This window comes from Ptychodera flava, chromosome 13 (assembly GCF_041260155.1).
Source record: "Ptychodera flava strain L36383 chromosome 13, AS_Pfla_20210202, whole genome shotgun sequence".
Taxonomy (NCBI): domain Eukaryota; kingdom Metazoa; phylum Hemichordata; class Enteropneusta; family Ptychoderidae; genus Ptychodera; species Ptychodera flava.
Genome location: NC_091940.1, coordinates 17,060,434 through 17,124,706, shown reverse-complemented (window position 1 = coordinate 17,124,706; position 64,273 = coordinate 17,060,434). Strand labels below are relative to the sequence as shown.

At 38.8% G+C, this 64,273-nt stretch overlaps 4 protein-coding genes and 3 long non-coding RNA genes across 7 annotated transcripts in view; 2 read left to right on the top strand and 5 right to left on the bottom strand.

The window, feature by feature from the left end:
- Nucleotides 1-7,887: 7,887 nt before the first annotated feature.
- LOC139147613 (15-hydroxyprostaglandin dehydrogenase [NAD(+)]-like) lies at nucleotides 7,888-15,338 on the bottom strand. Its single transcript, XM_070718763.1, has 7 exons — nucleotides 14,970-15,338; nucleotides 13,755-13,881; nucleotides 12,840-12,946; nucleotides 11,042-11,138; nucleotides 10,665-10,741; nucleotides 8,745-8,902; nucleotides 7,888-8,427 (listed from the first exon to the last, which is right to left on the bottom strand). The coding sequence occupies exons 1-7, from the start codon at nucleotides 15,060-15,062 to the stop codon at nucleotides 8,247-8,249; spliced, it is 840 nt and encodes a 279-aa protein (XP_070574864.1). The 5' UTR covers nucleotides 15,063-15,338; the 3' UTR covers nucleotides 7,888-8,246.
- A 3,077-nt stretch (nucleotides 15,339-18,415) lies between these two features.
- Nucleotides 18,416-21,886, bottom strand: LOC139147621 (uncharacterized). Its single transcript, XR_011555765.1, has 3 exons — nucleotides 21,654-21,886; nucleotides 20,473-20,790; nucleotides 18,416-19,556 (listed from the first exon to the last, which is right to left on the bottom strand). It is a non-coding gene; the product is annotated as an uncharacterized lncRNA (long non-coding RNA).
- Nucleotides 21,887-21,940: 54 nt separating this feature from the next.
- Nucleotides 21,941-26,218, top strand: LOC139147622 (uncharacterized). Its single transcript, XR_011555766.1, has 3 exons — nucleotides 21,941-22,013; nucleotides 24,234-24,382; nucleotides 25,587-26,218. It is a non-coding gene; the product is annotated as an uncharacterized lncRNA (long non-coding RNA).
- Nucleotides 26,219-27,623: 1,405 nt separating this feature from the next.
- Nucleotides 27,624-32,839, bottom strand: LOC139147619 (histamine N-methyltransferase-like). The gene is made up of 3 exons (XM_070718770.1): nucleotides 31,093-32,839; nucleotides 29,685-30,005; nucleotides 27,624-28,733 (listed from the first exon to the last, which is right to left on the bottom strand). Exons 1-3 carry the CDS (start codon nucleotides 31,280-31,282, stop codon nucleotides 28,387-28,389), a joined length of 858 nt encoding a protein of 285 aa, XP_070574871.1. The 5' UTR covers nucleotides 31,283-32,839; the 3' UTR covers nucleotides 27,624-28,386.
- Nucleotides 32,840-33,965: 1,126 nt separating this feature from the next.
- LOC139147618 (histamine N-methyltransferase-like) lies at nucleotides 33,966-37,955 on the bottom strand. Its single transcript, XM_070718769.1, has 3 exons — nucleotides 37,676-37,955; nucleotides 36,517-36,837; nucleotides 33,966-35,357 (listed from the first exon to the last, which is right to left on the bottom strand). The coding sequence occupies exons 1-3, from the start codon at nucleotides 37,878-37,880 to the stop codon at nucleotides 35,014-35,016; spliced, it is 870 nt and encodes a 289-aa protein (XP_070574870.1). The 5' UTR covers nucleotides 37,881-37,955; the 3' UTR covers nucleotides 33,966-35,013.
- Nucleotides 37,956-47,020: 9,065 nt separating this feature from the next.
- Nucleotides 47,021-50,470, top strand: LOC139147620 (uncharacterized). The gene is made up of 3 exons (XR_011555764.1): nucleotides 47,021-47,314; nucleotides 49,312-49,385; nucleotides 49,793-50,470. It is a non-coding gene; the product is annotated as an uncharacterized lncRNA (long non-coding RNA).
- Nucleotides 50,471-61,570: 11,100 nt separating this feature from the next.
- Nucleotides 61,571-64,273, bottom strand: part of LOC139147616 (histamine N-methyltransferase-like) — a 4,252-nt gene continuing 1,549 nt past the window's right edge. Inside the window, exon 3 of the mRNA XM_070718767.1 lies at nucleotides 61,571-63,490. Within this exon, the coding sequence (XP_070574868.1) occupies nucleotides 63,138-63,490 (353 nt within the window). The 3' untranslated portion in view covers nucleotides 61,571-63,137. The remainder of the gene's footprint in view (nucleotides 63,491-64,273) is intronic.

Genomic DNA, 64,273 nt, shown 5'->3' with positions numbered 1-64,273 from the left:
TGTCTCCTGGTATTGGAGTCTTCCTCAGTTGGCAGGTTTTTATATCTTTGTAACTTTAAACAACCGTTTAAATGTTCCTTCGGATCAATATTGGTTATTTAAGTGGATTTCTCACACAGCCTGGCCCGCCATTTGTCCGACACCATTGTTTCCATCCGGCAGAATGTGACAATCAGCCACGATGAAAGTAAGCTATCCGCCGCTAATGAGCAAAAAAAAGGCGAAGTGATTCTCAAAATTAAAAAGCCAAAGCGTGAATCGGCCCATTTATTTGATCTCCCGGACCCCTGGGAGCATTCAGCGTATACTTGGAGAATCGAAAAGTGTAACGTAGAGACGTATACGTTGGCGACACCAATTTGTTAACAAAATTTGTCTACTTTGGGGTGATAACTTAACGGCAGGTGCCGCCTGTGGACTGCAGAGAGAGACTTGGGCCTTCCGTATATTCGGATCTCCGTTTTGTCGATCCAAATCTTGCGGCACGGGTAACTAAACCTATGAACCTTATAGTCGCTGTAAAGTCGATCACGAAACGACGATAGCGTCATTGCAAGGTTAGTGTTACGTGATGGACAATGATGGCTGCAACCTTTGATAATAATTTCATTTTTGTTGTAACAGTTGTTTGATAAAACATGTACATTTCCTTGTCCCTCTCCCTTCAAACAATGTTAAAATACAAAGTATTCGCCTCGCCAACAGGGCGCATTGTTTACAATATGAATTATCATCGCTCACAAATGAATTCTAATCTATACAAAAACTAAGTTTTCAACAACAACAACATGGGACGTCACACGCGTAAAGGTTGATTTGACACGCTGCTGGAAACCAGGGATATCACGTGATTTTGGGGGGAACGACAAGAAACTATTAAAGAAGTAGATAAAACACGTCAACAGTCAGGGTTAAAGGTATACAGTCACCCGTAATCTAAATATGCCCATATATGGTCAAAGGGGCGTTTCTTGGTATTCAAAATGCCCATGTGAGGGCGCTGCTTTTAAAAAGCGGCTGCCCGCTTAAAATCTGTGATTGGTTAGATTTTCTCTTTCCATGGTAACTGTGGCAAAATTGGAACAGCTGACAGCTTACCTTTAATAGATATTTAAATGTTCTTTTGAAACATGGATAGGGGCATTTTGCAATCGGATATTTCATAATATAAATTCAATCTTATATAGTGTTAGAAAGGCTAATAATTTGTATTGTAAGATTGCTTTTAGAAAGAGGAACAAGGAATTCAAACACACATTTTATGAAGCAACAACAATAATGAAATTATTATCAAAAGTTACAGCTATTGTCCAAAACATGTAACGCTAACATTACAAGAAACTATTAACTATAAGAGAAACAGAGAAAACCTGATTGAAAATACATCAGTAGTCATGACTAACAGAGATTATAATGTTATTTTGAAATTCAATAGCGGAATTTGCGCTTAGATATTGCAAAATATAAATCTTATGTAATTCGTCTAACCGTATCCTTTACTCATGAAAGCAGGTTCATTTTTCTTTTTATTCATATCTGTAAAATAGCCTACATAGTTCTGAACTCCTCTAAACCTAAGCCTGGATTTCATTAAACATCAAACTTTCGTTATTTGAACATTAAACCAGAACTATCTCAGAATGAATTAGTGGCCTGCGTATGACGAGTTCATGCTACGGTGTTTTCGAACATATTCAAGAGCGGGTGACGACTTTGTATTCCGGAAGCATATGCACAGAGAAGTTCCGCATTTCTTAAAGATCCATTAGCTGTAACTTTGGTCATTTTTTTATTTTGTTTGTTCTGTGTATCATCTGCAGTTTCTGGTTTGAATCCCTGAACCATGGAGAAATTCCTAATATTTAGCTCATAAATATACCCTATATGAGTATAATCTGCATTGTTATTGTTTATATTTTGTATTCAGGTCCGGACTAGAATACATTTATCAACAATAACAATGGTCATTTCACATATACAGGTTGTGCTGGCAATAAGGACACCGGGCATTGGTCATGATGATAGGATTATAGTAAAATTGTTTAGTTGATACATTGAAACAGAGTAGTGAAAAATTAGTCAAAAGTTACAGCTAATGTCCCTTTAAGCAAGCTTTTGAAATTGTATGTAGCCTAAACAAAGATGGATGATGGATGGATGTAATGCATAGGATTGTAGGTGATATAGGTTTATGAAACGCGCGATGAAAGGCGATCGCTTGGGATGATTTTCGATCACTGGTTTTACAAGCGACGCTAATATCCCGTTGTCATCGTCGACTCAGTACACTGTATTATCATCATCAACGATATTACCGTCACCAACAGTATTACCATCATCAACAATATAACAATCATCACAGTGTTACCATCATCACAGTGTTACCATCATCACAGTGTTACCATCATCACAGTGTTACCATCATCAACAGTGTTACCATCATCAACACAGTATTACCATCTTCAACAGTTTTACCATCATCAGGAGTAATTACCATCATCAACAGTAATACCATCATCAAAAATATTACCATCATCAACACAGTATTACCATCATCAACAATATTACCATCATAAACATTATTATCATCATCAGTATTACCATCATTGACAATCATCGACAACATTGCCATCATCGACAGTAACGCCATCATCGACAGTATTACCAGCATCGACAGTATCACCATCATCAACACAACGATGACTATAGTATGCGGCTCGCGACGTCATCGACGAGTTACTGTTGAATACTGGAGCGCGCGACGTTCGATAAACGAGGCATGTAATAATACCATCATTAGCACGCATTACCATCATCAACAGAATCATCATTGTACAGTGAGATTTATGAAGTCACAAAGCCATTGCCATGGTTATATGTAGGTTGCTCTAAATATAAAAGGGCACATATACAAAGGGCATTGCACCATTAAGTCACACACATACACACACACACACACACACACACATATATATATATATATATATATATATATATATATATATATATATATATATATATATATATACACATATACACACCACACATATATATATATATATATATATATATATATATATATATATATATATATATATATATATATATATATATAAACATACATATTGCTCATAAACTTTTTTTTCGTGTTTAACTGTTGGATGGTAGGTTGATTTGTGTAACATTCTAACAATCCACGTTCAATATCTTCGACTGCTGATCGTCACAGTTTTGTAGGTTGTGAGTCGTTCTGTAAGGTGAGGTACATGTGCATGCCGGGTACAAATCTTCGAGTTATTCGGAAGGATAAACAAATCATCTATCGCTGCACAGAACGTTGCTACTTTCAATAGCAAGATGGTAGGTACTGGTTGACTGAATGATTTTAAACCTGCGTGCACGCCTTCTGGTAAAAGCAGACACACTAATGTCAATATCAATCGCTAGAGGGCGCTTGACCACAAATCACAAACAATAGTCGGTGCACTTAATTTTGTTCATTCGCTCAACACATTCACAGTTATGTAGATTTGTTTTATTTGCCACTTTGTTGGAGTAAATCTATCTTTGTCAAGAAAAGGTCAGTTCAATCCCGAACTGTGTCACACAAATTATTGCGTTCCAAGGTTGACTGTTATGTTTACAATTTGAAATTTCATATTTATTCGTTATTTAATTCTTTCAAGTGTGCGTCTATACGATTGTTATCGTGCAGTTGACTCTTTTACGGCAGATCCACAACCTTTCCTCAAATTCAATGTACTTAGTTTCTGCTGTCAATCGCCGACTGCAAGATGGCATTGACATCTGGGAAGACCATCTCTATCGAATCACCGCCTGGCAGTGTCAAGTAAACTTTTCCATTGGATGACTCATCTTCAATACATCGGACAACCACATTGGCTACATCAGCGACACTGAAAGTAAATTGATCAGCTCATTCGATAACCGTGACCAAAGCAGAACAATGAACATTAATTTTTATATGTGTTTATTTCAGTGTTTACGTTTGTGTTTATGTTCCAATGAAGATCGCAACTTTCAAAATGAGGAACAATGCAACTATTGGTGTTCTTCTTTATATGAATTGTACTTGAACGGTATTCTGAAACACCGCATTATGCCATTGTACGATGTGATGATCTCTCTCTCTCTCTCTCTCTCTCTCTCTCTCTCTCTCTCTCTCTCTCTCTCTCTCTCTCTCTCTCTCTCTCTCTCTCTCTCTCTCACCTTGCTTCCGGTCGATTTTTCCTCCTAGCTTTTGTTTCCACCATCAATGCTCCGTAGCGAGTGCCTTCAGCGGCGACGTTGCGTTCCAGTGACGTCATCACCATTATTGGACAAACGGTGACAACCCGGATGTGGTTTTCGAGAACAGTGGTTCCTCCTGTGAATAATACGTATTTTTTTCTCGGATACGTAGTCGCTGGCTTATGAAGGTATCCTAATTATTTTGTTTCCTAGTGGTCGCTTTATTCGATCGCAATTCGATCGCAATATTAACTTAATTATAATTATTACAAGTTCTGTAACAAGTTAATCTGTTCGTTCATCAATTACCTGTATTTTTATTATCTGATTAACTACACTTCAGTACGTGGGTTACTTAATGAAATTATTTTTAATTCGTGAAAAACCGTCACTCCATTCATCTAACAAGAAGGCAAAAATACATGTAACTTTTCATAAGACTTTCATTACTTTTTCCAAAGAAAATTAGCGCATTTCCTTCTTGTAAGTATACTAAAGTCAAAGGTCAACTTCCATGTCGAATTACCCATCTCTCGATTCAAAATTCCACCACTTTCGGGGTAGCAGTGGGAACTAGGTGCATTGACACCGTTATTAACTCACCGCGACACTTCTTGAAAACCCGGTGACCCCGTGCTTGCTTGCTGCATACGTCGGCTGGAATTTGTTGGGCTTCAGTCCTTGAAGAGACGGCAAAACTTACGGGAGAATGCGCCTCGGAGACAGATATTCGGACTCTCAAACTACCATTCTTTTCTGATCTACCACTTATGGGGCTTCATTTTAAAGCTCTCCGTGTAAGAAAAATTTTCACCGGCTTACCTTTTCGACAATCCCCCCCCCCCCCTCAATCCGGGTAATTTGTTTCTCTAGTACAAAATTTTGCACAGTGACCCCCGATTTTTAATCTGGATTTTGAAAGACTACGGTTGAAAGATTCCTTGAGGAAAGTTTGTAACAAAAGATTGGGTCTTTCACTTTCGAGGCGCACACTACCTTAACAGAAAACTACATGTACTAAGAAGATGAAAAGTAAATTTTTGAACTGAATAACACTATCATGTGATATTCAACTCATTATTATTAGTCGTATCTTCCTTTGGAAAAACGGTTACTGTAAATTTACAATTGTGAACGTTTGATGAAAGATAATGAGTAGTTTGGCCCAAAATATCGGAGTTGTACTGTTTGCGGCTGCTGTACATCGTAATAGTTGGTTCAGAAGGTTGTTCCTTATCAAATATGTGTCCCCACATCGGAGTTGCTGTACATAGTAACAAACCGGTTCGGAACTGAAGGTTCAATTTGTTAGTTGTCAAAAATGTGTGTCCAGTTTTTGAAGAAATTAAGCGGTGTGTACTGTCTGTCGATGATATATTCACTACTACACCTCCATGTCCACCATTTTGTGTTCCCATATGTTCAACGCCGAGGTATGTACCTTGAATGACTGCATTCTGCGAAGAACAGACACGTGAGGGCGTTTGCTCTATGCACTCGTTCATCTCAGGAAGGTCTGAAAGACACAAACTCAGGTGTTCCCGCGTTTCCTGAGATCGTTAGTGCAAGGTCGACAGTTAAATCTTGGGAGGGGGGGGGGAGGCAAAGTGAACAAGAAAAAAAACTGAAGAGCAAGATTTGTCTGAGACTTGCAGAAATCATAATTTTGCCGTCTAAAATGGAAACTACAAAACCACGCGCCTCTTTACGGCAACAGCTCAGCGCTACCCGTTAAGAGATTTTTGCGTAGGTCAGTGGAGCGGAAATTATTGCTCTGGCTCGCGAGAATGCAAAGCCAGTGTGGACTTCAATCTGAGAAACGTACGAGTGCTCAGCTTACTCCGGAAATATGTCGAATTTCAGAACGCAAAAACAATTACTTTGAGTCATCATTCTCGCCACTGCCATCCCAATCTCAAATTGTCCATCTTTTAACGATCTATCTGTGTACGGCACCTCGCATGTCTGGTCAACATCATCATAAATGGATTAATTTGGATGAGTAATTACTGCTTGTGTCTGCATGTGAGCTCTATGAGTCTAATCGACCAGTCAGTCTCATGCCACTACACAAAAACAATGTAATTCACGGACTAAATGGAATTTCCCTTTGTCTGTGATATGCCCGACTACTCTCTGGACATTTCTTAATATAATTATCCTTTACAAATCAGTCGGACCGATATTATTCTATTAAATGAAAGAATAGGTTCTCACAATAATGGGTATGGAACGATCAACAGACTTTAAATAAGCATTTCAACCCAGCTTTAGCGTTGTTTGTTTGCTGCTTTTCTTTTCTTGAATATCAATTTTTTTGCTCTGTCAGGCTGCGTTCTTAAATAATGATATGAGGGGATCAGGAGAGTTCTAGAGATCTTGAAATTTTGACCATGTTGCGTACGGTGATTATTTGAAAAAAATATGATGACATGCAACACGTGACCAGATCGTCTCGCCATCCACTTTTAATGTCACTGTTTAATCTTTAAAATAATTGACGCTTCTTCCTGATAGCTGAGGAGACTGGATGTAAATCAAGGTACTCCAAATTTCTCAGCATGCTATGATGTTAACGATCATTGCCTAAAAGAAGTTTATTCTGATTGAGATTAGTGGGCCTAATGGAACCACAATAAGATGAAAGGTGGGCCATTTAGACCCTAAAACAGGTAAAATATGATCCTCTGAAACAGTCTTTTCTATTAAAATTTGACCCCTTCATAGCCGCTGTTCTGTAAAACTCACCCGCAGATTTCCATCGAACCTCCTATATGGAAAGCCATGACTGACTTAAGTGGTCCAGTATCATGTTGTCCTAGGCATTAACCATATTTTACTGGGCCTATAAGGAAAACATGATATTAGACAATGGCTTTCCATACTCCTGCGTAAAAAATGAAGGCGCCAGGACATGTCGACACATAAATTATCATATGCGTCGTTGTAGTGTACAACGATTGGCACTTGCTGAACACTGAAAGATTCAGTCGCGTTTGGGTTTCCGCAACTCCGACCCCAGGCTCCCACCAGACTGGTTTGAGTTGGAATTTGCGGAGACCCGTACACAACCGAATTTTTCGGACTACACCTGCTGGTCCATAATACGGATAACTGCCCATTTAAAACTCCCAATTTAGCAGAAATGCTTTTGTATTAAATCAGCTACGGAATTCCAGGGACGACTGTTTGTGTGAGCAAGGGACTGTGACATGACACAGAAATCGGACCAATCCCGTTTCCAATCCCGGTACACAATAAGTTTACCTTAATTCCCTTGTTTAAGAGCACCTCGGCGATGCCCTGGCCGATCCCTTCCGCAGCTCCCGTGACGAGCGTCACCTTGTCGCGGTAATTCATGGTTTACAGAGTAAACCAATGATTCGGAGTTCATTTGCTTTTTTAAAAACATAGTATTCAGATCATTATTCCAGAAGGAGCGTGAACTAACACGAAGCAGTGATAGCAATATGTAGTTTAGCGTTCGATGCTAAATATGGAACAGGATTATGACGTCATGTTCAAGTACAAAACGAGAACGTCAAATCATCTGATGTCAAATGTTTTACACATGCAGCCTCATCATCATAGGTCAAATAATAATCATAATAATACCCATCCATAAAGGTGAGGTACATGTGCACGCTGGGTATAAATCTTAAAGTTATTCGCATGGATAACCAAATCGTCTACCGCTGAACAGACCATTGCTACCTTCAATAGGAACAAGGTAAGTACTGGATGACAAAATGGTTTTAAACCTCCGGTGCTCCTTCCGGAAATGCAGATACACTAATGTCAATACCAATCGCTAGAGGGCGCTTGACCACAAATTACCAAATTTAATACAAGTAAATGTACTCCCTAATCTGTGCCGAACAAATGGTGTCCAACGGTTGAATTATATGTTTAAGCTCGTACGAAATACAAAAAGTACTGAAATTTCATATTTATACATTAGTTTCATTTTATCTTTCGAGTGTGTGTCTTTACGATCATAGTTGTGCAGTTGAGTCGTTGACGGCAGATCTGCTGTCAATCGCAGACTGCAAGATGGCATTGACATCTGGGAAGACCATCTCTATCGAATCACCGCCTGGCAGTGTCAAGTAAACTTTTCCATTGGATGACTCATCTTCAATACATCGGACAACCACATTGGCTACATCAGCGACACTGAAAGTAAATTGATCAGCTCATTCGATAACCGTGACCAAAGCAGAACAATGGACATTAATTTTTTTATAAAATGATTTTGCCCTGGTGTTTATTTCAGTGTTTACGTTTGTTACGTTTGTGTTTATGTTCAAATGAAGATCGCAACTTTCAAAATGAGGAACAATACAACCATTGGTGTTTTTATAAGAATTGTAGTTGAACGATTTCCTGAAACACCGCATTATGCCATTGTACGATGAGATGATGATGATCTCTCTCTCTCTCTCTCTCTCTCTCTCTCTCTCTCTCTCTCTCTCTCTCTCTCTCTCTCTCACCTTGCTTCCGGTCGATTTTTCCTTCTAGCTTTTGCTTCCACCATCAATGCTCCGTAGCGAGTGCCTTCGGCGGCGACGTTGCGTTCCAGTGACGTCATCACCATTATTGGACAAACGGTGACAACCCGGATGTGGTTTTCGAGAACATTTGGTTCCTCCTGCGAATATGTAACGTACATTTTTCTTGGGGTAAGTAAGGTGATAAGTATGTCCTAGCTGTTGAAGAAATCCTAATTATCATGTTTCCCTGTAGGTCATTTTATTCGATCACATTTTTTGTTCACAATGATAATTTTTTACAAGTTATTATGTTAAAGCCCCATTAGCTGTGAATGTGTAATAAACCGACCTCAAAATATCCTCAGTTTTCCAAGATTTTTCTTTGAACAAGATCCATTAAAGACTGAAAAGTATATAACACTCAGTCATCAGTGTCAAGAGTGGCATGTAAATTCAAATGTTCTAACATCATTTTAGATTTCCTCCCATTTTAAAAAACTAATCAGGTGACAGAGATAATAAAGATTTCAACAACAAAATGTTGGCCATCGTGTGTTGTGCATTCAAGTAAATGGCATAATGCTTATTTCTTGGATGATTACAATGTGTAGGCATTTTTCTACTTTTCCGTGGGGTTCCATTTTCTGAGTGCTTCACCCGTTTCGTATTTAACCTAGTAAAACACGTAGGCAAGTTGCAAATCAGCGAGCAGTGATACTTATATACATGTCCTTTAGTTAGCACATTTACACAAACCAACTTTGGTTTGAATATAAAATCATGAAAATAATGCTTAAAATTCACAGCTATTGGGGCTTTAATTACCTCTGTTATCTGTCTGCCACTTCTGACAAGATTGTTCACTGACTAACCACACTTCAGTTTGTGGATTACTTAATTATATTTGCCCTCAATTCGTGAAAAGCCGCCATTCCACCAATCTGACTTGAAGTCAAACTACATGTAACTTTTGGTAATGTTTTCATTACTTTTTTCAAAGAAAATTAGTGCATTTTCTTCTTGTGAACACTAAAGTAGGCTGTTAGACACAGCGTACCCTTTCAACATAACGCCTTATTTGCAATACGAAATATAGCTTTTCACAAATGAATCAAGTTCAAGCCGTGATCAAACTTCAGTCGTCAACAACAGCATACAGGGCATTTGACATACATAGACTGTGATGAGGGACGGTGGTTAATCACTGCCGGGGGGAACATTTCATCGTCATTCGGAGAGTAGAATTAAAAAACAAAAACTGTACTCCATAAATAGAGCAAAAGTGATGGAATGGAAAACACATTAAGGGAAAACGGTCGTCTTAACTACGCCTGTGCGAGTTTCTCGTTTACAAACCATGTATTTCGTGCAAGACATCTTGATGCACCTCTTCATCATATCTGCAACATTTAAATTATACGATGTAGATTATGACAGACATGTTTTCACTTCATTAATCACCATCGTACCTTGTATACAGTGTTGACATTGGTCGTATGGGACCCATACGACCTTTGAGCGCAGTTCCGACGACTGTATCCCTTTAAAATTAAAAGTTGGGGTAGTTTTCGAAGGTAACTATCTGCCTGATCTACTAAATGACAAAGTCATTTGCCATTCTAATAATCTATTTATATCAACCTGTCCGTGCAATTATACCACGTGCCGGCACGCTGCCACCACGCTGCCATCACGCTGCCGGCACGCTGCCACCACGCTGCCACCACGCTGCCGGCACGCTCGCCTACCAAACGATCAGCTGGTACGTATTGCAGTGTATGGGTGACTGACTAACACTCATCCTCAAAATTCAAGTTCCATGTCGAATTACCCATCTCTCGATCCTAAATTCCATCACTTTCGGGTACCTGAGGGAACTAGGATTACGTTATCTGTGCATTGACACCGTCATCAACTCACCGCGACACTCCTTGAAAACCCGATGACCCCATGCTTGCTTGCCGCATACGTCGGCAGGAATTTGCTGGGCTTCAGTCCTTGACAATTGAAAGATAAAGACGACAAAACTTAACAGAAAACTTGCAAGAAGATTCGCGTAATGTAAAGCAATTTTTGTTAACAAATATGAGGAACGCTATGAGATGTTCAGTTTATTATTAATTCTATCTTACTTACTTTGGAAAAAATAAATTTACAATTATTTACGTTTTGACCTTATTTGAGGTCAAACTATCGGAGTTACCGTTACGGCTACTGTACATCGTATCAACCGGTTCGGAAACTTTTAACTTTATAGTTGTCAAAAATGTGTCTCAAGTCTTTGAAGGATTGCATACCATTTGTCGATGACATATTCACGACGACTCCTCCGTGTCCACCATTTTGTGTTCCCATATGTTCAACGCCGAGGTATGTACCTTGAATGACTGCATTCTGCGAAGACAAGACACATGAGGGCGTTTTGCCTTACACAATATATACTCGTTCTTCTCTAGAAAGATGGAATGACACGAACTAAGGTGGTCACTGTTTCCTGGGACCGTTACTACAAGATCGACATTTAAATCTTGGAAGAGAGAAGGCAAAATGAACAAGATAATATAGAGGAGCAAGATTTGTTTAAAAGCTGCAGCAATGATATTGCCGATTAAAATGGAAACCACGAAAAGTATAGAATTCTGGAGAAAATGTGCACGCTCAGTGTAATCCGAAAATATGTCAAATTTCAGATCGCCAAAACAATTAAATTCTCGCTACTGTCATCCAAATCTTAAATTGTCCATCTTTTAACGACCTATCTCTGTACGTCACCTCGCATGTCTGGTCGTTGTCATCGTCATAAACGGATTAATTTGGATGAGTAATTCCGGGGAGTAATTACTGCTTGTTTCGACATTTGAGTGTTCTATTAGTCTAATCGACCAGTCAGTGTCGTGCCACTACACAAATACAACGTGTGACTGAACAAAATGGAGTTACCCTTTGTCTGTGATATGCCTCAGTACACCATGAACATTTCTTAATATAATCATCCATTACGAATGAGTCGGACAGATATTATTCTGACAAATAAAAGGATATTTTCTCACAGTAATGGGTAGGGAATGATCAACAGACTTTAAACAAGCATTTTAACCCAGTTTTATTTTTGTTTGTTTGTTTGTTTGTTTGTTTGTTTGTTTTTTCTCTAATATCCATTTTGCTCTTTCAGGCTGCGTTCTTAAATAATAAGGGGATCAAGAGAGTTCTAGACACATAGAAATTTTTGACTATATTGCGTGGTTATTTGAAAATATATCATGACATGGCAACACGTGACCAGAGTGTCTCCCAATCCTATTTTAATGTCACTGTGTACTACTGATACCGCTGAAAAATCGACGCATCTTCCCAATGAATCTGATCAAGACGAGGGCTGAGAGGCTGGTTGTAAAACCAAGCTACCGAAATTAATTTCTAAATTTCTCAGCATTCTATGTTACGATCGATGGCTTACAGTGAGTTTATTCTGACTGAGATTATTGGGCCTGATAAAACCGCCATAGGATGAGCAGTGGACGAATCGCGAGCATTAAAGATATTGCCAAAATCAGACACAAATGTGTTTGCAGTCTGATTCGAATGATACACATTAGGTGCCTACTTGAAGGTATCCATATTTGGAGTGATTGAGAAGAAATTCACGGGAGGGAGTTCAGGCATTTGCGGAGAGGTGGGCTTTAACCATGACGTTGAGGTAGGTCAGCTCCTCAAAATTTTACCTGGTATCTGATAAGAGGAAAGTTGGAAAATGGTCCTCTCTGGTACCTTTGAACGCAACGTGATATTTATAAATTCATAAATTCCCAGCAACATTACCAACTCTTTCCTTTGTCTTTTGATCGTGCATTTGTTTATCAAGAATGAGTCAGTCCTAACGTATGTGGGAAATTTTTAAATCAAAGTGTATGAGATATTCGCCATATTAATCAACATTATCATTGACTGTGACCCTTCTCAACACAATTGCGCCATCAATCGGCAATCACCTCTTTCCTCATCATATTCCATCCTACAAGAAAGATCTTTCCAGCCGTCCATGATTATGATTCCACCTTATTTAGAATGGATATTGATTTTAGTGCTATACATTACCAGATTCACTAGAAGCATACGTTGCCATTCAAACTCTGTTACAATGCCAGCGTTGTTGCACACAATGTCCAGCCGTCCAAAGCGTTCTCTTGTTTGTTGAAATACCCCTGTGTGAGAAGTAAAAACATTCGAGGTAATACTGTGAAAGTGTATCTGTAATCTGGTGTTGTACGACAGTTGAGACGCTGCCATTTCTCGATGTCACGTTAGAAGGCAGACACAGGTCGAGGGTCAATTATACAGAATGGTATCAGCCAAAAATTCGCATTGATATTATACTGATCCTTGAGCGGCGTGTTACAAACTTGACAAATCTAGATAATGATCCCAAATGGTTCAGCAGCTGTTGTTAGTCATCTCTTAGGTATGATGCGATTTTCTCACATTCCTGGCCGCTGGGAGTGCGGGATCGACAGTGTGGGAATAATCGATCCCACACTGTCAGAAACCGTCCCACACTCTGCAGTAAATATTACACGAGCTCTGATTGGATGATAAAAGTCTGGTTTGTTCCACGCGCAAAATGTTATCCAATGGCACGACAAGTAACACATGGACTAGAACTACAAAGTAAGCAGGTAAAAGTACAGTGGCAGACGACAGAGTTGTCACAATTTTTGATAATATTGAATTTAACGCATTTTGTGGTCATGTGAGAAAAAGAATCTCACACACCAAGGACCTGCGATCAGATTTCTCACAGTCGTTGGGGATATTTTGTCTCACACTCGCCTGCGGCTCGTGTGAGACAAAATATCCCCAACTCGTGTGAGAAATCTGATCCCAGGTCCTTGGGGGTGTGAGATTCTATTAGTCTCTCGTACTGCTACATCTAATGCTCGGGTACCCAACCGAATGAAACTGGTATAAATATTGTCATTAATCTAGTATCACACGCATACACACGAGGCATACCTTTGAGCTGTTCCGGCGAGGTGACGTCACATTTCATGAAAATCACTCTTTCATGTCCGTTCGACTCTTGTAGACGCTGCGCAGTGGTCTGGGTCAGTTTTTCATTGATATCCGCCAAGCACACCCCCTGTTTCGCAGAGGAAGATGAGATTGTGTTACGTAAACGTTATAACGGGAGTTGACATCAGTGGACTTGACATATAAAAGTGACTGGTCGGAATCGACTGATTAATACGTATGATCGCATGATCGCATGTAAAGTGTCATAACCAAAGTATACATACGACTATACTTTTTTGTTTTAAATTGATGTAGGTCTATTCACAGAAAGTGCGTAAGCTGCTACAGCTGTACTGATATAGATTGTAAATCGCTGCAGTAATGTATTCATATGGAAATCTGATCATTAAAATTGTATCAATACAGAGATTGCAAACTGCGAAGGTTGTACACACATCCTATCATTTGAAACTTACATTGATTTGTGGTAGAGATCACATTATGCTATTCACTGTTTTTCAGGCAAGTAGTGTCATAGCAACACCAGTAGCCGATATTTATTATCAGATTTAATTATTCTAAAAGCTGGTATTTGTACTGTTCGCTGCTAATTACCATTACAGCAAACAATGTTGTGGACAAAATCCTATTTGTATTGTTCATAGACTTTTATACAGAACAAAAATTCATGTTCTATAGCTATTGTGTCAGAGTTCTAGGGACTATGATTGTGTATACAATGCGTTTAATTTTGTTGTTATTTTCATAGTTCCATACAAATCTGCAGATAAAATATGACGCCCCTGAAACTGTTGGCCCCCTCCATAACTGTAAAGCACACCCCCTGATTTCCACCGAAACCCCTGCGTAAAAAATGAAGGCTCCCTGACATGTCGACACAAACATCATTATGCGTCATCGTTGTGTACAATGAGTGGCACTGGCTAAACACTGAAAGATTCAGTCGTATTGGGTCTCGACAACTCCGACCTTTGGTCTACTCTTGCTGGTGTATGATATCAGTTACGGGCATCCAACAACGGATTGTGTTTGTGTGAGCAATGACCGTAGTCACGGCACAGACACCGGACCAATCCCGGTACACAACAACCTGGCTGTGGAAATCCAGCTTTCTGTGGCGGTGTAGCCTGCGCATACGTGGATCATCAAAGGGTCGACTCCGCCACACGTTTCCGCAGCTAACAACAACCATACCTTAATTCCCTTGTTTAAGAGCACCTCGGCGATGCCCAGGCCGATCCCTTCCGCAGCTCCCGTGACGAGCGCCACCTTGTCGCGGTAATTCATCGTTTACAGAGTAAAATCGGCGATTTGACGTTTATGAACTTGTGTCCTCAAAAACACGGTTCTCAGATGATGCTGTACTCCAGAAGGATCGTGTACTAACACGAAGCAGTAGTTGAAAAATGCAGAGCGGCGTTCGAACCTAAATATGAACACATAATTATGATATATTCGAGTACAAAACGCGGACGTCAAATCACCTGATACCAAAGGTTGTAAACATATAGCATATTCGTCAGAAGTCATATCTCCAGCTGTGACATAGATTCAACAAAGTGCAAAGTGCAAAGTGATAAACTGCGCAGACTACTTGGCCGGGTTCAATGAGAGGTAACAGCGCCCCCTTGAGATAGCGCTACTGTGCACGCACAGAAGGGTAAAACGGTCGGATGGATAAAGGTTTTGGTCTATTGATGTGGAAACCTGTAAGGCTATGAAATATTAAAGAATAAAGTTAAATTGTAAAATATACATACATACATACATACATACATACATACATACATGCATAGCTACATAGATACATAGATATATAGATATATATATATATATATATATATATATATATATATATATATATATATATATATATATATTACATTACTGTTTCAAAATTAAAAATCTGAGCCTGAGAGGTGATGTCAATTTGCTTGTAATTTAACGGGGCCGTATTTTTGTCTCTCTATGGTACCAATTTTGACAATATTAGGGGGCTTTTAGTAGTGATGAGAAGATACTTATGTCAGCAATCCTCAAAAGGACTCATTTTCAATTATTAACAGGTTACAGCATAAGGACAATGCATGAATTCCTTAAAATTGGACACTTTATAAACAGGTGTGTAAAGGTGCATTTAATCCTATAATCCTATAGCTCCTGATATATAATCTTTATAATCCTGACGGTTGGAAACAGCGTCAAAGGTCTCTTGTAGGCGTTCAAGCAATCAGTCAATCATCTTCACTGCAATTTTATACGTTACCTGAAATATGGTAAAGCGCCTCACAGAATATGAAGTACACTAATTCATTAACCCACCTCAGAGCTGTATTGAAAGTAAATGAAGTTACCTGAAATAGGTCAGCTTACTTGAAGACACACCCACAACGGAGTACAATAATTGCGTCTTGTGTAAATATGTTTTACCCAATTTATGGTACGGGATAAGCATATACTAGTACCCTGCAGGAAACCAAAGACTCTGCAGGGTCTATGGGCTAAGCCGTATCTTACAGGTTAACACTTCCCATTGGTTTGTTTGAAACCTTTTGACATTGAAACGTCGAAGGCATTCAGTGGAATAAATGTATTATCCCAAAATATCTTACTTTGATACAGCTCGACCAGGGAGTAAAAAATCTGTGTCAAATATTATGTATTTTATGTTATATAAGGTGTCTGCTAAGCCATGTCTCATAGCTTGCACGTGTAGTTTGCTATAGTAACTTCAGCCAAGGCAAGACAAGAGCCTGCAAGTCCCACCCTGCAGGTAAAAGCTATGAAGAAACAAGCCTTCACAGAATTTCCTAGACAAAAAGTTAGTAAGACAGTAAATAAATTTACTTGTTTTCACACCATTGAGTACATAGACTTCACAGAAGTCGCATATAATGTTTGAAACGCTTTAATGTTCACGTCGTTTACTCATACAGACACACAAGTTGGTGAATACGGGGTAGATGCAGAAGAGAAAAGACATTCCAAATCCAACATGATGTTCAAAATAAATTTACTGATATATTCAAAACCGATTATTTAATATCAAATACGCGTTAAAGTGGCTCAGAGACTTGACTTTTAAACAAGTTGGTGAACACATTCTGACATTTTTTCTCTTTTCACTGATTGGTTTCTCTTAGGATCACCCTCATAAAACACCAGCCTTTATAAGGTGGAGTGAGAGAGACGGTGTCACGAAGACAAGCCAAGAACGTACACACATGCTTGCAGACGCCGATGCTGAACATTTAAAACATCTGGTGCGCTCTCCATCGGGGTAGTAGGCTTGAACCTTCTAGATGCGATCTGCCAAAATAACTCGATTCAATGTGTTAGTCGATAGATAGTAAATAAACGACTTTAAAATGCTCACGGAAACGTGTATCCACAAATTTTGTTGCACGGATGTCACCAGTTCGTGAAAGTCAGCTGTGGTCCTGGAAAGATAAACGGACGATGAGGGCTTCTGCTGACTCTCCCCTCACCTTGATGAAAGAAGTGACTTGCAGCCCAAGTTTTACCGACGGAGGGACAATAGCTGCACCTGTACATCATCGTTGGCTGGAAATGTTTCCCATAAATTCTCTCTTTGACCGTGTATCTCCATACTTTTGTGTTGAGGGTCTTATTGATATAATTGATATAGCCCGCTTCATTATCATCGAGGAAGGCTTTCAACTGTTTTCATAACATTACTGGATATACTTACAATCATACTATGACTACTCTTATACGAGCAAATACGTGCCGTTTGTTCTAAATCGGGGGGGGGGATAGCCGATCTTTTCACAAACGTTACGGTAACCCTACTTGTGAAGACTTGTTACCGACTAATCGTTGAAAATATTTTGAGAAAGACTTGTTACCGATTAATCGTTGAAAATATTTTGAGAAATACTTGTTAATTCCTCGTAATTTCTTCTGCTTAAGTCTATAGATTTGTGAATTCGTCAGGTACAGGCTGCTTTTGCGTCCTTTCCCTGCATTTGTCATTGATTAATAATTCATTTATTTTGTCCCATTCACATGAATCCTTGTATAAAGTACAATTTTGTGTTGAAGGCGGCATGTATTTCAATTTTGAAATACAATATTATAAAAAAGACAGTAAAACATCATGATCAAATCGTCGAAAACGTAGAAGGAATACGATGGATAGTTTGTCACATAAAATATAGAATAACGCATTGATGTTACAGACAACGACGACGATGATAATGTAGTGTTCTAAATTAGCAATGATTATAAAAACAACGATAGTTGTAACAATTCAGGTGTTGTTGAGGAAGTTAAACTCTTTTATTGTCATCTGAGTTCAAGTTCTTTTTTCTTCTTTTTATATCCTTAGAAACATTAAAAGTTAGGTCAGACTATCACTTTCAGGAAATATGCTCGATGCAAATAGAGTTTTTGACTAAAGGTATTACCCTCTATGTGTGTATGAGAACCCTCTCTGTCAGATGTTTACACAACACCAAATAACTTTCTCTGTAAAGAATACACCGAGCGTTTACGCTTCATATCAGCAGCTGTTTTCTAAAACGAAGAATATACGTTATATCGTTGCTTTGAATAGTAAGGTAAATGTTTTTTTGAAAGCGAATAAACAGACACAGTCGAATCAGGACTTCAGTATCCCAATTCTAGATTTTGGTTTGTCCGTTTATTTTTCATTTCTCACACCACAAAGTCTTTCCTCAGACATCAGTTGCAATCTTGTCTTATCCTGGCAATGTACAAAGTCTGTCGGTATCAACGTAAAGTTTTCAGAGTCGATTGGAAAAAATTCCTTGATTTCAGGTCAATCCATAAGCAGGGCCGATGATAATAATGTCGCGAGTATGGATACCACCGAAAAGATAGTATTTGTCCATATTCTTTCTTTTCAAATTTTCGGATGAATGTTTTGGCATGTTGGTATAAGTGTTCAGCGTACAGGAAATGGTGACTCTCGCGATGAGGAGGGTACATGCAGTGAAAGCTCTCCCCCCTAGTTATGTCGAAGCTCATGTCATTGTGTCAGTCTATCGTGAGATTTTTAGGTTCCACGCATGCAAATGAGTGTCAATTATAGCATTCGGAAGTCGCCCATGTAGAAGCTACTCCTATAATTTCCCAAAGGTGACAGGCTCGGTGAGGTTACTGATAGGTTCTTTGCGTCATAATCGTGACCTGTGACCTAAATTATTGCCCATTGTTTACATGCTTACGCATTTCTCGATCAATCCAATTTATTTCTGCTATGCATGCTTCATTCTATATTCCGCAGAGCGATGCTTTTTTGAAAAGAGTCATCAGATTTCTAACAAAACTATAAGTCTGAGGCTATTGTTTATTTTGTTTAAAACGTCTATCACTTAGAAAAAACAACAGAAAATGCGGATAATGACGATACAACGACCAACCGATGTAAGTTCAGAGGGGAATGTCTGCACTACTGAACAAAAATCACGGTTCTGTTGGTTTCCATGTACATTTTATCGCCCTCTTTTGTGACAAGTTTCGATTCTGATGCATAAGAGAGGACATCTGCAACCAACGTTGGGTGCGCTATCTCGCGGAAATTACAAGTGTGTGTCAACATGTCGAGCATCATACTGCCCAACGTTGAACTGTCATCGAATATCGGCGTAATTTCTATCGCCCCTTCTATAATTTGCGTTTCTGTTTTCTTGACGGGTATACTTTCGAAAACTGCAATGACATCAGAAGGGGACACATCGTCCATACCCAGTCCCGGGAAACGCTCAGCGTCACGGAAGTGGTGGAACCAGGATTCTGAAAAATGGCACAAACCAACGGCTATCAGTTAGCAATATCACACCAGGGATGGCCACTTACCCTGCTATGAGCCTCACTGACGATACATAATTTCAAATTTGTGCATGTCATTTAATTTACATGTCAAGCCAAAGTTCATTACGTGTACAATCGAGGCAATATCCATGCGTTAAAACTAACATCTATTTGATAATTATTATGCAGAACAACTTAATGGGAAAAGTCGTATCAAAAGAGTGTTGAAAGTCTTTGATAAAACTAAGTTATAGTGAACCATTAAAGGGAAACAGTCGTAGCTGCGCCTGTGCGACTTTCTTAATTACAAACAATGTATTTTGTGCACGATATCTAGATGCATCTCATCATCATAGCTGCAACATTTAAATTATATAATGTAGATTATGACAGACATGTTTTAACTTTCGTCAATCACCATGTTTACATTGATCGTACGGGTCTCATACGTCCCTTGTAGCGCAGTTTAGACGACTGTATCCCTTTAACTCAAACGATGGTCGGTACAACAGATAATGATCTCTGTACAATACGTCAAACTTTCAATACTGCTGTGAACGTTTTATTCTGAATTTAATTTTACAATTCAACTTAAAATTGGGAATGCAGAATAAAATGTTGAGTTGTAAAATTGAATTCAGAATAGAATGCTGACTTGAAAATAAGGAAATCAGAATAGAATGCTAAGTTGTAAAATTGAATTCAGAATAGAAAAATAGAAAGTAATAATTTTGGCACGGATTGGATACCATACATGCCTGCCGACAGATAGTTACACGTAACACTCTCTCTCTCTCTCTCTCTCTCTCTCTCTCTCTCTCTCTCTCTCTCTCTCTCTTTCTCTCTCTCTCTCTCTCTCTCTCTCTCTCTCTCTCTCTCTCTCGTGTACTGAATTTACCTTTGGCTGTGTTAATTATTGCAATTGTACCATTCTCTGCCAACAGCCCATAGGAGTCAATCAGTATTTTTCCATGTCCTTCAGATAACTTATCACTCCGGACATGAATATGAAATGAAATTTTGTTCCATCAAGGATCTTCAGAAATTCCTCTACAGTCATTTGGTGCCAACAAAACGTCACTGAACCGACCGAGTGTTGCTTTTCTCCCACCAATCTCTTGAATGCTTCGGATACTTGGCGAGGGTTCTACAATGGTGGCCTCGATTTTGGGATATGCGTCCGACAGGTGTCCTAACAACGACACATCAACTTGGCCTGGAGACGGAAATGGTAAATATAAATGACTGCAGTGAACTTCATTCTTCATGTTCCTTTGCAAATTTTATGAAGCGATTTTTGTGAAATATTTTGACCAAATTTTCATTTAAACGAACGGGAAATGCCGTTGGTCGGCAGGCGGCGAGTTTTTTGCTACTTCTGGTCCTCATTTTTCATTCTAGAGACCAAAGTGCATAATACACATTAAAATTCAATGTACTTTGCAATCTACAGGCAACTGATTTTTTTTGCTTGTTTTTGTTTGTTTGTTTGTTTGTCTTTGTCGTTTTAGGGTAAACAGAGATTGGGTCCGATAACGGCCAGCCGCATAACCCTAAAACGTCTGAAATACAGCGTTTACCTGGTTTACTAGGCTGTGGCACAGAGCTATCCCCAGACAAAGACAGCAGTCATTTTGTGTTGACGATACGTAAAAATGTGACCCTCCCCGCGGCCAATTTTGCAAAATGTGACCTTCCCGCAGGGCAGGTTTGCAAAAATGGTCCTCCCCCAATTATTCCCCCTGCCCACCCGGCACCCTCCCCTAATAACTGAAAGTTCCCTAAACCAAACTTAACAGGGTGTATAAGTGATATATCGAATTTAAGAAAGATATATAATTTACGATGTCAGTATGCGAATTAATACTAACACTTCTCGGTTTTATCTCCGATAAAATGTACACATATGCTTCGAAAGAACCGCATCACGAAGATTTTAATAATCTATTGGAAGTGTTTGCTAGTCTCTTCAAGCAGTCTATTACAATTGGCCAACAACCAATACCTTAATTCTCCTGATACCCCATTTGAGAGATCATGTTGGCACAAGCACAACTTACAACGCATATGCGGGCTTACCATTGCCACTGCCTATGCTCAGAAAGCGGAAAACATCTGGTGGGCTCTTTATACTGTCTGTGCAAAATTTCACCATTTCAGGGCAGTAGGCTTGAATCTTCTCAATGCGATCTCCCAAAGTAACTTCAAGGACGCGTCTGTAATGATCAGGATCGGATGATAAATCCAAAAGTTTGTGAGACTCGCTGATATTTGAGCTAGCCATCTTTTTTTGCATAAGTGTACGACCAGATGTTAAGTATTGAGGTCAGCCTTAGTTATGCCCGACTACCGGTCAAAGTTCAAGGGGCAGATCTTAGAGATCTCAAATGTTACTGCCGCATGGTAGCGATCGACAGGGTCGAGCTCGTATGTTCACAGGTAACTACTGTCGTTTTTCTATTCCATAACATTTTGAATCTTCTTGACTTTTTTACTGTGTCCATGTGCACGAGTAAATGCACAACTGGTTTGGATTTGTTTTGGCGATTGTCTGAAGAGAATGTAATGGTTATATAGTTGAAGATCAGTCTCTTTTGAAGCTTCAGTTTAGTTACGTCTGTCCTACTTAAAGTTAACGGTAGTCTGCTGTCAGAGCGACTTTTTGTCGACTTGACATTTTATGTGAATCTCAAATGTCCCATGGACCTGGTAATGTATTACCTTGATGGAAATGATTATTGGACCAGTTTAATGTCATATTGCAATTGTTGTTCATTGTTAGCATTTCCATAGACGACCAGGAGTACGTGTATACGCACAGTCACTGTCACCTTTGCCATTATAAGGTCATAACATTATATAGGGCTCAGCCCTTGGTGTCGTGCCATAGGTTTTAAGAAAAATTTTATTTCCGTCTGAACTTGAGAAGATGGACAGTCAGGGCTTACATGGTCAATAATACTATTGATTCATGAATAGTATAAGAAAGAATTAAAAGAAAATAATTGTTACTTGGTTTATACACTAGTAAGATGCATTGCGGAAACAATAAATTCAAACACCAATTTTACTTTGTCACTCACTGATGCGCACAGTTCGCTTTGTCAGACCAGGGCAGGTATAGAGTTTCTGATTAATTTGTAAATAAATAAATGCATAAATGCAATTTCTATGCCGGGTGGGCATAAATGCAATTTTTGTATATACATTTTTGCCTTTATCACGATAGCAACCCACTGTGTTCAATAAGAGACGTCTTTATGTCGTCATTATCTTTGCCATTGCAACTGTACTGCTAAACGTCCAGTATTGCAAGCCGAAAACCTTTTGCGTCTAGTTGTTAACACAGAATGCGCTTTTTTATATGTCACTTCGCAGGCGGCAGAAGTTGCAACTGAAAAATGACCTGAGGGCACATAAACCCATTTATTCAGGCAATAATATATAATATGTCTGCCCTGGGGGCAGCTCAGATATATTGCTGCCAGGGCAGAAAGACATTTCCTGTCCTTAAAGCATTGCATAGTGAATATCTACCAATCTGCCCTGAGAGCCGCAATACAACTGAGCTGCCCTCAGGGAAGACATACATTTTCTACGCTCACACATCATTGCATAATTGTATATCTATCAATCTGCCCTGAGGGCAGCTCTACCCTCAGGGTAGACATTCATTTCCTTTCCTATCTGCCAATCTGCCCCGAGGGCAGCAATATATCTGAGCTGCCCTCAAGGCAGACATACCGTTCCTATCCTTACACATCATTGCAGGCTGCATAGTGCGGTGACGTCATTGAATGTTGTGCACATGTTTACTCCGCTCTGAACTGCCCTGAGGGCAGCGCTGCCCTCAGGTCATTTTTCAGTTGCTTCATTTCAGTTTTAGTTCTATTTTTTTAATCGTGATTGTAACGATATCTTGTATCAATTACAAGATGAAAAATAATATTTGCTGGGTAATGGCAGCGACATGTTTTATTGATGGCGAGTGAAAAAAAATATACTTTGCACGCTTCGTATTTTTCAGTCACTCCAAAGCATGACGGCGCCCACGAATTCATTTGGGTACACTTTCGGTTGTTTGGAATTATTATAATTTGATGACAGCAGCATACACTGCAATATGCAGGTGATAAGGTCAAAGTGCATTGAGCAAAGAGACTTGCTGGATAAATGCCGTTATTAAAAGATCTCATTCAAAGTAGGCATGAACAGAGTGAGATCTAAGTGTTAGTAGATTTCTGTTGATTGACAAAAGAAATGTTTCATATTATACAATGAATCCAAGATTTCCTCCATGTTAATAATGCAATAGTTGTCCACATAGGGACTGACAACTACATTAAGGCTTATTCGTCAGCTCCTGATGTCTTATTCAAACAGTGAATCGGATTGGCTAATGCACTCTTTCTCTCTTTATAGCATTAATCCCTAAACTATCTCATGATAGCTTGCTACTCCTTATATTCAAGTATTAAAGGTGAAATGTAAAGAAAAAAATTACCCAAAAAGTTACCCTGTTCCACGTATTAAGTATGTACAAGAAGATTAGAGACAAAAAAGTGCAAAGAAAACGTCTAAAAATCACCTTTTCATCATCAAGCATTATCAGTCTACTTTTTCAGTAATTTAACGGGACCGTATTTTTTCTCGCTATAGCACCAAATTCGACAATATTAGGAGGCTTTTAGTGGTGATGAGAAGATACTTATGTCAGCAATCCTCAAAATGACCCATTTTCAATCATTAACAGGTTACAGCATAAGGACAATGTACACATTCCTTAAAATCGGACAGTTTATACACAGGTGTGTAAAGATGCATTTAATCCTATATTATCTGAAGATCTTAATTTCCAAAGCCTTTCAAGAATTTTCAAATTGAAGTCGTCTTAGATTAACACAAAATGTTTCTTTCATGACGGGTTACGCCATCTCTATATCTGGTTACGTCATCGCGATGACGGGTCACGTCATCCCTTTCACTTTTATCATGTATCTTCTTTGATTGAGTTTGTGTGCGTTGTAATGGCTTGCGTGTTATGTTTGTGTGAGTGATCGCTATAACTATGTGGACAGGTCATGCTGAGGAGTGTTCTGGAAGGTTGAAGTTTCCACCAAGGAAGGGTAATGAACAAAGGGTAATGAAGAGCAAATAGCTGTTTTATTGTTTTGTATGTCAAATTTGTGGTTGTTGATCCGTTTACGCAGTGATTGTCCAGCTTGGCCAACATATACGGCAGATGGGCATTTCTTGGATATTATAGCATAGACGACATTGGTGGTGTCGCAGTTATGTGATCCCTCGATTTTAAAGCTGTTGTCGTTTGAAAACCAAGTTACAACTCCCCCTATGCTGTGTGAAAAAGCATGACCCCCTAAAAGTATTCCAATTTAAGATGTCTCGCCACTTTTGTCGGCCCTCCCCGAGCATAATAAATGAACGCTCCCTAGCTTGATCAGCAGAGGATGTTGACTCACTGAGACTCGAGGTTATTTTCGCATACCTGCTGTGACATGGGGTTATCGCCATTAGAAAGAACTCGATGCTGAGTCAATAATGTTATTATCGACAACCCTTCCACCACTTTTTCAATGCCGCGCCTTAACTTACAGCATTCATGATGTACATGTTCTTTCACACATCGGAGGGCATAAAAACTGAAACCGCGTCTCAATCCTGGGTATTCGCGGCAGTGTTGCAGTCTTGCAAGTGTATAAAAGTACGTGTGATTCTTATGACAAGAACGCCTCAGGGCTTGGATGATCGCACTTGATGTTTGAGGTACGTTACTTTTGACATCGTTTACTCATACAGACATCACAAAGCGGGAAATATGGGAACGATGCAGAAGAGTATCGACAACATGATATTCAAAATATATGTACTGATATATCTAAAGCCTGTCATTTAATATCAAATACGAATTACAGTCGTTCAGAGACTTGACTTCTAACAAAGTGGTGAACACATTCTAACGTTTTTCTTTTGTTGCTGATTACATCGTCACAGGATCGCCTTACACACGACGCCTGTTTTACGGTGGAGTGAAAGAGATGGTGTCATGAAGACAAGACAAAAACGTACACACATGCTTCCAGCTGCCAACGCTGAACACTGAACACATATGGTGGACTCTCCATACTGCCCTCTAGCAAGCTATCACCATTTCAGGTTAGTAAGTTTGAACATTTTAATGCGTTGTGCCCATTGAAAGTAACTGGAATCAAGATGTTGAGAGTATACCATTTTCAAATGCTCACGGAAATTTGTATCAACCAATTTCGTTTGTATGGATGTCAACCTTTCGTGACAGTCAGCTTACTGTCCTTAAAAATAAAACAGATGAGGATGGCTTCTGCTAACTATTTACTTGATGGAAAACGTGACTCGCAACCCAAGTTTTATAGAGGGACAGTAACTGCATCGTCAGTTGGTATAATGTTTCCCATAAATTCTCTCTTTGACCGTGTATCGCCACACTTTCGTGTTGTAGGGTCCCTGAACGACATTAAACAATGCCTGTATGAATATAGGCCGCGTTATTATCATCGACGACCGATTTCAGTTGTTTTCATAACATTACTGTCTATACACACAATCATACTGTGACAATGCTTGTACGAGCATGCCGCTTGTTCTAAATCAGAAACGTAACCCCTGCCTGTGAAGACTTTTGACCTACTGTGTTTTAACAGTAATCGTTGAAAATGTTTTAAAAAGAAATATTAGTCATTATTTCGTAATTTCGTTGTTTAAGTCTGTATATTTGTGACTTCATCAGTTATTTGCTATTTTTGCATCCTTCCCCTGATACTTGTCATTGATCAGTGATTCAGTTAATTTTTCCCAGTCCCATAAACCCTTGTATATAGTACACTTTTTGTGTTGAAGTCATCGTTTATACTATTGTTTAAACATTGAAATCATAAAAAAGACTGTAAAACATCATGATCCAATGGCCGAAAACGTATAAATACAATGGATAACTTGTCATATAAAATAAAGAAGAAAACATATAAATACAATGGATAACTTGTCATATAAAATAATGAACAATGTAATGAAGATTACAAAAACAACGATGGTTGTAACAGCTGTAGTGCAGTTGTTGTTGAGGATGTTTAACTCTTTACTTTATCAACTTTCACGATCACAACCTTTTTCCTTCTTTTTTTTTATTCTTATAAACGTTAAAAGTTTATCAGACTATCACTTTCAGGAAATATGCTCGATAAAATTTGAGTTTTGGACTAAATATTGATTATGTAAGTCATTTCTGGCCACTCATGACATGAGTTTAACAAGTCCAGAACTTTCTTAAGGTCACTGTCCTTCATGACCTTTAAATCGATAAGTAATGTTTAGAACTTTCAGGAAATTCAATTAGTAACAAGTGGAGATATGTTTAGAGCAGTAATTGGTATATCCATACAGGTTCTAGATTGTTCTCTCATATAACCATTTAATTTTAAATACAAAACAGTTTTCAGTCAGACTTTTGGATCGTGTCACTGACGTGTTACTTCAAGACTTTAGGATCACTCTAGCAGTGTTCATTTCAAGACTTTTCAAAATCTTCACAGCCACCACGCTGGATTTATACAGTGCACATTTCTGAAGCCTGCGAGCCAAAGGACTGCTCACCCTGTCTCAGTGTCTGATTCGACTCTGAAGCTTTGTGCCGTCCAAGCTGAGATAAGTAGCCTGTGAACTTTTATACAGTTTTTACTCTATCCCTTGACTTAGTGATTAGCTTAATTTTTTTTGTAATAAAGTTTATTTCAAAGAAATTCGCTTACTTCACCGTTTTTTCACACGTAACAAAATATCCTCTATCTAATATTACATGGAGAATGAGAATATTCTCTGTCAGAAGTTTACACGACATCAAATAACTTTGAAATTCTTTATAATGAGTACATCGAGCTTTGACGCTTCGGCAGATATTTTCTCAAACGAAGTTGTATTGTTGATTTGAACGGTAGAGTAAATATTTTTTTCGCTATTTTGAAAGTGAGTAAAAAGACACATTTGTCGAATCAGGACTTCAGTATCCCAATTTAAGATTTTGGTTTGTCTGTTTATTTCTCATACACCACAAAGTATTTTTTCATACATCAGTTGCAATCTTGTCGTATGCCGTTAAAGTCTGTCCTTATCAACGTAAACTTTTCAGAGTCGATTGAAAAAAATCCCTGGATTTTAGGCTACATGTTACAATGTTGCGAGTATGGAGAGAGTATTTGTCGTAACTTCTGATTTTCAAATTTTCAGATTAGTGTTTTCGTATATTTGTTTAGTGTTTCCTTCAGCGTGTAGAAAATGGTGACTCTGCATAATCAGTATACACGTAATAGAGAAATAGCTCCCCCAACTTCTGTCGAAGCCCATGTGATAATGTCCATCTATCGAGAGCTTTTTAGGTTCCACGTATGCAAATGAGTATCAGATATAGCGATCAGACGTCGTCGATGTAGAAGATACTCCAAATTTCAAAAAAAGGTGACAGGCTCGGGTGAGGTTACTGATAGGTTGTTTGCGTCATAATCGTGACCTGTGACCTAAACTGTTGCCCATTGTTCACATGCTTGCTCAATCCAATTTATTTCTACCATACATGTTTCATTCCATATTCCGCAGGCTTGAAAAATCAGATTTCTAACAAGACTAAGTCTAAGGCTATTGTTTGTGTTGTAATGACAAAATGTCGGTCACTCAGATATAAAACAAAACGAAACAAAAGCAACAGAAAATGCAGATACTGACGATACAATGACAACCGATGTGAATTCAGTGGGGAATGTCTGCACTACTTGTGAACGAAAATCACGTCTCTGTGGTTTTTCATGTACAGTTTATCGCCCTCTTTCGTGATAAGTTTCGATTCTGATGCATAACGGAGGACATCTGCAACCAACGTTGGGTGCGCTGACTCTCGGAAATTACAAGTGTGTGTCATCAGGTCGAGCATCATGCTACCTAACGTTGAATTCTCATCGAATATGGGCGTAATTTCCATCATCCCTTCTATAATTTGCGTAGCTGTTTTTTTGACGGGTATACTTTCAAAAACTGCAATGACGTCAGAAGAAGGCACACTGTCAATACCCAGTCCCGGAAAACGCTCAGCGTCACGGAATTGGTAGAACCAGGACTCTGAAAACGACACAACAATGGCTATCAGTTAGCAATATCATACCAGGGATGGCCACTTACCATGCTATATGATCTTCACCGTTGATACATAATACCAAATTTGTGCTATTAACTCAAACGATATCGCTACAAGAGATGATAAGCGCTGTAGAATACGCCAAACTTTCAGTGCAGTTTGCTGGAGTAATGTTAAGTTCATCAGCATTCGTCCGAAAATTGCACCAAATATGTCCTTATCATTTCTCGGTGCAAGGAGAACTGAATACTGGCATATCCCTTATACCCGAACAAAACCGATAACCATTCTGGTTATCGGTGACAGGTTCATGTTTTCGTTAGTACCGATATAGATGATATAGCAGACCTCAGTGCAAGACTGATAGGCCGTGAGCTATAGAGGGGGTCTATATGCACCCCTCCCCCAAAGGCTAACAAACCTGTATTTTTCAGAAGCCTTGGAATACCTAGAATAAGAAATGGGATTTTAACAGAAAAAATATAGGGGCTCAATGGCTGTTACGGTCATGTTTTGAAGGTTACCGCAAAATCACGAGTTTTGTCAAACAACTCAACATTCTCTGTATTTTTTATTCAATTTTATTCAATTTATTTAAATTTTCTATTCTGAATTTAATTCAACTTTCTGTTCTGAATTCCATTTTGCAAATCAACATTCTATTCTAAATTAAATTGTTGAACTCAACTTAAATCTGGATTCAGAATAGAATGTTGAGTTGTAAAATGGCATTCAGAATAGAATGTTCAATTGTAAAATTGAATTGAGAATAGTATAATAAAAAGTAATTTTGGCATGTATTGGATACCATACGTACCTGCCGATAGACTGATCGACATAACAGTCTCTCTCTCTCTCTCTCTCTCTCTCTCTCTCTCTCTCTCTCTCTCTCTCTCTGCACGCGCGCGCGCGCGCGCTCCCTCCCCGAAATGTACCTTTGGCGAGATTGATTACTGTAATTGTGCCATTCTCTGCCAACATCCAATAGGAGTCAATCAGTACTTTTTCCTTGTCCTTCAGATAACTTATCACTCCGGACATGAATATGAAATGAAATTTTCTTCCATCATGGATCTTCAGAAATTCCTCTACAGTCATCTGATGCCAACAAAACGTCACCGAACCGACTGAGTCTGGGTTTTCTCCCACCAATCTCTTGAATGCTTCATTCATGCTTGGCGAGGGTTCTACAATGGTGGCCTCGATTTTGGGATATGCGTCCGACAGGTGTCCCAACAACGTCACATCAACTTGGCCTGGTGATGGAAAGGGAAAATATAAATTATTGCATCCTGGGGAAATGCTATTGGTGGGCAGACGGCGTTTTTTCTACTTCTGATCCTCTTCTTTTATTCTTCCCTGGTGAGACCAAAGTGTAAAATACACATTAAAATTCAACTACTTTGTAGATTTGAAAATGTGAAAAAGTTAGCGTAAGCATTAAAAGTTGAGGTCTCGATGCATGTTTGCACACTGCAGGCAATTTTGTTTATCTCAGGTTAAACGGAGATTGGTTCCGATAACAACGGCCAGCCAAATAACCCTGAAACGCCGCACGACAACAATTACCTGGTTTACTTACTGTGACCATTGACAGTGGAGAGGGGAAGACCACTGTCTATGCTGTGACCCACAGCTTGCCCTAAACAAAGGCAAGGGTCATTTTGTGTTGACGATTTCTCGACTGTTGCAGCTGCTATTAGTATATAAAGTATACTTCGATAGGCCTGTGCTCGAGGAGCTTGAACTAGTTCATCGCGTGTCTGGACCGGGTAACTATCGAAGATAGTGAATGTCGGAGCCCACCAGATGTTTGTCGGACATGATATCGCCCTTGCAATGGTGCCTCCAATTTTAGACCTAGCATGGCATTCTGGGATCAGTGAACTAGAAAAGTTGATTGGCATACATTTTAAAACGTCCGTGAATGAGTATGGAATACCGCTAATATGTATCAACACCTGCGAGATGTTCTGTGAAAATTTGCACTTGTAAAATGTGATACTCGTTGCGGCTAAGTTTGCACAATGTGACCCCCAAGGTCAAGTTTGCAAACGAAACTAAGAATGGGGTGTAAAGGGAGTATCTCGAGTTAAAGAAGATAATTTATGATGTCGCTATGCGAATAATTAATTCCCTTCTCGGTTTTATCTCCGGTACAATGTGTACGTGCTTTGAAGGAACCGCACCACGAAGATTTTAATAATCTGGTGGAAGTGTTTCCTAGTCCCAGCTAATACTTTGGCACAATTAGCCAACAACCAATACCTGCTTTTCCATTGTACTAAATAATGCGAGATCATGTTGGCACAAACACGACTTACAACGCACATGCGGGCTTACCATTGCCACTGCCTATGCTCAGAAAATGGAAAACATCTGGTGGGCTACCCAAATTGTCCTTGCAAGATTTCGCCATTTCAGGGCAGTAGGCTTGAACCTTCTTAATGCGATCTCCCAAAGTGACTTCTAGGGCGCGTTTATAACGATCAGGATCCGATAATAAATTGACAGGATTGTTTGAGCTCGCCATCTTAATAGTTGCATAAATGTACGACTAGATGTGACGTATTGAGGTCAGCCTAGGTTATGCCTGACAGCCGGTCAAAGTTGACAGAGGTCCTGGAGCAGATCTTAGAGATCTAAATATTATGCCGTATGGTAGCGATCGGCAGGGTCGAGCTCTACCGTTCATAGGTGACTATGTTAGTTTAACCTGTCCACCCCTAATTTCCCTGTAAACAGGCCCAACACCAACATACAATGGGTTTGGGCCAAACCACGGTGGTGAAAGGGTTCATATAGTGACCTACATTAGAGAGTGTGATCTGTATTTGAGAGCTAGAGGAAAGGTAGCAGACAGTCACACGCGTTATCAGGTTGCGGGTCAGATCTCTTCATTATTGTAACACACGTACCAAAAAGAGCATGAGAGTACTGTTACCATGGAAAACAATAAATTAGATAATTTCAACGAATGTGCTCTCGTGTTTTCAACCTTTTACACATCATCAAGGTTTTGAACACGTTCTTGGAACACACTTCATTCAATAATGAACATAAAACAGGGCAACAAAGTGTGGAAAGTTAAGTGTGCATTTGAATTATTAAAGAGTGAAATTTTGGAAAATTCCTTTGGAGATGGGCAGAGTTATGGATGAAAATTGAGTCTTTATTTTGTTTTGTTTTGTTTTTATCCCATTGACCCCGATGGTTTGGTTACCGAACGTAAATATCTTAAGGCCAAGGCGCGATTATCATGCGAATTTAAATATCAAAATAACATTGAAAATATCATCTGGAATTTTAAGGAGAATTGGTAGTCGAAGTAAAGAATCTGTTTTTCTAACCGGAAAGTTCCTATATATACCAATAGCACAGACTCTGAAGTTCTTGGCCGTGTGTTTGTTTGACTTCACTATCCCATTATCAATGTTAGTGGTGGACTGTGTTTGACCCCTCAAATGTACCTTAGACACCCCTCACGCATTTACAGCCATTTGTTGTGATTGTACGCTTCGAATCAGGACGCTTGGTCTTCTAAAGTTTGAAACAGCTTCTTACAAAGCAGGAAGTCTTACTGATAATACCCATAGTGCACTTTTTGCATAACTCGAGGCACAAATTAAACAGAAGTCGATTTGACATATATACGGTCCATGAACCTATGATCTCAAACTATTGCTACATCTAATGTTTACAAATGCCATTCGTCGAATGTTTATCTGAACAGATGTTAATCTGCGCAAATCTCTCTTGTAGATCGACTCCGTAATCCTTATGTCATTCTCTTGACTAAATGAATAGGGTCTCGATGCAAGAAGTGACGAATGCACAGTATTTACATTCATTGGAGTTTTAAAAGCTCGGTGTTTATTGGTTGCGAGACAATCGAAATGCGTCTACTAAATATATGGAGATTAAAGCCACGGATCGATATAGTGTTAAGCTGCAGAACGTACAAGAAGTTGGAGGGGGACTTTTCGCGGTCGCCAACCCTGTACACAATGTGCAAATAATAATCATACTATACAATCTTATATACATACATACATACATACATACATACATACATACATACATACATACATACATATGTATGTGCGTGCGTGCGTGTGCGTTTGTATGTACTTAGAACCTTATGGAAGACCGGTCACGACATGCGACATGCGACCTGCGACTTCAAAACTGCGACCTGCGTCCTGCGAGTTTGAAACATACGACTGCGACTTCGGCATTTAGACCAAGGTGTAGGCCTAACCTGCGACTTCACAACAGCGACCTGCGTCCTGCGTGTTTGTCAAACTGCGATATCAGTCTTGATTTGTTCGCACCATTGCTCTGAACACGAGCCTGAAAAACACGAGGGACACCATTGCACTATATTAAAACAGCCGGTTTACCGCATTCTCGCGACCAGAGCATTATTTTCGCACCGCTGGCCTACGCAGGTCGCAGTTTTGAAGTCGCAGGTCGCATGTCGCATGTCGTGACCGGTCTTCCATACTTTATGTATAAATAATTGTTTCAAAATTAAAATCTTAAAGCTTAAATCAGTTTGCTTTTTTCTTTAATTTGACGAGACCATTTTTGTCTCTATAGCACCAATTTTGACAATATTAGGGAGCTTTTAGTAGTGATGTGAGGATACTTATGTCAGCAGTCCTCAAAATGACCCATTCGAGTTCAATCATTAACAGGTTACAGCATAAGGACAATGCATGAATTCCTTAAAATTGGATACTTTATAAACAGGTGTGTATAGATGCATGTTATCTGAAGATCTCAATTTCTAGAGCATTTCACGAAATTAAAGTGGCTTTAGATAAACACAAAATATTTCTTTATGACTGATCACGTCATCTCTACATCTGGTTACGTCATCGCTCTACATCTGGTTACGTCATCGCGATGACGGGTCCACGTCATCCCTTTCACTTTCATCATGTTGAATCTGCTTTGATTGAGTTTTTATGCGCGTGCGTTGTAATTGCTTGCGCGTTTTGTTTGTGCGAGTGATCGCTATAACTATGTGGACGGGTCATGCTAGAAAAAATCAAACCAAATAACAGGTCAGCACTGTTATTGAACATTTTTGAAGGTGGGATTTTGCCTTTTGTTTGTATCGCTGCTTTCTTCGCTAAGAGATCAAGGTCACTTGCAGGCTCTCAAGCAATCAGTCAATTAATCATCCTTTCCACACAGTACCTGAAATATATGGTAAAGCGCCCCACAGAATACAATCCACACGCATATATTTGCCCACCTCTATGCTGTATTAAAAGTAAACAAAGTGACAAATAGGTCAGCTTGCTTGAAGACACACCCACCACGGAGTAAAATAACTGCGTCTTGTGTAAATATGTTTTGGCCAATTTATGGGCCACAGTGGTATGAACTAACACTTCCAAAATGTTTATTAGAAAGCTTTCGACATTGAAACGTCGAAGAGATTTGGTGGAATAAATTATCCTACAAACCGTTACTTTGATACAGCTCGACCATGGGGTAAAAAGACTGTATGAAGTATTATGTATTTTGTGCATGTATAAGGTGTCTGCTAAGTCACGTCTCATAGCTTGCACTTAAAGTTGGCCTAGTAACTTCAGCCAAGGCAAGCGACGAGCTTGCCATTCAGGGCGATGTTACAATTTTGCGAGTATGGATACAGCTGGAAAGATAGTAATTGTCTGAATTCCTGATTTTCAAATGTTCGCATGAGTGTTTTCGTATATTGGTTTAGTGTTTCCGTCAGCGTACAGAAAATGCCCAATCACTATACTCGTAGTGAAATAGCCCCCCCCCCCCCTCCCCCAAAGTTATGTTGAAGCCCATGTGATTGTGTCCGTCTATCGCGAGATTTTTGGGTTTCACGCATGCAAATGAGTGTCAGTTATAGCACTCGGAAGTCGCCGATGTAGAAGATACTCCTGATTTCAAAAAGCTGACAGGCTCGATGAGGTCACTGACAGGTAATTTGCGTCATAATCGTGACCTGTGACCTAAATTATTACCCATCGTTCACATGCTTGCTCATTTCTCGATCAATTCAATTTACTTTCTACCATACATACTTCATTCTATATTCCGCAGGGCGATGCGTGCTTGAAAAGAGTCATCAGATCTCTATCAAGACTATAAGTCCGAGGCTATTGTTTGTGCTGTATAAAATGTCGGTCACTCAGAAAAAAAAAAAGCAACAGGAAATGCGGATTCTGAGGATACAACGACCAATCAATGTGGATTCAGTGGGGAATGTTTGCACTACTGAACGAAAATCAGGTCTCTGTGGTTTTTCATGCATATTTTATCGCCCTCTTTCGTGATAAGTTTCGATTCTGATGCATAACGGAGGACATCTGCAACCAACGTTGGGTGCGCTGTCTCGCGGAAATTACAAGTGTGTGTCAACATGTCGAGGATCGTACTGCCCAACGTTGAACTGTCATCGAATATGGGCGTAATTTCCATCGCCCCTTCTATAACTTGCGTTTCTGTTTTCTTGACGGGTATACTCTCGAAAACTGCAATGACGTCAGACGAAGGCACCCTGTCCAAACCCAGTCCAGGGAAACGCTCAGCGTCAAGGAAGTGGTAGAACCAGGAATCTGAAAACGACACAAACCAATCGCTATCGGTTAGCAATATCACACCAGGGATGGTCACTTAAAATTTGCCCTCACTATGAGCTTCTTACCACATTTGTGTATTTTATATAATGTACATGTCAAGCCAACGTCTATTACGTGTACAATGGATGTAATATCCATGCGTTAAAAATGACATCTATTTGATAATTGGCATGCAGAACGACTTACAGGGAAAAGTCGTGTCGAGAAAGTGTTAAATGTGTTTGATAAACCATAGATACAGTCAACATTGAACTCAAACGATATCGCTACGAGAGATAATAATCTCTGTACAATATGTTGAGTACTAGAATTCGTTTCAGAATAGAATGTTTAGCAATTGAGAATGGAATGTTGAGTTGTACACTCGAAATCAGAATAATAAAATACATAGGAAGCAGTAAGTTTTGCATACGGATTGGACACGTACATACACGCATTTGTGCATGCATGCCCACAGGGGGCTCAGCTTCTCCTTGTTTATTTGTGTCTGTGTTTGTTTGTGTGTATTTGTTTGTGTTTGTTTATTTGTTATTTTTAATAAAATAACGGCGAAAATCTATTTTGTTAATATTTGTCAATAAAAAACAGTTTATTTGTTTGTTTGTTTGTTTGTTTGTTGATATGTATTTCCGATGGTTAGGGTTAGGGTTAGGGTTAGGGTTAGGGTTTTCCGAGGGTTAGGGTTAGGGTTAGGGTTAGGGTTAGACTTATTCACTCCCTCTATATATTCAGTCTAATATATAGAGGGAGTGAAGTCTAACCCTAACCCTAACCCTAACCATCGGAAATACATATCAACAAACAAACAAACAAACAAATAAATAAATAAATAAACTGCTTTTTACTGACAAATATTAACAAAATAGATTTTCGCTGTTATTTTATAAACAAACACGAACAAATACACACAAACAAACACAGACACAAATAGACAAGGAGAACGAGCCCCCTGTGGCATGCCTGCATTCTGCCATTCATACACTGAGTCACACAGACATAAAATCATAGAATCATACATGACCACCCATCCACCTACCTGCCGACAGACAAAGATACATCTCTCTCTCTCTCTCTCTCTCTCTCTCTCTCTCTCTCTCTCTCTCTCTCTCTCTCTCTCTCTCTCTCAGAAATGTACCTTTGGCGACGTTGATTATTGCAATTGTACCATACTCTGCCAACATCCCATAGGAGTCAATCAGCACTTTTTCCACATCCTTCAGATAGCTTATCACTCCGGACATGAATATGAAATGAAATTTCGTTCCATCATGGATCTTCAGAAAATCCTCTACGGTCATCTGATGCCAACAAAACGTCACCGAACCGACTGAGTCGGGGTTTTCTCCCACCAATCTCTTGAATGCTTCATTCATACTTGGCGACGGTTCAACAATCGTGGCCTCGATTTTGGGATATGCGTCCAACAGGTGTCCCAACAATGTCACATCAACTTGGCCTGGAGACAGATATGGAAAATATACATTATTGCAGCAGACTTCATTCTTCATTGTCATTTGAGCTTTGTAGCGATTTACGTGAAATGGTTTGACTACATTTTCAGTCAAAACAAAAGAAAATGTTATGTTCTGTCATCATGTCCTGGGGCAATGTCGTCGGTCGGCAAACGGTGGTTTTTTGCTACTTCTGATCCCCATTTTTCATTCTTCCCCGCTGTGACTAAGTACTCATTAAATTCACTACATTGAAAAATGTGAAAAAAAATGAATCGGCATTTTAAATTTTGGAGATCTGGATGTTTGCACAGTGCAGGGAACTTTATTATCTTAGGGTAAACAAAGATTGATCGGCGATTACCACGGCCAGTCGCATTACCCTAAAACATAAAAGATACAGTGTTTACTTACAGTGACACGGGGCCATAAAGACCCGAGACATACAGGCAATAGTCATTTTGCCTGGACAATTTCTCGACTGTCGCAGCTGCTATTTGACCCCTGATTTATGTACAGAAATTATACTTTGATAGGCCCTGTGCTCGAGGGGTATGAACTATTTTCTCGCACATCTGGACCCAGGGTATACGTACCTGTCGAAGAGTGCTATACGTCTGACAAGTGAATATCGGACATAATATTGCCCTTCAAATGATATGGTGACGTGCCTCCAGGCTAAGACCAAGCACGGCATTGTGGGATCAGTGAACTCGAAAACTTGTTGACTGGCAAACATTTAGTACGTCCGCGAAAGAGTAAGGAATAAGGCTAGTATGTATTAAATCCTACGAGATGTTATGTGAAAATTGCTACACGTAAAACTTATACCGGATTTCTTACCATTGCCACTGCCCATGCTCAGAAAGCGGAAAACATGTGGTGGCGTCTCCATACTGTCCATGCAATATTTCGCCATTTCAGGGCAGTAGGCTTGAAGCTTCTTGATACGATCCGCCAAAGCAACTTCTAGAGCTCGTTTATAGTGATCAGGATTGGATGATAATTTTACAAGCTTATGAGACTCGCGTACATTTGAGCTCGCCATGGTAGCTGCATAGATGCACGACTAGATGTTAAGTACTGACGTCAGCCTACGACATGTCAGACAACCGGTCAAAGTTCATAAACTAGAGGAGCAGCTGTAAGAGATCCATATTTCACTGCCGCATGATAGCGATCGGCAGGGTCGAGCTCTACCTTTCACTATTGGAGTTTACCCGTTACATTTTACCAATTTTTATGATGTATTTTTAGTCCCCACGGACACCGTCCGGGGGACTTATAGGTTTGGTCATGTCCATGAGTCCGTCCGTGCGTCCGTCCGTGCGTCCGTGTGTGCGTGCGTGCGTCCGTCCGTTCACGCAGATATCTCATAGACGCCTGGAGCGATTTTGTTCAAACTTGGTTCAAGGATAGTACCCTACCTCATACAGATGCACGTCGATTTGTTTCACAATGCGATCAAATTTGGCCATTTCAGAGGACTTTTTAGTTTTCACCTCCATAGACCCCATGTATAAGGCAGTCCATAGACTCCCATGTATAAGCACAGGGGACCCATAAAGTATTACTGAGATTTTCACACTAGTTTTCACCTCCATAGACCCCCATGTATAAGGCAGTCCATAGATTCCCATGTATAAGCACAGGCGACCCATAAAGTATTACTGAGATTTTCACACTAGTTTTCACCTCCATAGACCCCCATGTATAAGGCAGTCCATAGATTCCCATGTATAAGCACAGGCGGCCCATAAAGTATTACTGAGATTTTCACACTGTTTTCTCTATCATTTTCTCTCCTTTCTTCATGCTCTTACTGATCGGAGTAAATAAATAAATGGTTTATTAGTCCCAACGGACACCGTCTGGGGGGACTTATAGGTTTGGTCATGTCCGTGCGTCCGTCCGTCCGTCTGTCCGTCCGTGCGTCCGTCCGTTCACGCAGATATCTCAGAGACGCCTTGAGCGATTTCGTTCAAACTTGGTACAAGGATAGTACCATACCTCATACAGATGCACGTCGATTTGTTTTACAATGCGATCAAATTTGGCCGTGGTAGAGGACTTTTTAGTTTTCACCTCCATAGACTCCCATGTATAAGGCAGACCATAGACTCCCATGTATAAGGCAGACCATAGACTCCTATGTATAAGGCAGTCCATAGACTCCCATGTATAAGGCAGACCATAGACTCCCATGTATAAGGCAGTCCATAGACTCCCATGTGTAAGGCAGTCCATAGACTCCCATGTATAAGGAAGTCCATAGACTCCCATGTATAAGGCAGTCCATAGACTCCCATGTATAAGGCAGTACATAGGCTCCCATGTATAAGGCCAAGATAAATAAAAATTTAGTTTCTCATCGTATTCATATTGCAAAAAGGATGCAGTGACACAGTTTTTAGTCCCCACAGATAAAGTCCAGGGGCAGTGTTGTCCTTAGAAGCCGGGTACCGGGCAAATAACCCGGCTGTTTTGCATTTTCACCGGCTACTTTTAACGTCGTTAGATTATTTTTATAGCCCTATTAATTTCGGGATTGCACTGACAGCTGTTAGACGGCACACGTACGATTAGCAGTTTCGCGACCCTTTCCCCGCATGGAACTGCACAAACACAAAACAGTTTCTAAATGCCCATTTGTTGCTTTTTGGAGCCCGATTTTTTATTTGTTAAATAGTGTAATTGGCTGATGGACGCGCCTATAGTGTTGCCTTTGTTACGAGCAGTGTAATTGATTAGTATGAAGGTCATCGTAGGTCATTTTTAACGATGGCGTAAAAAAGAAATGTGGCGTCGGCCACTGGCACCTTGTCGAAGGAATATTTTTTCCCGAACCAAGCCCGTTCGAAAGGTATACTTGATTCCAACAATACATTTAGTTTATGTATGAAAAACTTCAATTTGGCTGAATTTGTGAGAGAAAAGCGCCGAAAAGATATGATTTTGATCGACGGTTCGAAGTTCATGAGAATGGCAATCTAGTTTTCCGCCGCCGCGCTGGCTGCCAACGTCACTACGAGTATGATCTTTTCAAGGAATCAAGTTATTCTCAGAGCAATACCGACGCACTTTCTAGATTAATTTTTAAAAAATGAGCTAGAACTGATTTTTTTAGAACCAACTGTTTATTGAATGGGTATTTTATTTCCATTAATTATTTTTACGTACTAGAATCCACGGTCACAGGCATGTGTGTTGCCGACCGGCGCATCATCGTCACGGCATACGGCTTCACCGTGGCGCTGATCCCCCGTTGTTTAAGACAACAGGACAATATGTCGTGGATTCCGGCATGGGTTCAATTTCACTGCGCTTCTCCATGTTCTCTATGTCGGGTTGCCCGATAGTGTCCTTCGATGGACCCTCTGAATCATTTGTTTTCACGGACTCGTGGAGCAAATTTGAAGAAAATAGAGTTGTTTCCTTCCGATGCCATACTGCATATCTGCTTTGATCAAAGTTGGGGACAGCGAGACGCGACGATCGTGCACGGTTGGCATTTATTAGTGATTTGTCGCAACATTTCTGTCAATCACTCACTTTGTGTCATAAGATTCAGAAACCATGTGGTAATGAAGAATGGGAAATGAGCAATGAAATGAGCAGACTGCAGGTGATTTAGGCCTAAGATGAAATGTTAAATCTTCACTGCAAATAAAACCATAAGTGTGTCATAAATAATACAAACAAAACAAAATCATGTTTGTTGTTTTGTTGTATGTGAACCACGTCTAAGACACACAACAAAAATAATGTTTCAGTCTCAGCTAAATGTCACCTCAGATGCCACTAGAGAACACCATTTCCACTCCAAAATTTCATTTTTCGCCTTGCGAGAGGGGGGGGGGGACGACACCCTGCTCTCGCGCTCTCCCCTCGGTTGCTTCGCTCCCTCGCAGTCCACCCGTCTACTTTCTTAAATTACCCGGCTACTTTTAAATATAAGGACAACACTGCAGGGGGCTCATAGATTGGGTCATGTCAGTCCGTGAGTCCATCCGTTCACGCAGATATCTCAGACACTTTGACAAAATGTCATGTAACCTTGGTGACCTTTGACCTCGAATAAACATATTTGTCCATAACTCAGTAACCACAAGTGGTAAACCTTTCATATATGGTATGATGGGACACCCTATGACGCCACATATTGTACCTCATTAATTATGTGCATATCTAATTTTGAGCGAGCCAATAGAGCTAGAGGTCTGATTTTGGTATATATGGATAACTTAGCAATACAATTTTTTTGACAAAATGTCACGTGACCTTGGTGACCTTTAACCTCAAATATACATATTTGTCCATAACTCAGTAATCACTAATGCTACACCCTTCATATTTGGTATGATGGGACACCTTATGACACCACATATTGTACCTCATTAATTATGTGCATATCTAATTTTGAGCAAGCCAATAGAGCCAGAGGTCTGATTTTTGGTATGTAGGGATAACTTAGCAATACAATTTTTTTGACAAAATGTCAAGTGATCTCAATGACCTTTGACCTCAAATATACATATTTGTGCATAACTCAGTAACCACAAGTGCTACACTCTTCATATTTGGTATGATGGGACACCTTATGACGCCACATATTGTACCTCGTTAATTATGCGCATATGTAATTTTGAGCGAGCCAAAAGAGCTAGAGGTCTGATTTTTGGTATATAGGGATAACTTAGCAATACAATTATTTTGAAAAAATGTAATGTGACCTCAATGACCTTTGACCTCAAATATACATATTTGTCCAAAACTCAGTAACCACAAATGCTACACCCTTCATATTTGGTATGATGGGACAACTTATGACGCCACATATTGTACCTCATTAATTATGCACATATCTAATTTTGAGTGAGCGAATAGAGCTAGAGGTCTGATTTTTGGTGTATAGGCATAACTTAGCAATACAATTTTTTTGACAAAATGTCACGTGACCTTGGTGACCTTTGACCTCAAATATACATATTTGTCCATAACTCAGTAACCACAAGTGCTACACCCTTCATGTATGGTATGATGGGACATTTTATGACGCCACATATTGTTCCTCATTAATAATGTGCATATCTAATTTTGAGCGAACCAATAGAGCTAGAGGTCTGATTTTTGGTATGTAGGGATAACTTAGCAATACAATTTTTTGACAAAATGTCACGTGACCTCGGTGACCTTTGACCCCAAATATACATATTTGTCCATAACTCAGGAACCACAAGTGCTACACCCTTCATATTTGGTATGATGGGACACCTTATGACGCCACATATTGTACCTGATTCATTATGTGCATATCTAATTTTGAACAAGCCAATAGAGGTAAATGTATGATTTTTAGTATATAGGGATAGACTATAGGATAGATATTTTTTGACAAAATGTCATGTGACCTCGATAACCTTTTACCTAAAATACACGATTATGTCAATAAATAAGTAACCACAAGTGCTATGTCCTTTATATTTAGTAGGATGGGAGACCTTATGACAACACATGCTTTACCTCGTTAATTATGCCCATATATAATTGTGGGCAAGCCAATAGAGCTAGAGGTCTGAATTTTGGCATATATGGATTAATTAGCAATACAGTGTTTTTTTTCAAAATGTCACGTGACCTTGATGACCTTAGACCTTGAATATGCATATATATGCATAACTCAGTAATCACAAGTTCTTTACGCTTCAATTTTGATAGGATAATAGACCTTAAGATGTCACATCTTGTACCTCATTTATTATTCACATATGTATTTCTTGGCTGGCCAATACAGCTGTAGAGGTTTGATCTTTTTTCCCGATTTAGAACCATAACTTAGACATGCCTCTTGTTTCAAATTGGGAACAATGACATAGACCTATGTGTCCATAGATCTGAACATATACACTTTAGTGATACTTCTTAATGACCTCATTTCCCTGCCCCCTCAAGACTAATACTCCTATTACAAGTGGGGACTATGTCATTGTCAATGACTTTTTTTATAATTTTGGATACAACGGACATCACATTTCATTCGCTACAGTTGTTCAAACTAGCAAAAATTTGAAAAAAAAATTGACTTGGGTAGGCTACATTTTACAAAGGCGACAAAATTGACTTTGCGCTCAATGATCCACTTAAGAGAGTATGATCTGTGTCTGGTAGAGCTGGAGGAAAGGTAACATCAGTGTTGTCCTTAGAAGCCGGGTACCGGGCAAATAACCCGGCTGTTTTGCATTTTTCACCGGCTACTTTTAACGTCGTTAGATTATTTTTATAGCCCTATTAATTTCGGGATTGCACTGACAGCTGTTAGACGGCACACGTACGATTAGCAGTTTCGCGACCCTTTTCCCCGCATGGAACTGCACAAACACAAAACAGTTTCTAAATGCCCATTTGTTGCTTTTTGAGCCCGATTTTTTATTTGTTAAATAGTGTAATTGGCTGATGGACGCGCCTATAGTGTTGCCTTTGTTACGAGCAGTGTAATTGATTAGTATGAAGGTCATCGTAGGTCATTTTTAACGATGGCGTAAAAAAGAAATGTGGCGTCGGCCACTGGCACCTTGTCGAAGGAATATTTTTTCCCGAAGAAAGCCCGTTCGAAAGGTATACTTGATTCCAACAATACATTTAGTTTATGTATGAAAAACTTCAATTTCGCTGAATTTGTGAGAGAAAAGCGCCGAAAAGATATGATTTTGATCGACGGTTCGAAGTTCATGAGACTGGCAAGCTAGTTTTCCGCCGCTGCGCTGGCTGCCAACGTCACTACGAGTATGATCTTTTCAACAAATCAAGTTATTCTCAGAGCAATACCGACGCATTTTCTAGATTAATTTTTAAAAAATGAGCTAGAACTGATTTTTTTAGAACCAACTGTTTATTTGAATGGGTATTTTATTTTCATTGATTATTTTTATGTACTAGAATCCACGGTCACAGGCATGTGTGTTGCCGACCGGCGCATCATCGTCACGGCTCACGGCTTCACCGTGGCGCTGATCCCCCGTTGTTTAAGACAACAGGACAATACGTCGTGGATTCCGGCATGGGTTCAATTTCACTGCGCTTCTCCATGTTCTCTATGTTGGGTTGCCCGATAGTGTCCTTCGATGGACCCTCTGAATCATTTTTTTTCACGGACTCGTGGAGCAAATTTGAAAGAAAATAGAGTTGTTTCCTTCCGATGCCATACTGCATATCTGCTTTGATCAAAGTTGGGGACAGCGAGACGCGACGATCGTGCACGGTTGGCATTTATTAGTGATTTGTCGCAACATTTCTGTCAATCACTCACTTTGTGTCATAAGATTCAGAAACCATGTGGTAATGAAGAATGGGAAATGAGCAATGAAATGAGCAGACTGCAGGTGATTTAAGATGAAATGTTAATCTTCACTGCAAATAAAACCATAAGTGTGTCATAAATAATACAAACAAAACAAAATCATGTTGTTTGTTTTGTTGTATGTGAACCACGTCTAAGACACACAACAAAAATAATGTTTCAGTCTCAGCTAAATGTCACCTCAGATGCCACTAGAGAACACCATTTCCACTCCAAAATTTCATTTTTCGCCTTGCGAGAGGGGGGGGGGACGACACCCCGCTCTCGCGCTCTCCCCCTCGGTCGCTTCGCTCCCTCGCAGTCCACCCGTCTACTTTCTTAATTTACCCGGCTACTTTTAAATATATGGACAACACTGAACATACTGTCTCAATCGTTATCAGGTTGTGGGTCAGATCCCTTCCTTGTTGGTGATGTCATTGTAACAAACGTACCAAAAACAGCATGAAAGTGCTGTCAATGCGGAAAAGCATAAATTAGATAATTACCACGAATGTGCTCTCACCTTTTCAATCATTTACATACCGTCAAGGTTTTGAACACATGTTGGGACCTCATATCATTCAATCATGAACATATAACATAAGGGCAACAGTGTGTAGAAAGGTATGTGTGCATTGAAATGAAAATTATCATTAAAGGGTAGCAGTGTATGAGTGAAATTTTGGAAAATTCCTTTGACGACGAGCAGAGTATGTATGAAAAATGAGTTTTGTTTTGTTTTGTTTTATATTGATCCCGTTGACCCCGATGATTTGGTTACTGAACGTCTATATCACTAAGGCCAAGGCGCAATTATCATCTGCCTTTAAGTGTCAAAAATAACAATGAGAATATCATCTTGGATATACGGAAACTTGGTAATCGAAGAAAAACATAAGTTTTTCTACCCTGAAAGTTCCTATGCTAATAGAGTTTTTGTCTGACTTCACTGTCTTATACTAACCACTGGTGGGGCACTGTGTTTGACCCCTCAAACGTATCTGGGATAAATCTTTCTCGCATTTAGCCTCTTGTCGTTGATGGTACGGCTAAATCAGGTAACTTGATCTGCTAAAATTTGAAGCAACTCACAATGACAGCAACTCTAACTGACAACAGCCCTACTTTTCGCATACCTACTGGCACAAAGACAGAAATGGATTTGACATACGCTTCATAAACACAAAAGCTAAAAGTATGAATATTGTACATAGAACGCTTACAAATGCCACTCGTCACATGGTTCTCTAAACAGCTTTTTATCTGCCAAAAGCTATCTTGTAGTTGACTCCGTAATCCTTATGTCATTCTTTTAGACCTAGATGGGGTGGCTACACATAGCGTCAAACGTGCAAATTTTTAAAGTACTACACTGTAGCATATTCATGAGCGAGTTTAAAAATCTCGGTTTTTATTGGTTGCAAGTTAATCGACATGCATCTACTGAAGAAAAGGGGATCCACGAATCAGGCATATTGTTATACTGGAGAATGTGCAAGTGTGGGAGGGGAACTGTTCGCGGTCGCCAACACTGTACATAATGTGCTAAAAAGACAGTATCGCCAACACGATACTGAAAGCATTACTAAATGCAGCGTTTTCCAGTCGCCCGAGTCTTCGACGGCGGCGGTGACAATGTGCTAGGTGACATTTTGTATCACAATGTGACGAGCATAAGTCGATGTTTATGAGACATCGTTACCAGATTTTAGTTTCAATGATGACTCTAAGATTACCAAATGAACGTTCTTACAGGGCTACGTATACGTGGTGTTCGGTAACCAGTTCTAGTAGCTGGAGGCATCCGCTCCCTTGTCTGTTTTCTATGAAAATCTGATGACATGTCGATGTTTTCCACAGCATGGAAAGATACAAGGGGTGGCTAACTTAGACAACAGTTCATAATTTGCATGTTGTTTTGTTTTGAAAATCCATTCTTTTGATTATTTATTAACATATGACTAGACTACTAAAAAAACAGAGGATGGTCCACCCTTAAACTCTCCTTTAATTGTGGAGAACCATGCATGTAGATCGTCCAATACTGTAATGCAAACCAGTATTTTCATGGCGCAAACACAGCGATCGTATCTGTTGAAATATGAAAAAAATAGTGCTTCATTAGCAATCTAGCACAGAGCAAGCGTTAGTGTTCAGTCAAAGAAAGCATCTATATCCAGGCTTTCAGCAAATATATAGGCCAATTTTTTATAAGATTTAGTCCTCTGTTGTGTGCAGAGAATTCATCCGATTTCGATTGCAAATCACACCAAGTGACGACCCTAAACATCGTCGTAAACCACACGCCTCTTTACGGCAACAGCTCAGCGCTACCCTTGATTTTTGCGTAGATCAGCGGAGCGGAAATTATTGCTCTGGCTCGCGAGAATGACCCTAATGGTCCGGAGCTTGTACCTTTACTTCCTCGGTTCATACTCAACCATACAGCGGAGAATTTTGAGAGTAACATGCCTGCGTTATTTCTGAACGAAAATGATGTCTCTGCCATTGTTTATGTGAAGTTTATCACTCTCTTTCGTGACAAGGCTCGATTCTGACGCGTATGGAGGGCGTCGCCAACCAACTCTGAGGGCGCTGTCTCGCAGAAGCTACACGTTTTTGCTCACGTGTGAACACGTGAGCATATGTCGCAGCGATGTCTGTCTGTCTGTGTGTCTGTCTGTCTGTTGGTCCATTTTCTCAAAAACGGCTGAACGTATTTCAGTCAAATTTGGTAGACATCTTCAGAATTCAAATGGCTAGAACTGAAAAGGTTTGGTGGGCGTGGCTTGGATATTAATGAAGTTATGAAAGTTTTAATTTTTCTGTTACGCCGCGTATGACAAGTGAAAACAATCGACTGTTTGAGGGCGCTGTGAAATGTGCTTGTCCAGGTTGGCTACAGCTGGATACATTTTACCCACAAACCCTAGCGGCATAAAGCCAGTCTTACTGCAGTTACTGTACTTGTACAATTCGTCTCCCCGCCATCGTCGCGTAAATCAAGTTATACCGCCGTATCATAACGAGCACATAGTTCTTCGCTTGTCTCCACAGCCTTTCTGTGCTGTGAGTACGCTTATCCGGCTTTTTGCTGTACAAATTCTGAAGCGTGATTTTGATGGACTGTCGGTGTGGTGTCGGTAAGTAATTCAAAGTAATTTGTGTGTGATGTGTTGATTCTATGTCATGATTTGATGTATGCACCTTTGTTTGATACCACGATTTGACTTGGACGCTTTGAGTTTACGGTTGAGAAGATAGTACGGTACATGCATCAAAAGAATTGAGAAGGAGCGCGACTGTGACTCGATCGCGACTGGGAGCTGTAGTTCCGAACTTGACTTTTTCATGGCATAGATTTGTACGGTCGGCTCTTGCCCTGCGTACCCTGCTGTGTGTTTCGGGCGTTACACGGCCCCCGCCACTATCATCTACATCATCACATCTTTCATCTAGTCTAATGAGGTCTTCCAAATCCTTTGTATTCATTTAGACCCATATTTTTTGAGCAACGGCTTTTGAGATTTTCTGGCGCACGTTTGTTGGCTCATTATAAAGTGAGTCTTGGGGTCGACTGTTCAGAGATGACAGCTGTAGTTGCTTCATTGTAAGAAGGCAGACAAGGCCCTCTGTCACAAACCTTAAAAAGTCTGTAGCATGATTGAAAGAATCCATTACTTTACGCTTCACTGTTCTGTGATTAAATGTTTTCTTGGCGTGCGCCAATGTCAGCTACGCTGGCTCCTCTGTAGAATTCATCCATTAGATGTGGTGGGGCCGTGTAACACCTGAAACACACAGCACGGTACGCAGAGCTAGCTAGGTCGGGTAGATTTCTGTGTACGCTGCACTGTCTCCAAAACCCACGTGGGTCCGGCCCGACAGCGTATCCCTTAGCGTACACGAGAGGTCCTGCACGAAGAATAACAACTTGACTGGTGTCAATGTTATTACTATTTCATAAAAATAGTCCACTTAAAGATTGTTTTGTGACAATCGACGAGAGTCATAGGCTGGTTAGGCTAATTTTGTCGTGGCACCTAATTTTGTCGTGGCAAAGCCATAGATTAGGGTTAGGGATTTTAGATTGGGCAATAGTTTTCGTTCTCGTAGATGTCGCGGGGACATGGATATTCTAGGTACACTGGTAGCAATGATGAATAGTTACTATTATTGTTTGTGTATAGGGTCTGTTGTGGTGCTCCGAAAGGGTTTCAGGTAATATTTTCATGATATCGTCATAATAATATGTCTGATCATTTACATACTTTTTTAGTTTCCTATAATGTGGGACAAGCTACTGAATTTCGATGGTTGGTACTCAGTGGCAAAGACTTTGCTCGGAAAATGCGTTACCATCAAAAGCGAATAAGAATGTAAAATGCCCCCAAAAATCTTCCAGACCCCCCCCCCCAGGATATCAAATGGTCCACCCCATAGGTGGGAAGGCTTGTATAATGAAAAAATGACATTTATTCATCATATTCATAACTTCCAGACAAATATTGCTTGCAAGATCCTGGTAGTAGGCCACCACTGTAATTGTTGATAGATCAATAAAGCCTGTCGGCTGGTAGGAACTGATCAATTAGTGTGTGTGTGTAGTGTGGAGATTTCCTGACTTTCCATCCTGTAAATTTTGACAATTTTCTAAAGTACAGCTTGTAAAAAATTACACAAGTTTAGTAATATGCAGATTAATTTTAGTGCCCTTTCTTATCCAGCTTTGAGTGTTGAATGAATCATTATGAGGACAAAATGGTAATGTGATGAAATGTCACAGGACAAAGTGATGATAAACCATGAATTCATTTATTATCATGAAAGTATACTCTATGAGTGAACTAATGAGGTTTAAATGGGTCCTAAAAGATAAACTTAATTTGATGAGATTTACATCCGTGTGTTGCCCTTATATTTCATTAAAACAAAATGACATGTCATACACACATCAAAAACATTAAGATAGCTATTTGAAGAGATTGTTGGACATGGAAGTTGTGTGAGAAATGTTAACAGAGCTTTCGATAATGTTGTATCACTGTTCTAGTAAATGATATGGCACTTCATGGAGTCAACAAAATTTATGACAGTGGTCATTTTAATCCTTGGTGTTATGTTTTTTTTTCATTTGCAGAAGTGGTCTATTGATGATTACATCACCACAGGGCATTCATTAGGACATTCCAATTAAATCCACATTTTTTTTGTGTGAGTTCATTCACTTTTGCCATTCTTTGTTAGTCCATGCAGCTTTTCATTGTGTGTGCATTCAGGCATCTAGGTAGATATTTCAGACATGCCCAAACCGATTTCAATTTGTTCTTTGATACTATCAATGCCATCAGGCAGCCATTATGTTATATTTTGTGGCCATTCACAAAGATATGTCTGACATACCTGGACCAATGTCATGCAAACTTGCCTTTGTAGGAATGGTGTCGTGTCATCAATGATGAACTTGTTGGTCAATAATTTCCATGAAAAAAATGGAATAAGTTCTTTACATGTTGTAAAACATCAAATTCATCTTTTTTGCCAATTTTTTTCACTGGTACAAATATGTATATTTAACAGGATGCAATGGATGTCTTACTTTGATTTTTGTTTCTTAACAGATTATACCAGGAGGCCATATACGTGGTGACATTCACTCGCCCATAGGAGGCACAGCAATAACTTGCCCACAGGAGGCGCAATAATAACTTGCCCATAGGAAGGGCGCAATAATAACTTGCCCATAGGAGGCGCAATAATCATTTGCCCATAGGAGGCGCAAACAATAACTTGCCCAAAGGGGTACAACACAATCACTTGCCTATAAGAGGCACAGACTGCCCAGTTGAGGCACAGTTGCCCATAGACGGTACAGACTGCCTGTAGAGGCGCGTTCAAGATCACAAATTGATAGTCAACAAGCATTGGTTACAACATTGCTGATAGTACTTTGAGCAAACACTGTTGTGGTTAATTTTGCATTTAGATCACAACTGATTTGACATTGATAATATTCAGTATTAACTTGCAGAAGAAAAAAAATAAGGCAGTAAAGTTTTGTCTTTGTCTTCCTCAGTGTACATTGTGAAATTATACCGTGAATATTTAACAGCACACAAGTTAGTGCTCTATCATTTACTTCCTGATAGGAAACAAGAGTATTGTTTACAGGCAGATTATTTGCAATCAAATAGAATTACTTCAGCGTACTGAATATATAAGGAAGACTGACATTTCTCTACAATTTCTGAAAATTGGCATTCATTTACTTCATAATAAACAAGAACAGTCATACCACATTCTATCATTGTCTACTTATTACTGACAACCCTTTTAACTGCTTTTTTCTGTCTAGGTCCAGCTTCCCCAATAAAGGTGGACCTAAATTGTGTAGTGAAAGGGTTCAACGTCTAAACTGCACAATATTGACAAGCAATAACACATTCATAGTCTACAATCTCAACAAACACAATCATTCTTTCATCAATACTTCAACTTTTAAGGTTTCACTTTTCATAGCATCAGAAGAAATCAAGGAAGCAATAAGCAACATCAGTCAAATTATTAATTTTTCTTCCTATACAAGTGCTTGAATTGACTGTAAGAACTTATTATAATATTAAGCACACCCATAACACAACGTTACTATAAAAGTACAATGAGAGTAAAAAAACTGAGCATAAAAGCAAAAAATGAAAGAAGTAAATTGTACATGCAACGAAAAAGACAGTTGCAGACTCCTCACAGATGTTACACAAAGGTTAATGTCGAAGGTGATGGTAATTGCTTGTTCCGTGCTATAAGTCTAGGACTCTATGGAACACAAGATCATCATCATGCAATAAGAGTACATACTGTTGACTATGTAATTGAACATTGGGACAGATATGAGGATCCAATTAAAGGTGAATATGAAAGATGGCATATTGTCTCTCAAGATGACTATAGCAGTATATGTCCAGATCTGAACCAGGTAATGCAACTTATGGAGGGGACATTGAAATAAATGCTGCAGCGCTTGCATATAACATTAATATTGCAGTTCATCTTGACACTTTAAGTGAACCATTAGAGACTGTTGGTAATTCTTCTGTAAGTATACATCTTTTGTATCATGCAATCCGTGTTGAAGGAGAAATTGATAGTGGTCACTATGACTTTCTGCAAAGCACAGAGCAAAATTTGTCACAAGCAATAAATGTAAACAGTTTTGGACCACTACAAACAGAGAAATCTATGCCGCAAAATGAACATTGTGTAAATTATAGAGAAACAGAGAAACAGAGAGACATGATTGCCAAGAGAGAAAAGAGAGAACAAATAGAGTTTAGGCAAAGCGAAAACCAAAGAGATTTAACAGCCAAGCAAAATAAACGAGCTGATCCAGCATACAGGCAAACTGAAAGGCAAAGAGATATGAATGCTAAGAAAATTATGAGAACTGATGATGTGTATAAACAAACTGAAAACAAGAGAAACAGGACATCAATGAAATTGAGACGGTGTGATGATGAGTACAGAGAAAATGAAAGGGAAAGAAATGCTAATGCTAAAAAGACAAAGAGAATGACCAGGTCTTCAGGGAAAGCGAAAAGATCAGAGATGCCAATATTAAAAGTATTAAAAGAACTGATAAATCATATAGAGAGAGAGAGCAAATGAGAGATAGATTAAACAAACTAAACAACAGAAGATGTAGTGCTGCCAAATCTATTGAAGAGCTGATACAAATTGTTCACGGTGCAGTTCAGAATGGCCCAAATTTTGTATGTGTGTGCTGCCAACAGCTGTGGTACAGAGAAAGTGTTTGAACTACAATAATGTTAAAGAAAAGTTAAACACCTTTGCATCATCTCAGGCTACAGATAATGATATGGCACCATTATGTAAAACTTGTTATTCATATTTAAAAGAGTCAAAGTTGCCTCCTTGTTCTGTGGCCAATAACATGTCATTTCCATTAATTCCCCCCGAGTTACAGTTACATCCACTAGAAGAAAGACTTGTTGCCTTACGCATTCCATTCATGCAAATAAGAGAATTGCCAAGAGGTAGACAAGTTAGTCTCAGAGGTAACATAGTCAATGTTATAGCTGATGTATCAACTACTGTCTCTACATTACCTAGAACTTTAAATGAATCGCAGACAATACCTGTCAAATTTAAAAGAAAGATTAGCTATAGTCATGCCTATCAGGTAGAGAATGTCAGACCAGTGAAAGTCTTACAAGCAGCTAATTGGTTAGTTAAAAATAGCCCCTTATATAAAGCAGAACTGATTACAATATCTACAGATTGGGTTGTTTGCAGAAGGATGAAAACCACAATTGGCAGGAATTTTGTGAGGAAAATGACGATCATGATTATTCTCACATGTCTGACAAACAAACATGTAAACAAGATGACAGTAATGATCATGATGATCATGATGATGATGATAATTGGACTGAAGAAATAAAATTGGAAGATCATCCTGCTGGCACACTGGATACAATGCTGTCACCTTTATATGATCAACACACAGACTCTGATGGCGCAGTTTGTTATGCACCAGGCGAGAACAATAAACCACTAGGAATATTTCAAGACAAATATTCTGAGGAGCTCTCATTTCCAACAATATATTGTGGTCAACCCAGACAAAAGAAACGCATAGTCCCTGTATTATATAGTACATTGTGTAAATGGGAACTTCGACACAAAGATAGGAGAGTTGCAAAGTCGATGCCTAACATTTTCTTTAAACTAAAAAAATTACAAATCAAGCAGATTAAAGACAAGGCAACATTATGTTTGCGAAAATGTAATCTGAAGGGCCGCAAATTAACAGCTGGTGAGCTTCAATCACCACAAAATGTTGATAAAATTGTTCGACTTGATGAGGGATTCAGAGTGTTGAAGACACTTAGAGGTTCACCACCATACTGGGAGAGTGCAAAGAAAGATATATTTGCCATGATACGTCAACTTGGTATTCCAACATTTTTCATGTCATTTTTATCAGCAGAATCTAAATGGATACATCTATTGAAAATTCTTGGAAGGACAGTTCACAACAAGGAATACACAGATGACGATGTATTGAACATGTCTTGGAATACAAAATCTGATTTGATAAAATCTGACCCTGTTACGTGTGCTCGACACTTTGACTATTCATTTCAACGATTTATGCATGATTTCCTAATGAGCTCACATCATCCAATTGGTGAAATACACGATTACTTTTACAGAGTGGAATTCCAACAAAGAGGATCACCACATATACACATGCTTGTATGGATTAAAGATGCACCACAATATGGTGAAAATAGTGATGATGACATCACACAATTCATAGATCAGTATATTACATGTTCAAATGATACCAGTAATGAATCCTTCGCTGAATTGATAAATTATCAAATGCATAGACATGCAAAAACCTGTAAGAAAAAAGGCCAATGTGTTTGCAGATTTGGATTTCCTGTGCCACCTATGCTAGAACAATGATATTGCAGCCATTGCCAATGGATACTGATGAAAGCACAGAACAGATCCTTCAAAAGCACTATGAAAATATCAAGACTGTTGTTACTGATTTACAATTTGGAGAAACTCTTTCTTTTTCTGAATTCTTAAATAAACTACAACTTGATGAACAAACCTATATTAATGCAATACAGTCATCTCTAACATCAGATAAAATATTCCTCAAGAGGTCACCAAATGAAATAAGAATTAACAGCTACAATGAAACCCTACTCAAAGCTTGGAGAGCAAACATGGACATTCAATTCATTCTTGATCCATATGCATGTGCCATTTACATCGCATCTTACATTAGTAAAGCTCAACGTGGAATGAGTAATTTGCTCAGTAGGGCTGTGGAAGAAGCAAGGGAAGGATGTCATGATATCAGAGAAAGTGTCAGGCATATAGGAAACAAATTCCTTAATCATGTTGAAGTTAGTGCTCAAGAAGCTGTTTACCTTGTTATGCAAATGAGACTAAGAAGAGCTTCACGCAGCTTCACATTTATTAACACATCACCCCCTGATGATAGAGTTATCCTATTGAAACCTCTTGATGACATACAAAACATGCGTCCAAATGCTACTGACATAGAAAGTGATAGCATCTTGAAAAAATATGAGAGGCGCCCCAAAAGCCCTTGAGAAATTGTGCTTGGCAGACTTGGCAGCATGGTACAGTTTTCAAAAGTTAAAAGATAACCCGCAAGATCATTATCAAGATAATGATGACTTCTACAAAACTGATGAAGAGGATGATGATGATGAAAACAACACAATATATCAGATACGTGGCCTTGTGTATAAAAAACGCACCAAAAGTAAAGTTATCAGATATGTTCGTTTCCATAGGGAAAAAGACAAAGAAAATCATTACAGAGAGTTAATAATGTTGTTTTATCCTTGGCGAAATGAAAATGAACTCCTTGCAGGGTGCAAAACATACTATGATCGTTACATGCAAGTAAAATTTGAAGTAGATTCTAAAGAAAAGGAGTACAATAAAAATGCTCAGGAATTAGATCAAGCTATTGAAGCAGTACAAAACACAGCCATTGATATGTTTGATAATGTTGCTCCAAATACACAACATCAGGAACATCAAGACATTTTAGAAGGATCAAGGCCAAGTGACACATTGAGTATGTTTGCACCATGTGATGAGAGTCATTCTAAATATGACATTGGACAGGACATTGGCATCAGTACAAATAATCCCATTATTGAAGATCTTCAACAACCACGAATGGCTGATAATGAATTATATCCACTTTTACAGAAACTCAACAAGAAACAAAAAGAAATATTCTATCACATAGTACATTGGATGAAAACAAGGACAGAGCCGTTAAATATTTTTGTAACAGGTGGCGCTGGTGTAGGGAAATCTCTTGTTCTCAAATCATTGTATCAAGTACTTTTAAAATATCTTTCAAATCTTCTGGTGAAAATCCTGACAACATACACTTATTACTAGTTGCACCTACTGGAAAAGCTGCTTACAACATTAAGGGTACTACAATTCATTCAGCTTTTCAAATTCCGCATCCCAAGGTTTTCATTATAGACCACTGACATCAGAAAGACTTAATACTCTACAAGCAAAATACAGGAACTTAAAAGTCATATTCATAGATGAAATCTCCATGGTTGGTAATGGTATGTTAAACTATATCAATCTCAGACTACAACAGATAATGGCCAACAATAAAATCTTTGGTGGTGTCAGCGTTGTTAGCTTTGGCGACTTATATCAATTAAAACTGTCTTTGATGGTTGGATATTTAACGACCTTCAACATGATTATGGGCCATTGGCTGTCAACATCTGGAAAGACCTGTTCAAAATGTTTGAATTAACAGATATTATGAGGCAAAAGGATGACCAGAATTTTGCTAAATTACTCAACCGTATACGTGAGGGAAAGCATACATCTCATGACATAAAAGTTCTGCAAACTCGAATAGTCAGTGTTGATAAAAAAACTTCATCTATTGATGAGTCGACAGTACATCTTTATTGCGAGAACAGACTTGTTGATGACCACAATGCAATAGCATATGACAGACTTACAGGAATAAAAACATGTATACCTGCTACTGATACAGTCATTGGCGATGTCTCTGAGATCATAAAACACAAAACATTAGGTATTGTTGTCATGCTTCCTGCTCAAAAAACAATGGGGTTAGTTTCTAAATTATCAATTGGAACAAATCAGCGTATTGAGCTTTGCATTAATCTGTCTGTAAATGATGGATTGATAAATGGTACTCCAGGAGTAATCAAATACATCGATGGACCTGATTTGCATCATGTTACTATTCTATGGATTTTATTTGATGACGATTGTGTTGGCAAAAACCTGCGACGTGAAAAACGGCATTTAATACATGACAAAGTATCTCACAGATGGACGCCAGTTTTACAGATATCACGGCAATTTAGAGTGGGAAGACACAAAAATGCAGAAGTTGTGAGAAAACAATTTCCACTCAGACCAGCTAGTGCCAAAACAATACATCGTTGTCAAGGTGATACACTTAACAATGTGGTTGTGGACTTCAGTACAGCAAACAAGAGAAATCAGTGTCATGTACACTATGTTGCTTTAAGCAGAGTGACTAAACTTACAGGTCTCAACATAACCACATTACAAGAAAATCAAATATCAGTTAGCACTGATGTTACACAAGAGATGCAACGCATGAGAACCCATTCCATGCTACAACTCTGTTTCACATTACCATATATTACGAACAGATTCATTATTACTTATCAAAATGTGAGATCTCTTCATTGCCATTTTCAAGATGTTGCTAGTGATTTCAGCTTAACTTCAGCTGATGTACTAATTTGCAGTGAATCAAGACTACAAACCGGCGATCACAATGATGACTTCAAAATAGCAGACTTCAACCTTTTCAGACAGGATGATAAAAACCGTCAAAACAACACCAGACCATATCATGGTATGGTTATGTACAGCAAAGAAAACACTCTTGAAGCTACCCCACAGACACTGCATTGTTTTAATACAGATTTCTTAATTGCAATACACAAAACAACATTTGGTTTAGTTCAAATTGTTGGTGTTTACAATCCACCATCATCACCTACATCAAACTTACAACATGCTCTTCTTCAGCTCATCCATACACTTGAGTACAATCTACCAACCGTGATCATTGGTGATTTCAATGTTGACTTACAAAAGCAAACACAATCTACAAGACAACTATCTGAACTTATGACAAAGCACTTCAACTACACACAAGTTATTGAGGAGTCAACAACAGACTATGGATCATGCCTTGATCACATTTACACTAACATCCATTGCATGCAAAGTGGTGTACTTGAGTCATACTATAGTGACCACAAACCAATTTGGATTGCATTGTAAAATAGAATTAAATCAAAAACTGCGGTCATACTAATTACTGCCCGTGACTACCCGTAGCTGCCTGAGAACTGCCCGAGGAAAAAGTGGGACAAACAGGTTCAGTTTATTTCATGCCCAGCCAACCCAAAATATCATTGATTTGACGTTAACCTGATGTTTTCTCCAGCCGTTTTGAAACACTGAAGACACCGGGCTTCGAGGACGTCGCCAGCTTGACATTGAGTTCATACCATTCAGTCCGAGAGATGGTACAATAATCTCGCCAAACGCTCACAGTTTGACAGCTTACCACCCCTTGCACTGAATGGTATGATCTCACAATCAACTGTAAAGAAAAAAAATTGAAAGATTTCTGCAGTGATGTCAATTACACTTAAGGATTACTCAGCAAGGGCACTTTGCAAGACCAGTACTGGTTAGCCACTTTCATACAGAGGAATTTCTCCTTACTACTCTTACACAAAAACACTCATTATTTCTCCGTACTACTCATACTAACTCTCTATTGCTATTTAAACTATGTCCTTCTCAATGGCTCATTTTAATCTATTTTCTTAAAGATTTATCAAAAATAGCCATGTTGTTTATCTTTTACTTGAGTTCTTAAAAATAAAAATGGTTTTCTGAAAGAATGCGTATATGGCTTTTCATTACTTTATGGTGATATCACTTTGGCCTATACAGTGTGAAGCACTGTACCAATCAATTGCACTTGTTATGTAAATGCTGATACAATGCCAGAAGCCAAAGACATTCAGCATTTTTCCACCGAATTCATATTTGTAAATAAAAAGGCCGTTGTCATTGGTCTGTCATGATAATGTCCATGATCTTGATCATCACAGCTTAAAAAACTTTAAAACTCTTGGCAAAAGTTTAAATTTACAGACAAATGCAATATCTATGAAAACACGTGAGCATTTTCAGTTCATGTCTGGTTGTAAATATGTCCGAGCATCGTACCGCCTAAGGACAGTTCAGTTTCTTCGGCCTGGGGGCGGTGGATTATATTTTGCTGACGTCAAGAGGCTGACCCCCCCCTATTCCAAATTTTGAAAACAGAGTGATCCCCCCCATTCCAAATTTCGAAAACAGGGTGACCGCAATATATATATATATATATATATATATATATATATATATATATATATATATATATATATGCCTATATATATATATATATATATATTATATTTTACATTTTACATATATTTATATTTTAAATAGTCATTCTATGTTTTAATGACATTGTTGACATGTCAGTTGTAAGATAGGAATTTCAAAGTGTCAATCTTAAAGTTTGAATACAGTACATTTTGAATGAGCTGTATTTTGAATGAGCTGTGAATGTATTTCACACTTTCTATGCTTAACCAGATGTCCTGAACTGTTGTACAGAAATGGATGTCAATCATTAATATCAAAGAGGAAAAAGCAGTGAATCAAAAACTTTGATGGGTGTTAAGACTTGCCAACCATCCATTAAATCTCCTGAGGAGCCATAGAGAACTTTTTTAGCCAAATCTGATGTGTACAGTGTCTGAGAGGACCTTTTCTTGTAACATTGAAACCATAAAAGCACAGCTAATAATGACAAAAACTGCCTTTTTAACTGTTATTTTGTTCATAAAAAAGCATCTTTCTACAGAAAACCTGTGAAACAAAGGAAAATAATTGAGAAGGAAAGATATCAATGAGAAGGAAAGATATCTTGTCATTTTTCTATCTCTTAAATAAGTCACTGTATCAAATATATATTGTGAAATATTTGTGCATGTTGCATTCATACTAAATTCTCATAGAGATAACAAAAACGTATCAGGAATTTGTCATCCTTTTCATATGAAATGCAGATTTCATAATGGTACACTTTCACTTAGCAAAACATCAAGATATCTCTGATTTATTAAAGTATGGCGCCCGAAGGGCGCGCCGAAAAATATGAAACATCCTGATATCTCTGATATATATGCCTTGTATATTAAAGTCATGCACCTGAAGAGCATGCTGAAAAATGTCTGATATATTAAAGTAATGAGCTTGAAGAGCACGCTGAAAAATATTGAACATACAGATATCTCTGATGTATGTACGCTTGATGAAAAATATGACTGATTAGGGCGCGCCGAAAAATACAACTGAATGATGAAATTTGTGGCTGACACTAGCATTCTAGGCAATGATGAGCCTGTGTCAAAATTCAAAAACACACTGATCCCCCTATTGGGCATTTCAAAAACATGGTGACCCTCCCATCAGCAAAGTCAAAAACAGGGTGACCCCCCAATGAATCCACCGCCCCCCCCCCGGCTGAAGAAACTGACCAGTCCCTAAATGTTGAATTATCATCATCGAATATGGTCGTAGTTCCTAGCGACCCTAATAGAAGTTGCATGTCTATTTTCCTGGCTGTAATATTTTCGAAATCTTCTATGACGTCAGAAAACGGCACGGCGGCCATACCTAGCCCTGTAGGGTGCTCGGCATCACGAAAGTGGAAGAACCACGAACCTGGAAGAACACGAACCTGATAAAAAAACCGCAATCAATCACAATCAATTTGCAATATCATATTTGTTGGTAACTTAAAATTCACTGAAAAGAAACAGTTTATTTCGTTTAAAAGCAATGCAATATGCATAGTGCAGAAGTAATCGTTCCGTTATGAAAGTTGTGCTTCCCTATAACTTAAAAGGAAATCTCTGCATCAAAAACCGCCGAATATATTTTGAAATCAGCTAGTGAACCACTGGCTTAAATTGTAGCTCTTCATACGCATAAAATTATGAGGTTTTATGATAATATCTCTTTGATACGTAAAGGTCTCAGTGCAGTTTACTGGAGTAGGTATCAACTTCTCGCAACGCATTTCTGGTGGTGATCTGGAAATGACGATGTGTGCATGCATCAATGCAAGGAGAGCAGAATACTGAGAATACTGGTTTATCTTTTACCGAGCACGCTTCCACAATGGCGATATGGTGGACATAGGCAGTGCAAGAGAGAAAAATGTTATATTCTGACCTTAGATAACAACTCTATCACCGTGACGTTTAAAAGAATCATCGCAGATGAGAAGCCCTTCAGTCAGAAGTCAGTGAGTACGCATGTCTGTATTGATATTCTGTGTAACATACATATACAGGTACAGAGATTTATGGAAACGTAAATATAAAAACATAGATGAAAATGTAAATAGGTTGTCACATAAGAGACATATAGGTAAGTGGATACATACATACATACATACACACATACATACGTAGAGATTATATTTAACCTCTCTCTCTCCCTCCCCTCTCTCTCTCTCTCAGATTATTATTATTATATTATCACGGGTCTTCAGAAATCTTCTGCAGTCATCTGATGCCAACATCACTGAAACGATGGTACTTTGCTTTCCTCCCAGCAGTTCTTAAATGCATTCATGCATGCCGACGGCACTGCAATTGTGGCCTAGTTTTGGGATATTCGTCCTTAATTAACAACGTCACATCAATTTGGCCTGTTGACCGAAAGGAAACGTGTATCTTTTTTCTTACACAGCGTTATAAAGAGTAAAGATACTTATCAAGTAAGCAATTCTTGGTCTTACTTAATAGTTTACCGTGGGTAAACTGATGGATATCACATTGAATGATAAAATTAATATTTTGTAAAGCACCAGTACACTTTACGTCAAGGTAGTAGTTTGAATGTGTCCCACGTGATCAATATTTTTGCAGTCTATAGACATATAAATAATGAGGTTGAATTTTAACGAACTACTTGCACACAATTGTTACACAGCATTTCTTTCTGTACATTTAAGCATGAACACAATGAGATCTGAATGTGTGTTGATTTCTGTTGATTGACAAAAGAAATGCTTCATATTTTACAATGAATTCAAGACTTGCTCCATGCTCATAATGTAATAGTTGTCTAAATTGGGACAGGCAGTTACATTAAAGCCGCTGTATTCGTCAGCTCCTATCCAAATAGGGAAATCAGATTATTCTAATTTCTTTATAACATTCATCCCTGACACTTCTAATGGTAGCTACGTCTTACCTACAAGTATTTAATATGTACGCATGACAGCATACCTCACATATCTGCCAACAACTAATTATCAAGATGAGTCCACAATAAAAACACCGTGTATGATGAAATGATGTTTTATCATGACTGTCAATAAAAATATGATGGGTAGGCATATTAGGCGACATCTTACGCATGAAAAGTTTCTTGAAGGATCTTACATACATTTTCATGCAAGTAATGTAACCATAAACACTCTTTAATCACTGCCACAGCGGCTGGTTGCATATTTCCTTCATAATGTCACAGCTCTCCCACCTTCGCTATACTTATGTTTTACTAGGGATTTGCTCCAACCCGTTTGTTGTGAGCAGTATTCGTACATGTAGGTCCCAACCAGACATCGGAGGTGCCACGTGACCGTAACACCTGTGTAATAATTACAAGTGAACATGCCCTTACTATTGTAGTTGATGGTTTTATTTATTCAGCCCTAGCTACAGCTTCAACTCTCTGATATCGTCTCCTCGTAAAATGAATTTCATTTCTCATTTATTACCAATGAAAGTTTACTTTCTTACTTCATCTACACGTACTCTAAAGGGAATACTCACTGTATTCTAATGACACATCATCACGTGATACAATGAATTGCTGAGTCGTTTAATAATTTGTTGATTCGGCAAACATATTTACTGGCGATACTTTTTTTACCACCAACTGACATTGTCACTTTGAAAAATCACACCGCACAACCTGAGAAACAACGTGTCATACCAGGCTGGGTCGTTCCGGCACTAGACAGGACAACAATATCCAAGCCAGCATATCAATTTATTTGGGACAGCTCCAATGCACTTTTCAGTGCAATTCAAGCCCATGGATATGGTTAGACTACAATATTAAAAAAGAGTTTTCATTTTGGTTGCAGAGACACATTTTGATGTTTAATATTTATTGTTATTTGCAGGTGAATGGATTGATTCGATTCAGTACTACAACAGCAAAACAAAATGGCAATGATCATGGCCACTGTGTGAGGCATACAAGGACCATGATGCTTTGGATTCAATCAAATACCTGAGACGGATGAGAAGATATTTGCCTGTGCTTTCAGCCTGTGCGGACAGCTACATTGTTTAAGATAGTTTCCCCAAATTGACTATTTAAGTCCATATGAAAATTTCACCAGAAATAGGCCGGAGTCGAATTGTCCTCGCTTGGTACAAATTTAGACGATATTTTAAAATCTTATTGTGACTACTAAGGTAAGTTCATGATTAATTTTGAATTGAATTCTTCATGAAACTATCATGATTCATAGATACGAGTTTGTATTCTAATGTTAATACAACAGCAAACAATGACCATCATCAAGGCCATCATGTTGGACACACAAATGACCATGATACTTTGGATTGAATCAAATACCTGAGATGGATGATAAAATATTGGCCTGTACTTTAAGCACCTGCAGACAGCTGCACTGTTGTTCAATTTCCCAAAAGTTGGCACGGGATAAAATTTCACAAAAAGAAATAGGCTACAGTCTTATTGGTGCATTCAGTAAATATGTAGGTGATATTTCAAATCTGATTGAAACAACTAAGGTAGGCTTATGATTCATTTTGAAATGAATTCTTATGAAATTAATCATAATACACTGATGTAAGTTTGCATTCTAATGTGTTATCATTACAATCACTCCCACTATGCTTATCAAATTAGTTGGTAGGAGTAAAACAAATTAGTGAATTGTAGCATCTGGCCTGCCACTCTCAAGGCATACATCACTGGAACATGGCTGTCTAATATTCAATGTATGACATAACCTTCGTGTATAGTTCTTGTGTAAATCAATGCAGCAGTACCTTGCATGCACAATCTACTGACTTTTGCTGACTTAAATTCGCCAAAGAAGCTTTGTTGAACACGACAAAACATCTGAGGGTGAAGATTGTTCTAACTGCCATGATTTTCCAGAGTGATAAGAGAGACTATCTAATTTTAGTGTCTGGAGATCCATTACTTTTGAACAATGATGAGAGCTCTGTCATTCTTCAACAGGAATTTGCCTTCCTTCTTGAACAATACACTTGAATGTGAAATGAAATCCAAGACCTGACGAAGTAACTCGGGAGGAGCTGTTTTGCGACACTCAACGACTCCGGTCAAGAAGTCCAACAGAAAATTGCCTGACTCAGACTCCTCATCAAAAAGTGTGGAACCATCCAAAATGCATTCAAGGTTTGATGATGTAACTTTTGCCCCGCATCGTTCAAAGCTTGCCACGACATCATCCGGTATTCCAACCCGCTCATCTATGCTTGGAAATCGGCCTGGGTACCAAAGTTCATAAAATATGTTTGAGTTGTTTCCTGCCAAGGAAAACACAATTGACAGGTGTCAGGGTGAGACATGGTAATCACAGTACATTGTGTATGAAGGGGTTGACATGTCAATTTATTTGTAGATCAATTAGTAAATAAATAGATACAGATAAAACATCCATGGGATGTCACTGTTAAACACTATAACAGGTAATATCAACCTATTTTGACTAACATGCCTACCTTTCAAAATTATAGTGTCATTATCAATGAGGTAAGTTCTCCTTCACATGAAACAGGTCAAAATACATTTATGGCATGAATCTGCCCAGGGATTATAAAAAATTATCTATCTTTACGTATTTCACACACACACACACACCCATGTGTGTGTATGTATATATATATATATATATATATATATATATATAATATATATATATATATATATATATATATATATATATATGTGTATATATATATATATATATATATATATATATATATATATATATATATATATATATATATATATATCTCAAAATTTGAAACTAGGCTATGCAGTCATCTTTGGTGGGTGAGAGGCTCAGAAATAGAAAGGTTTCTTGATTCACTTTGATCATATGGCTACAGTTCGGTTAGAAATGAAACTTTAGCAATGGTTCCACAAAGTTCTGGATGCTACCTGCTATCAGAGGTTGTTTGCATACACGTGTGTGTGATGAACTACAGTGTAATATGGTAGCTTGGAAACGGATACTGTCACAAGTGTACTTAATGGTTACTGTGCTAGTGGCTTGGCAAGAACTCAATAGATAGTGCTTTGACTGT

What these genes read in the sequence shown, in the direction of transcription:
- LOC139147613 (XM_070718763.1), bottom strand. Translation starts at nt 15,062, where the DNA reads ATGAATTACCGCGACAAGGTGGCGCTCGTCACGGGAGCTGCGGAAGGG. An exon ending in TCTTAAACAAGGGAATTAAG is followed by an intron (nt 13,882 to 14,969) that starts GTATGGTTGTTG and finishes TCTGCGAAACAG; the next exon opens with GGGGTGTGCTTGGCGGATAT. An exon ending in AAAAATCGACCGGAAGCAAG is followed by an intron (nt 8,428 to 8,744) that starts GTGAGAGAGAGA and finishes ATTTACTTTCAG; the next exon opens with TGTCGCTGATGTAGCCAATG.
- LOC139147619 (XM_070718770.1), bottom strand. Translation starts at nt 31,282, where the DNA reads ATGGCGAGCTCAAACAATCCTGTCAATTTATTATCGGATCCTGATCGT. An exon ending in GAGCATAGGCAGTGGCAATG is followed by an intron (nt 30,006 to 31,092) that starts GTAAGCCCGCAT and finishes TTCCATCACCAG; the next exon opens with GCCAAGTTGATGTGACGTTG. An exon ending in AGTAATCAATCTCGCCAAAG is followed by an intron (nt 28,734 to 29,684) that starts GTACATTTCGGG and finishes TGTCGTTTTCAG; the next exon opens with AGTCCTGGTTCTACCAATTC.
- LOC139147618 (XM_070718769.1), bottom strand. Translation starts at nt 37,880, where the DNA reads ATGGCGAGCTCAAATGTACGCGAGTCTCATAAGCTTGTAAAATTATCA. An exon ending in GAGCATGGGCAGTGGCAATG is followed by an intron (nt 36,838 to 37,675) that starts GTAAGAAATCCG and finishes ATCTGTCTCCAG; the next exon opens with GCCAAGTTGATGTGACATTG. An exon ending in AATAATCAACGTCGCCAAAG is followed by an intron (nt 35,358 to 36,516) that starts GTACATTTCTGA and finishes TGTCGTTTTCAG; the next exon opens with ATTCCTGGTTCTACCACTTC.